General features: G+C 37.9%; 1 pseudogene; it reads left to right on the top strand.

Annotated features, from left to right (window-relative positions):
- The first annotated feature begins 8,769 nt into the window (after positions 1–8,769).
- LOC100355542 (splicing factor 3A subunit 1 pseudogene) lies at positions 8,770–59,106 on the top strand (annotated as a pseudogene).
- The last annotated feature ends 12,983 nt before the right edge of the window (positions 59,107–72,089 follow it).

Consider the following 72,089-nt stretch of genomic DNA (forward strand, 5'->3'; position numbering starts at 1 on the left):
GATCCCTTAATCATTATATTTGCCCCTCTTTGTCTCTCTTAACAATTTTTGTGTTAAAGTTCATTTTGTCTGATATTACGTTGGCTATGCCAGCTCTTTTTTGGTTTCTGTTGGCATGGAATACCTTTTTCCAATCTTTCACTTTTAGTCTGCATGCACCTTTGTTGGAAAGATGTGTTTCTTGTAAGCAGCAAATAGATGGGCTTTGATTTTTAATCCATTCAGCCAGTCTGTGTCTTTTAACTGGAGAGTTGAGGGCATTTATATTCAATGTGACTATTGATAAATAGTGACTTTGCCCTGCCATTTTCCCAAAGATATTTCTAATGTTTGCTTTGAACTTCCTGTGATCTTTTATGGAGAGATTTTCTTCCTTAAACTTCTTTCATATTGATGACTGTGTTTCTGTGTGTAACACATCTTTAAGCATCTTTTGCAGGGCTGGATGACTGGAGACAAATTCTTTCCATTTCTGTTTGCTAAGAAAGGTCTTTATTTCACCTTCATTCACAAATGAGAACTTTGCAGGATATAATATTCTGGGATGGCAGATTTTTTCTCTTAGTACCTGGGCTATATCTCGCCATTCCCTCCTAGCCTGTAGGGTTTCTGATGAGAAGTCTGCTGTGAGCCTGATTGGAGATCCTCTGAGAGTAATGTGGCATTTCTCTCTTGCACATTTTAGAATATTTTCTTTATGTTTCACTGTGGTGAGGTTGATTGCAATGTGTCATGGAGAGGATCTCTTCTGGTCATGTTTATTTGGAGTTCTGTGTTCATCCTGTACTTGGATGTCTTTTTCTTTCTCCAAACCCAGGAATTTTTCTTCTAGTATCTCACTAAAAAGGCATTCTAATCCTTTCTCTCTTTCTCCATGCCTTCAGGAACTCCTAGAACCTGAATGTTGGTTTTTTTAATAGTATCCTGTAGATTCCCAACAATATTTTTTAGATTTCTAATTTCTTCTTTTCTTTGGTTTTGCTGTATACTTTCCTATCCTCTGTGTTCTAAATCCAATATTCTCTCTTTTGCCTCATTGATTCTATTTTTAAGGCTCTCAACTGTGTTTTTTATGTTCTATTAAATTCATCATTTCATTTTGATTCCTCCCTAAGATTACATTTTCACAAGAGAGATTTTCTGTCATGGATTTCAGTACTTCATGCATTTGTTTTTGATTACTTCTAAATATTCTTATCATGAATTTTTTGAATTCTATTTCTTGCATTTCTTCTATCTCATTGTCTTCATAATCTTGTATTGGAGTGTCATGTTCTTTTGGAAGCATCATGTTGTCTTCCTTATTCTTGTGTCCTCAGTTGTTGTGTTTGTTGTTTGGCATTGTGGAGATAATCTTTGGTTTCTTCTTTTTTTTTTTTTCCTTGGAAGCTTTTCTTGTTATACTATGACTCTAGATTAAGTGGACTGTCTGCTTTTGGTGAATCTCTAGAGGCTTGTGTTGGGTGTAGCCAGAGAGCTCTGTTCAGTTCTTCAGGTTTAAGGTTGTGCCTAAGGTGACACTTCCAGGTTTGGCATGTTAAATCTTTTCTCTCTCTCTTTTTTTTAATCAGAAGGGAAGTAATTCCTCTCATCTGAACTCGTCTCCTTGATAGCAATCAGTGCCTGAACGTTAGCCCTAGTGGGTATAATATTCGTCTGTTCTGTCTCAAGGACCACAAAAAGGATATATACAGTTCTCAGTGTAAGTTCAGATTCCCCTGCAATGTCTCTCACCAGGTAGCCAGAGCTGCCCGAGCTTGTGACGTCTCCCACAGAGACTACTCACGTCTCAGCCACACTGTGAATTCTCCCACACACCCTCAGTTTTTTTTTTTTTTTTCACAGTCCTAGTTCATAGGCTCCACTCATTCACTAGGTCTTAGTCTCCTGTTATTACTCCCCACCAGAGCTCAGCTTTCATTTTCTAACATAAGAACTTACCCTTTCTGTACCATTTTAACCAAGACTTACAATTTTTAATATGCAATAGTTGCATGTATATGCAAGTCTAAGTATTTCCTGTTTTTCACTAAGATTTCTTACATTATCCAAGAGCTCTTTGAGAAGTTATTAAATTTACAAATGCATAACACTTTATATTTTGATTTTATGATCAGAGCACATAGTCTGGTACATGTTCTTAAATAATTATTATGCTTCATATTTACTATGTCTTGACTGGTTGTCTATTTTATAGAGTTTTCTAATTGCATCATCTTAAAATTTCCTACCATGGTAAAGAATTAATAAATTTCTATTGCTCAAAACCTGCTATTAGGATAAATTCTAATGCAAGGCTCTGAACTACAGGGCCACCATCTTCCTTTCCAGTTTCTCTCTGCCATTCCATCTCCAAGCCTACATTGCAAACACTAACTATTTCAGCTTCCTATTCATTTCATGTTCTCTCTTGCCTCTAGTTTCTTTCTTTTTTTTCAACTTTTATTTAATTAATATAAATTTCTAAAGTACAACTTTTGAATTATAGCAACTTTTCCTCCCATAACCTCCCTCCCACCCAAAACCATCCCATCTCCCACTCCTTCTCCCATCCCATTCTTCATCAAGATTAATTTTCAATTATCTTTATATACAGAAGATCAACTTAGTATATACTAAGATTTCAACAGACTGCACCCACAAAGACACACAAAGTATAGAGTACTGTTTAGTAGTTTTACTGTTAATTCACATAGTATAACACATTAAGGGCAGAGGTCCTACCTGGGGAACAGGTGCACAGTGACTCCCATTGTTGGTTTAACAATTGATACTCTTATTCATGATGCCAGTAATCAACCAAGGCTCTTGTCATGAGCTGCCAAGGTATAGAAGCCTCTTGAGTTCGCCACTTCCAATCTTATTTTGACAAGGTCGTAGTCAAAGTGGAAGTTCTCTCCTCCCTTCAGAGAAAAGTACTGCCTTCTTTGATGGCCCGTTCTTTCCACAGGGATCTCACTCACAGAGATCTTTCATTTAGGTCATTTTTTTTGCCACATTGTCTTGGCTTTCCATGCCTGTGAAGCTCTCATGGGCTTTTTAGCCAGATCCAAATGCCTTAAGGGCTGATTCTGAGGCCAGAGTGCTGTTTACCTCTAGTTTCTTTCAACAACTGTCTCCACAACTGTCAACTGCTTACAGTTTCTCTCAAATCGGGTCCTTAATTTTGAGACAGGATACCATGGCACACTTACTCCTTTTGGCATATTTTTCACAATTACTTAGTTCCCTTCTCTGTGTGTTCCTTGAAATTAAGGACAAAGTACATCTTGTTTACTGATTTCTCCCAGGACATAGCACAAAACCTGATATATAGGAAGTACTAGTATACTCACACACACACACATACATTCACACAAGAATGAACTAAATATAAATACTAAAATCAGTAGACACAGGGACCCAAAGATATAACTTCTCATTTTAAAAATAACCACACATCCTTTGACAAAAACAATGAACTTTTTTTTGGAAGAAAATACTTCTCTTCTCTAAAGAAACACCTTTCTTTGCTTAAATAATCACTTTTTTGTAACATAATCTTTTAATCACATATAGCATTTCTGATATCCAGCAAGATGTTAGCTAAAAAATTGTGAAAGACATTTAGAAGAGATATATTCAACTCTGAAGCTACCCTTCTCTTAGGTATTGAGTGATCCCTCATATCTTTAAGAGTCTCACCTTTGCTGCTCATTAGAAAGAAAAAAAATGCTTCTAAGGCTGTGAGTATATTCTCCACTTTATCCTGCTGAACTGAAAACTCTTTCCTGTTGGTAATTTTCTTAAAGCTAATGGTTTCTTTTATATATATATTAAAAATTGATCAGCAGCTTTCTATGTGGCCTTTCATCTCCATAACAGCCTGATTCTCAAAAAATGTTGGGTCCCTAATTGTATAATATAACATACAAAAAAGGAAGACAAGAAATCTCATTCCTGACCTTAGCTGGTCAGCTTATTGCACTTTGCTTTTCAGTTAATTCAAGAACTACTCAGATACTGTTTTCCATGTGTCTTATTTTCAGTCACTCTCAGTAATTTACTGCCATAATTTATAATCACACAAAGTTCCATAGGTTAATTACAGAATGTTGTGTGTAAAAAATGTATTTTCCTTTCATTTGTTTTAATGATGCAGCTCTTATCTCATTTAGCATTCACTAATTTTTCTACCATAGTAACGGTGAGTTGACTGGCTTAAGCTGACCTATCCATAATTTTATAGGTCTCTTTCTTATCTCTTTCCTAATTCCTTTCAACGCTTAGGAAATGATTTCTCATGTCTTGTATCACCTTGAAATTTCACTCACCCTAAATTCCATTGTTCTTGATGAAAAAATAAAGTCTAACATTTTGTGTTCCCAAAAATCTTCTTTACTTTATATATAAAGAATAGTTCCACAAAATTGAATTTGATGGGAAATGTGTGTGCTTTATAATAACCTAACCCAATGCATATACACACACACAAACATATACATATATATATATATACACAACTATTGCTTACCTTTAAAAGTATAATTTTTCACTTATTAAATGTAATCTAATTACAAAAATATTTCCACATTAGGACTAGATACATTTTTGCAATGGTTGAAAATAAGTGCTTTAATGACAATTCTTCTTGGAAAAATCAATAGCTCCATTTTTTATTTAATGCAGGTACTTTTCATGTAGAAGTAATTTTCAAAACATAATTTGTAATAATGTTATTAACTGCTTAGGAAGCATTGTTTTCATAATGTAGGCCACTTTTGTTTCACTTCAGTATGGAAGTTGAGATCAATATGTAAGTTGAGATCAGGAACTAATATATTTCTAGCAATAAAAAACAGTATATAAATGAAATTCCTTTCTTGAATTGCTTTATGTTCTAATGAAAAACAGCTGTTAATGGATTTTTAATCATTATAGCTTTGAGAGTAGAAAAAAAGGTCATTATTCTTTAAATAAAGTTTGATGCAAACACTGGAATTGCTTGGTAATATTTAGGTTTCATATCTTTAAATTTATTAAAATAAAAGTGAATTCCTTTTATAAATAATATTTAGGCTTCATAGCTTTCCTCTTAAATTTATTAAAAATAAAAGTCAATTCCTTAAAATTATCCCAATGAAAATAAAGTTATGTTTGAATCTAAAAATGACACAGCACCATCTTTTATCACCAACTAAAAGAATAAGAAATGGCTTAGAAAAGCAACTCTTCTGTTACTGACAGTAGATGCTACACATGTGTTAGGATGCTTAGTAATTGGAAGTACAGTCTCTGGAACTGGATTGTCTGGGTTTTAAATACAAGCTCCATTAAATATAAGCTATGCAGTCTTGGGCAAGTTAATAGACCTCTCAAAAATCTCCTGTTCACCCATAAAATAGGGACACTTATAATCCATATCTCATAGATTTATTGTATCTAACAAGCTGAGTACTTAGAATAACTAATATATAAGTATATAAATCTTAGTTATCATATCTCATAAAAATTATAAAATTGCAGTTTTTAATGTTTGTCATATCAACAATTTCTATTCACCAATTTCTTAACATGCTAATTTAAAATAAAAATCAACTGCAAATTCAGGTTAAACTTTGTAATTCATAAAAAACTTTATATTCTTTAACTGTACTTTACTTCCTCATCTTTTAATCCTCTTTTTTCCCTGTAACTAATTGTTACTTATTTATATATTTTCTGATGCTACTATGAAATAGAAATAGAAATGATAAAATGCAAAGAAAAACACTATATTCTCCCGTTTATATTGAAGCTAAAAAAAGTTAACCAAAAAATGTCTATGTATACCAGTATTGCTGCAAATATGGCTTAGTCAAACTTTGTTTTATAACTTTGTCAAGCCAATGGTTAAAAATGATATATTAATATAGTTTGAATAATCTTTGATTGTGTTTTAAAGTTTACTGTATGTGAGTAAAATGGTGATATTTTCACATTTTCATTGTTTATAGCCCTTGCTTATATTCCCACACAGCTAGGGTTCTTTTGCTTTGTTATTGTTGAACTCTTTATTCAGCAGTGCATTAAGCCTTTGACTATAATGTCAATTAAAATTGTTATCTCAAAAAAGTAAAAAGGAGGGAAGGAACGAGTGGAGAGGAGGAGGAAGGATGGAAGGAAGGGGGGAATAAGTATTGTATTCTCAGGATTGTATCTATGAACTACATTGAATTGGTTCTCTGTATCTTAATGTATCACATTAAGATGAGAATTGTGTTGTAGTAGTTATTACACATTTGCTGTGACTCTGAGAATCTATTAGTAAGTTTCTTAAATTAAAATGCTTTAAATAAATCCTGAAAAAGATATTATCTTGATTCATTTTCCAGAAATATTAAAACAGAGAGAAGTATATGTAGGTGGACTGAGGAAATCAGGCCAGAAGATGCTTTCTTTGGTAAAACGTGGAGGGAATGTGAAACATGTACGAGTTTCACGTCCCCACAGAATGATTGAAGAAACCCAAGCATCGATGCTATTCTACCCTAGTGTGGCACAAGCTACATATAAAAGTGGAAACAAACACATTGCAGTGACCTCAGGGACACTTGTTGGTTACAAAGAGTTGAAAGAACAGACACTGTGCAGCCAGCCAGTCTCACAGACCAGACTGTAACAGAATGTGCAGAATTTGAGCTTGAGATTTAACAAAATATTTTTAATAGTTTCATGATAAAATAAGGCAATAAGGTTACCTAGACTTATGCAGTTTTCCTAAGAAATATAAAATTTGGATATAACTTTATTTTGAAAGTTTAGAAGTCTGCATCTTCCAGCATTCTAATTTTACCTTTTTAAAAAGAGTTCTAAATTAAGTTAAAATATGTAGAAATGCTTCATGAATAAAATTGAAGTCAGACAAAAATATGAATGATCAGATAGGCAAGCCTGCAATAACTTGTTTTCTCTTTGTCAGTGGTTTGATCTATCAGTGGTTTAATCTAAGTTATCTGGTTATTATTGAAACAATATAACATAATAGCCTATGACATCTATTTGGAAAACAAGAATCACCAAAAAATAAACTCTGTAGGCATGCCCTTAGGTCTTCTATTTGAGTCAATAACTTGCAGATGAACCAGTCTTGATAGAAGGGCAGACTTCCTACCATTGAAAAAGAGATGTCAGCAGATGCCAAAGAAAAAGGTACAGGAGGAGTCACACAAAAACTAATTTTGACTGAAGAATAAGCATTTGTGCAGAATAAACACCTACAGAGACACGAAGACATCTCTCATGATTATCATGGGATACATAACAACACTCAAAAATTAACATGAATAAAGATGGACGGAAGAAGGCAGATCCTGCATAACCAGTAATGGATCTATACACATTTACTTTACATAATTCATTTTGGCCCATGGGAAAAAGAAGAGTGTAAACAAGATTCTGTCTAAATGCTGAAGCCACATTTGTGTTTTACTCCTGATATTAGTATTGTCTTATTTTAGGTTGATCTTTGAGTCTATGTATTTGTGCTATCATACCTGTTAGATGCTTTAGATGTGCCAAATATCTTGCAGCCATTTCTAGGAAATTTGAGTCAAAAGCAAGAACACCTGCAACTGAATTATCTTCCTTTTGACATAGCATTTATTTCATTTTGTATTCTGAATTGCATTTGAGCTTCTTAATTCTCTGAAGCTCTGAATAGGTTAATGGTGGTTAATGATATAGAAATGTATGTGTTCCACCTTATCGAAGATCTAGCACTATATGAAAAAAGATGAGTAACTAGGTTTGAAACCAATAATTAAATTTAGATTAGGGAAACAAATAGGAAATAAGATTTAAGGGAAAAGAAAAAGACTCATCAAGACAGGGGAGAGAGAGAGACAGACAGACAGACACACAAACACACCCACATACAAACAGGAAAACACGGGAGACAGAGAGGCACAAGTGTGGTATGAATATATTCTAGGAAGAATGAAAGGCATGCTGTGGTGAGGGACAGAGGAATAATATCCCTGACATAAAGGCCTGGAATATTAATTAAAAGTAAAAACCAGATACCATCTTGGGACCCAGGATATCCTGGGGAGATGGAAAGGTAGTTTAATGTTCTCCTTGTATACTACTTGCATGACATTTTGCCACAAATATTCGAGGATGTTAAAATGTACACATCCCTTAAATCAGTGCTTCTACCTTTTGGAATTATTTCTAAGGAAATCATGATGAATAGCAAAAATGATTTATCTAAAAAAAAAAAAAAGATTTATCTGCCAAAAAGTCCACACAGCACTATTTATGGTGGTAAAAATTGGATGTAAAGTAAATACTGAACAATAAGTAAATGTGTCAAATTATGACACATAATGATGTATAATTATGGAACATAATTTCTTGGCATGCCTGTAAATGAACTACTATGGAACTATTAAAATCATACTGGAGGAAATTATTGATTCATATAAAATACTCCAGATACCAAATAATAGAGGAGTTATAATACAATATAAACAATATATTACTTTCATTTATAAAAGTGAATTTTCATACCTATTTTTTAAAAAGTTAAGCTATTATTACTGGAATATTAGATTACAGTTTTTTTCTTCTTCTTCATGTTAGTTTATATTGCAAAATGCTACAATAAATGAGTTTACCAGTACTGATTTTCTTCCATTAGCATTATTTTAAAATTACTGATGGATGACATTGCCCTGAGAGAAGGAAAATAAATGAAGTGAGTCTTACGATAGTTCCAATTTACTATTGGAACAGAGTTTCTGGGCCATGGTGCGGACAGGAAGGCCTGAGGCAGAAGACAAGAGGCAACTGGGAATCAGGATAAACCATGTGGAGATCTCACAAAGTCAAGACCAAACAGAAGAGACCAACCTGCGGCACCCTGAAGATCTTCTGAGCATTCCCTTGAAAGTATTGAGCCGCTCTGTATGTAAAGACTGCACAAGACGAGAAAACCCACGCATGGGTTAGAGGAAATACTTCCTGGGGACCACACAATTATGGAAATCATGCCTTATCACAAACAGAGTACAAACTTCATAATCCATGGAGGACTGAGCAAAGTGCTCAAAAATGATTCATCTCATTGTCAAAGCAGGAACTAAATGATCACATTAGAAAGAAGACAGATTTAAATCCAAAAGTCTTTTTCCACTTTAAAAATGAAAGATCTCCGTGAGTGAGATCCCAGTGGAAAGAACAGGTCTTCAAAGAAGGAGGTACCTTTCTCTGAAGGGAGGAGAGAACTTCCACTTGGACTACAACCTTGTCTAAATATGATCAGAATCGGTGAACTCAAAAGGCTTCCATAGCCTTGGCAGTTCATGACAAGAGCCTAGGGTGATTACTGAGGCCATAAACAAGAGTGTCAATTTGTTAAGTCAACAACAGGAGTCACTGTGCACTTACTCCCCATGTAGGATCTCTGTCCTTAATGTGCTGTACATTGTGATTTAATGCTATAACTAGTACTCAAACAGTATTTTTCACTTTGTGTTACTATGTGGGTACAAACTGTTGAAATCTTTACTTAATATATGCTAAACTGATCTTCTGTATATAAAGAGAATTGAAAATGAATCTTGATGTGAATGGAAGTGGGGAGGGAGAGGGAAAGGGGAGGGTTGTGGGTGGGAGGGAAGTTATGGGGGGAAGCCATTGTAATCCATAAGTTGTACTTTGGAAATTTATATTCATTAAATAAAAGTTAAAAAAATATGGAAAAGGGATTGGTGTTGAGGCATAGCTGGTTAAGCTGCCGTTTGCAACTCTGTCAACTCATATCATAGTACAAGTTCGAGCCCAAGCTACTCCACGTCCCATCCAACTCCCTGGTAAAGTGTATCCTAGGAGGCAGCATTTGCTAAGTACTTGGGTTCCTGTCATCCATATGGGATACCCCAATGGAGTTCCCAGCTCCTGGTTTTGCCCTGGCTCAGCCCTTGCTATTGCGAGTATTTGGCGATGAACTAGGGAATGGAAGATTCCACACCCCCTTCCTCTCCATTTAAAATAAATAAATCTTGGTGTCTCCCCTGCCAGGTAAAAAAATAATAATAAATAAATAAATAAATAAATAAATCTTAAAAATAATCTAGGAAAAGTAAAGCAAATTAAAACCCACCTAGCAGAGAAAGCAAATATGAAAAATCAGAGCAGGATTTAGTGGAAAAAAGAAAAAAAATTGCAGAAAAAAAAAAAAAACAAAACTACAAGTTGGTGTTATCAGAAGATCAATAAAATTGAGAAGAATCTGCCAACGTTATCGCTAAAAGGAAGGGGAGCATGTAAGTTTCCAGCATCAGCAATAAGAAAGTTGATGTGTGACTACAAATTCTATTCATATCAAAAGGAAAATCAAGGAATATATAATTTTATGATAGTAAATTTGACACTGTAGATGCTGTTGAAAAAATTATTTGGAAGGTAGAAACAAAACTCAATCAGGGAGCAACAGATCACCTAAATAGCTTTTAATCCACTAGCGATATAAAGTTTGTAATTTAAAGTCTCATAAACAAAAACTGCTAATATCATACAGATATATATACAAAAAATTAACAAATTTTAGTAAATTGACTTTAAAACTTGGAAGGAAAATATATCATAACCAAGTAGGATTTATCCTGGGACTGTAAAATTAGCTGAATGTACAGAAATTACTGTTGATCTTAGACATGGAAAGACAACTGAATGGAGAAAAAGATAAGATGGGACTGGCCCTGTGGCACAGCAGTTAGCCAAGTGGGTTCCAGTTTGAGTTCCGGCTGCTCTGCTTCCCATCTTGCTCTCTATTAACGTGCCTGGGAAGGCAGCATTAGTTGGCCCAAGTGCCTGGGTACCTGCACCCCCATGGGAGGCCCAGAAGTTCCTGGCTCCTGACTTCAAACCAGCTCTGTTCTGGCCATTGTGGCTGCTTGGGTAATGAACCAATAGATGGAAAATCTCTGTCACTCTGCCTATCCACCCTCCTCCCTCAGTAACTCGGCCTTTCAAATAAGTAAATAAGTCTTTTTTAAAAGGATAGTATTTTCAATAAGTTGTGCTTTAAAAATTGAATATCCATATTAAAAATAATTTGGTCCATACTTTCTACAATTTGGGAGAAAAGATTTGCAAATCATATATATGATTAAGACTTGCATCCAGAATATATAAATAATCCTGGAAGTTCAATAAAAATTTTTTTAAATGGGCAAAATATTTATTTTTATTTTTTTATTTTATTTTTTATTTTATTTTATTTTTTGACAGGCAGAGTGGACAGTGAGAGAGAGAGACAGAGAGAAAGGTCTTCCTTTGCCGTTGGTTCACCCTCCAATGGCCGCCGCGGACGACACGCTGCGGCCAGCGCACCGCGCTGATCCGAAGCCAGGAGTCAGGTACTTCTCCTGGTCTCCCATGGGGTGCAGGGCCCAAGCACTTGGGCCATCCTCCACTGCACTCCCTGGCCACAGCAGAGAGCTGGCCTGGAAGAGGGGCAACCGGGACAGAATCCAGAGCCCCGACCGGGACTAGAACCCGGTGTGCCGGCGCCGCAAGGCAGAGGATTAGCCTAGTGAGCCGTGGCGCCGGCAAAATGGGCAAAATATTTAAACCACTACTTCACCAAAGAAATTATCAATAGCACAGAAGCATATTGAAAATGTGTACAGGCCAGTGCCGCGGCTCAGTAGGCTAATCCTCTGCCTAGCGGCGCCGGCACACCAGGTTCTAGTCCTGGTCAGGGCGCTGGATTCTGTCCCGGTTGCCCCTCTTCCAGGCCAGCTCTCTGCTGTGGCCCGGGAGTGCAGAGTAGGATGGCCCAAGTCCTTGGGCCCTGCACCCCATGGGAGACCAGGAGAAGCACCTGACTCCTGGCTTCGGGTCGGCGCGGTGCGCCGGCCATGGCAGCCATTGGAGGGTGAACCAACAGCAAAGGTAGACCTTTCTCTCTGTCTCTGTGTCTCTCTCTCACGGTCCACTCTGCCGGTCAAAAAAAAAAAAAAAAAAAAAAGAAAATGTGTACAACTTCAGTCACTAGAGACATGCAAATTAAAATTTTACTTAGTACTTTTAAAATGAGATACCTACCAGAATGTCTAAGATTATAATACTCACCATTTCTAGTTCAGCCAGAATATAGAATAACTGAACTGTCAGACACGGCTGTGGTTGTTACATGTTAAACAAACAGTATAACCACTTTGAAAATAGTTTGACAATTTTTCAAATTGTTAGGCACACAACTATCATCTGAACCAGTCATTCCATCCCTAAGTATTTTAAAAATGAAAGTATCTATTTTAAAAATAAAAGTTCATATTCATATAAAGATTTACACACAAATGTTCACACCTATTTCCTTTTTAATAGCCAAAAAAGTAGAAATAACTGAAATATCCATCAATAGTTAAATGGATAAACAGATAGTGTATGTGTGTGTATTCGATACCATGTAACATAAAAAATTGTAAAAAAGAAAAAAAAAACAAGACTGAATCCTAAAATTATTATGCTCCATGGGGTAAAAAAGCACAAAGAATATAGAAGGGTATTTTTTTTTAATTTGTGGGAAACAGAATTAAACTATACTAGTTTGGTAGGAAAAACTTTGAAATCATGTTTTTCATGAATGTTTTGAAGACCTGTGCGTGTTATGAGTCAATTTATATTGAATTCTGTAAAATACAAACAAATCTATATTAGCAATAATCATTGAGAGCCTAGCAATGGATAGGTCTTACCGAGGGCCAGAGGAGTGGATAGATTACAAAGGGTTACAAGAAAACTTGTGAGGGGAATGATTACATTCATTATCTTGATTGTGTTAATTGTTATAATGGTATCCACACACACACACACACACATATCTTGTGATATGATTGTTGATTTAGCCCTTTTTTTATACTGCTGTGGAAATGTGGTCTTCCTACTTTTTACTTGTTAAATATTATGGTCAGTGGTGAATTAAACCTATGATTATAGAGGGGATTGAAATTATATCTTTGCAAAAATTAAAGAAAAAAAGAAAGGAGTGGGATTGAAGCAGGGAGAACCTGCCCATGAAATCTGTTCTCTTTATATTAATAAAATTTTTAATCAAAAAAAAACTTTTCAAATAGTAAACTTTTCTACATGTTTATTATGATAGCAATAAATCTATTTTAAAATATTACTGGACAACCTTTTTAAAAGATTTATTTATTTATTTGAAAGTCAGAGTTACACAGAGAGAGATAGAGAGACAGAGAGAGAGAGGTCTTCCATCCACTGGTTCACTTTCTAATTGGCCACAATGGCCAAAGCTGCACCAATCTGAAGCCAGGAGCCAGAAACTTCTTCCAGGTCTCCCATGTGAATGCAGGCGCCCAAGGACTTGGGCCATCTTCCACTGCCTTCCCAGGCCATAGCAGAGAGCTAGATCGAAACCGGCACCTATATGGGATGCTGGCACTGAATGCGGCAGCTTTACCACAGCACCGGCCCCTGGACAATCATTTTTCTTAAAACAATTGTATTAATCTAACCAGCCCAGAAGTAGCAGCCACTTAATGAAACAGACTTTAAAAATATGCTTACTGAATATACATTTGTTCATGATTTGCCAGATATCAAGTACTAATTTGGATCCACATAGGAATAAACCCTCACTTTTATATTGTTCACAATCTACTCATGGAGGCCAAATGTAGACAATGTGTTACAGTCAGCACTATAGAAGAGACCTATAAGAACTGGGAGGTCAGCTGGACAAGAAGTCTATGAAGATGTGATACTTGAACTATTATTGTAGGATCAGGAGAGGATTTTCCAGAAAACGGAAGGTGAACAATGGGAACACTGCACAGAATCACCAATAAGCATGGCATGGTGAAAAAGAGGCAAAGAAGAAACATGAAATTGGAGAGATAAAAATAGAACAGATTAGAAGCCTTTGTATACTGGGCTTACGAAACCATAGTTTTTACTCGGCTAGCTACAAGCAGCTATTAATGAGGAAGAGAAAGACATTACGAAATTTTATATTGGGAGAATCTCTTTGAAAATAACATAGATGGGATGCAATATGATCAGGTGCAGAATATTTCTATAATTTAAGAAAGAAATGGCAATCCTTCAACCAAGGTGAGAGCACGGTGAAGAGACTCGGGAGACCATCAAACTTTAAAGTAGATCTATAGATAAACAAACACTGTTAGTGAAGAAATGAAGGATGCTTTGCTACAACCAAACATCTGATTTGTGCAATCATTTGGGGTGTAATTCATTTAATTACACAACAGAGGACAAACAGCAGGTTTAGAGGAAAGGAAAATGAGTTTAGTCTTGGTAATATTGAATTAGAAATGTCTTTGAGATATCCACATGAACATATTTCAATAGGCAAGAATCCAAATATATCCTAGAGCCCACAGGAATAAAGAAGCTCTGTGAGCTGTGTTGAACACCCCACCGATTTCTGTGGAATATAGTGATGTATCTAGTTAAGTGTCTAATACCACACTTTTATTGACTATATTTTAATAATGGTTACTGAACTAAGCACTTTGTTTACATTGTGCTAACCAATCCCCATGGCAATCTATGTTAGTATTTTGTACCTCTGTTACCATATGTGAGACTCAGAGAAATTATGTAATTTGTTTCAAAATACAATACTTTGTGGGGGAGTTGGGATCTAACAAGCCAAAACTCCTGACCATACAATGCTATATCACTATATATTAAAAGTTTTCTAGAAAAGTAAAGTGTCTCTGAATTCCTCACTTTCCCCATGGACAGACCACATGAGCTTATGAATAAAAAATGATCTTAAGGAAGTAACTTGTCTTCAAAATATAAAAAAAACATAATATACAGTAACAATGAGATGACTCCAGTGTCTGAGTCATTAAGAAGATAATCAGCCTTTTGCCTACATCAAGAAATTGGGAAGGTACCAAATAAATGAGCTATCAGTGTATCTCAGGGATCTAGGAAAACTACAGCAAACCAAACCCAAAACTAGTAGAAGAGAAATAATTAAAATTAGAGAAGAAATCAACAGAATTGAATCCAAAAAAAATTACAAAAGATCAGTCAAACGAAGAGCTGGTTTTTTGAAAAAATAAACAAAATTGACACCCCATTGGCCCAACTAACTAAAAAAGAATAAAGAAGACCCAATTCAATAAAACTAGAGATGAAAAAGGAAACATAACAACAGACACCACAGAAATAAAAAGAGACATCAGAAATTACTACAAAGAGTTGTATGCCAACAAACTGGGAAATCTATCAGAAATGGATAGATTCCTGGGCACACACACACAATTTACGTAAATTGAACCATGAAAACATAGAAAACCTAAACAGACACATAACCAAATCAGAAATTGAATCAGTAATAAAGGCCCTCCCAACAAAGAAAAGCCCAGGACCAGATGGATTCACTGCTGAATTCTACCAGACATTAAAAGAAGAACTAACTCCAATTCTCAAACTATTCAAAACAATTGAAAGAGAGGGAACCCTCCCAAATTCTATCTATGAATCCAGCATCACCTTAACTACCAAACCTGAAAAAGATGCAGCAAAGAAAGGGAATTATAGACCAATTTCCCTGATGAACATGGACACAAAAATCCTCATAAAATTCTGGCCAATACAATTCAACAACACATCAGAAAGATCATCCACCCAGACCAAGTGGGATTTATCCCTTGTATGCAGGGATGGTTCAGTGTTTGCAAATCAATCAATGTGATATAACACATTAACAAACTGCAAGAGAAAAACCATATGATTATCTCAATAGATGCAGAGAAAGCATTTGATAAAATACAACACCCTTTCATGATGAAAACTCTAAGCAAATTGAGTATAGTAGGAACATTCCTCAATACAATCAAAATAATTTATGAAGAACCCACGGCCAGCATCCTATTGAATGGGGAAAAGTTGGAAGCATTTCCAATGAGATCCGGTACCAGACAGGGATGTGCACTCTCACCATTGCTACTCAATATATTACTAGTAGTTTTAGCCAGATCCGTTAGGCAAGCAAAAGAAATTAAAGGGACACAAATTGGGAGGAAGAAGTCAAACTATCCCTCTTTGCAAATGCTGTGATTCTTTATTTAGGGGATCCAAAAACTCCACTGAGAGACTACTGGAACTCATAGATGAGTTTGGCAAATCTACGACCCGACAACATCCAATTATTAGAGAACACTGGAGAAACCCTGGAAGATATAGGAACAGGCAAAGATTTCTTGGAATAGACCCAAGAGGCACAGGAAGTCAAAGCCAAAATTAACAATTGATTACATCAAATTGAGTAGTTTCTGTACTGCAATAGAAACAGTCAGGAATGTGAAGAAGCAACCAACAGAATGGGAAAAAATATTTGCAAATTATGAAACTGACAAAGGATTAATGCCCATAATCTACCAAGAGATCAAGAAACTCAACAACAACAAAACAAACAACCCACTTAAGAGATGGGCCAAGGACCTCAATAGACATTTTTCAAAAGAGGAAATCCAAATGGCCAACAGACAAATGCAGAAATGTTCAGGATCACTAGCCATCATGGAAATGTAAATCAAAACCACAATAAGGTTTCATCTCACCCTGGTTAAAATGGCTTACATACAGAAATCAACTAACAGCAGATGCTGGCAAGGATGTGGGGGAAGAGGGACATTAACCAACTGTTGGTGGGAATGCAAATTGGTAAAGCCACTATGGAAGTCAGTCTGGAGATTCCTCAGAAACCTGAATATAACCCTACCATTCAACCCAGCCATACCACTCCTTGGAATTTACCCAAAGGAAATTAAATTGGCAAATAAAATAGCTGTCTGTTCTTCAATGTTTATTGCAGTTCAATTCACAATAGCTAAGACATGGAATCAACCTAAATGCCCATCAACAGAAGACTGGATAAAGAAATTATGGGATATGTACTCCATAGAATACTACACAGCATTAAAAAAAAATGAAATCCTGTCCTTTGCAACTAAATGGAGGAATCTGGAAAACATCATGCTGAATGAAATAAGCCAGTCCCAAAGGGAAAAAATATCATATGTTCTCCCTGAAAAGGAGACCTGTAGAAGCGAAACTGACACTATGAAAAACAATGACTTGATCAGCCCTTGTCCTGTCTGTCGAAGAAAAATAGCTTACTATTTTATTCTTTTTAGTATTTTCTTGTTCTACCTAAGACCATTGGTTGAACTCTTTAATTAACACACAATTATTCTTAGGAATTTTAATCCAACTGAAAATTGATCCCTGTTAAAAATAACAGTAGGAATAAAAGAGGGAGGAGGTGTACAGTTCAGCACATGCTCACTCGGACTTACCCCTGATGGTAGAGCTAGAAACATGCCAGGGGACTCCAAATCCCATTGAGTTGGCATGGACCAATGCCATTTTGCTAGTTAAAGTGATCAGTTTAAATTAATCATTGGTGATAAAGATAGGATTAAGTGTCAAAGAGATCACATAAATAAGACCAGTGTCTGCAAATAATAACTGATAGAATTAAAAAGTAGAGAATGATCCAACATGGGAAGTGGGATACACAGCAGACTCATAGAATGGCAAATGCCCTACACAGTGCTCTGGCCACAGAATCAGCCCTTAAAGCATTTGGATCTGGCTAAAAAGCCCATGAGAATTTCACAGGCATGGAAAGCCAAGACACTGTGGCAAAAAAAAAAAAAAAAAAAAAAATGACCTAAATGAAAGATCTCTGTGAGTGAGATCCCAGCAGAAAAAAACAGGCTATCAAAGAAGGAGGTAACTTTCTCTGAAGGGAGGAGAGAATTTCTACTTTTAATATGGCCTTGTCTAAATAAGATTGGAGTTTGTGAACTCAAGAGGCTTCCATAGCCCTTGGCAGCTCATGACAAGAGCCTCAGGTGATTACTGACGTCATAAATAAGAGTGTCAATTATTAAATCAACAACAGGAGTCACTATGCACCTGCTCCCCATGTAGAACCTCTGCCCTTAATGTATTGTATTATGCGAATTAACGGTAAAACTACTACTCAAACAGTACTTTATACTTTGTGTGTCTGTGTGGGTTTAAACTGTTGAAATCTTTACTTATTATATACTAAGTTGTTCTTTTACATTTAAAGATAATTGAAAATGAATCTTAATGTAGAATGGGATCGGAGAGGGAGTAAGAGATGGGATGGTTTGCGGGTGGGAGGGTGGTTATGGGGAGAAAAACCACTATAATCCAAAAGTTGTACTTTTGAAATTTATGTTTATTAAATAAAGTTTTTTTATAAAAGGAGATAATTAACCTTTTTCCAAGTCCTCTCAACTATCTATGTTTGGGCAGGAGGTATTTATGCTAGACATTAAAACATCATTTAGGAGGACTACATACAGGATTGGAGTGCCTGGGTTCATGCCCCAGCTCCACTCCGGATTGCAGCTCCCTATTCATGCACACCATGGGAGGCAGTGGTGGTAGTTGAAGTACTTGAATCCCTGCTATTCATGTGAGATATCTGGATTGGGTTTATGATCCTTGGCTTTGGCCTGGCCCAGTCCTAACTGATGTGAGCATTTGGAGAATGAAGCAGTGGATGAAAGATATTCTGTTTCTCTCTCCCCCTCTCCCCACATCGCCTTCCCTCCCCTCCCTTTCTAAGTGTATGTGTGCCTGCTTTTCAAACAAAATAACATTTTTGAAGTTATCTATGCTTTCTATTTAATATGTTCAGATATAATTATTTTGCCTGACATTTCACATCAAAGCCCAACCTTTTTTCCTGCACTGAATGTGGATTCTTGAAAAGCAATGATTCAATAATTCATCACTTTTATGTGAAAATTGATCTATGAGCAATAGCCTTAAGTCTGCCTCTTAAGGGTTATATGAGCTTATACAAGTCATTTAATCTCTCTCAGTATCAGTGTTCTCAGAATTAAATAGAAATAATACATTCAAGTATCAACCTCAGTAGAATGTACTTAGAAAATACACACTAGTAAATTTTTAAAAGAAAAACATGGAAAATGAGAGTAAAAGACAAGTTTATGTAGATGGAATGATATTTTTAAATTCATGCATGGTGTTTTGACACACATTTTCCATGAACTTTGTAAAGACCTCTGCATGGATTTCAAATACTTCAAGCCCAAATAAACTTGTCTTTTAATTTTAATTTTGTTTTCCGTGACCTTTCTGAAGTAATTCATACTTAAAAACACTGAAAACTATGAAGCACTACAGAACTGTAAGAAACTATTACAATTTTTGTTTGCTTATTCTTTTACATCATCTTAGTGACCTTTTATGTAGAGTTTTCAAGGATAGTTATGACTTAAAATTATCTGGTGTAATTTATTTCCTAAATTTTGCTTTTTCTTGAAAAGACTCTGACAAATTGCCTGCACTTTACAAAACAATGAAAATACTATTTTCTTTTATCTACTAAATTGCATAGCTTCTATGTTTCAAAGCATGGCCTAAAATCCAGGTTTTAATCTGTCTTCTATGTTAAATTTTTCCCATGAGAAGTGAATTTGTTACTTTACCACAAAAGAACAAACATTGGTTTGTTACCTTTATTAATATTTTTAACAAAATATAATGCTCAACTTCTAAATTCTTGAGTTAGAGACTTGGATCCAAATAACAGCCCCATTTATTAGTTACTTTGGTCAAATGACAGTATTTCTTTGCCTCCATTCCCTTGTTTATAAAGTTAGTCATAACATTTAACTCATGAGGTTCTTAAGATTAAATGAGATACAGAACGTTAAAAATTATGGTGCCTGCCATAACAGTTCAATAAATATCAGGTTCTTCATTAATATCATTGATGTGCAATTTATAGAAATATACAAAATTGCTATCACAACTAAATTTTATTATTTGTGGATTTTAATCTCACTACAATTTTTTCTTCCTTATTATGCCTTCTTTATAATCTATAACCTGATATCATCTCTCAATGATACTGTTTTCTTGTTGCCATGTCTTTGAGAATACTTTTAAAAGTTCATCAAAAAATAGAATTAAAATAAAAGAGTTGTGGCCGGTATTAGGGCATTGTGGGTAAAGCCGATGGGCTGTGGAGCTGGAATCCCATACAAGTACTGGTTCGAGTTCTGGCTACTCCACTTCCAATACAGCTCCCTGCTAATTTGCCTGGTAAAGCAGCAGAAAATGGTCCAAAGAGTGGCCCCTGCACCCCTGTGGCAGACCTGAAAGAAACTCCTGGCTCCTAGGTTCCAACCAAACCAGCTTTCGGTGTTGTGGTCATTTGGGGAGTGAACAGGCAGATGAAGGACTTCTCTCTCTGTGTCTCTCCTTGTCTTCCTCCAACTCTGCCGTTCAAGTAAATAAGTAAGTCCTTTGTTGTTGTTGTTTGTTTTAAATATTTATTCACTTATTTGAAAGGCAGAGTTACAGAGGTAGAGACAGGGAAAGAGTTCTTCCATCCACTGGTTCACTCCCCAGATAGCCACAACAGCCAGAGCTGGAACAGACTGAAGCCAGGAGATTCTTCTGGGTCTCCCACAAAAGTACATGGGCCAAAGGACTTGGGCCATCTTCTACAGCTTTCCCAGGCCATGGCAGAGAGCTGGATCAGAAGTGGAGCAGCTGGGACTTGAACTGAAGCCCATATAGGATGCCAGCACTGCAGGTGGCCTAGCTTCACCTGCTAGGCCACAGCACCATCCCCAACAAATCTTTTTTAAAAACCAATAAAATACAAGGTTGTTGGTGGAAAAATGTAAATCCACATGGTCTTTTCATAACATGGATTTTCTGTGACCTTTTGAAGACCTCTCTATTCATGGCTTTAAAAAAAAGATTGGTGGGGCCAATGCTGTGGTAAAGTAGGCTAAGCTTCCGCCTGTGATGCCAGCATCCCATATGGGCACTTGTTCATGTCCCAGCTGCTCCTCTTCTGATCCAGCTCAAAAGCAGTGAAAGATGGCCCAGTGCTCCAGCTCCTGCACTTGCATAGGAGACCCAGAAGAAGCTCCTGGCTCCTGGCTTCAGATTGGCCAAACTCCAGTCAATGTGGCCAATTGAGGAGTGAACCAGCCGATGGAAGACCTTTCTCTCTGTCTCTCCCTCTTTCTGTCTGTAATTCTACCTCTAAAATAAATAAAATCTTCAAAAGAAAATTGGCACTAAAATAAAGTTATCCTTTAATTCCATTTTCCATGAACTTTCTGAATTATCCTTATACTTTTCTATTCACAGTTGTTTCCAATCAGAAGAAAACTGAAGTATCCTCTAATAAATTTAGAATGTTTTCTTAAAAACTGAAATCATTAGAGAGTGTGGCTGTGCATTAAACTTCTATTAGTATAGAGTTATGTCTTTTTAGGCGTCCCAATAATTCTGAGACACCTGGGAGTGATCTCTAGGTCTTTGAATTTTTAATTGATGTTCTTGTGTTCCACTAATTTGCATGACCAGATCGTACTTCCTTATGCTTCTCTTATTTGTTATAGCAACAACATTTTGTGAATGTTTCAAAAGTTTTAGTAAATTTTACAGAATTATGCTCATGTAATTACACAGTTACATTCCTGCAATCATTGTATAATTTAATATTTTACATGTCTTTTTCCATGGTCTAATCTCTGTTCCAATCATGTGACTTATATTGCTATCATTTTCTCCTCGAGCCTTGTAGGTATGGAAGTTTTACTTGGCCAGCATATCAATAGTGAATCTAACTCTCAGAGTTAGAATCACCTCCACCAGGCTCACAAGAACTGATTTAGAAAGCTAGAGTGACAACTTAATAATATCCAAGGAAAATGTAACCATCACACAGATCCAGATTCTGGCATTAACATGAATCACATTGATTGACCCTATGTAGGAAAGATGGCACAGAGAAATTCTTCGCAAATGTACTGAACAATTTCAAAACTTCATGAACAGAACATTATGTCCCTCAGCAGCCTGACATAGGCAGCCACACTGCAGTAAGGTTGGCTCAACAAGCAATGGATCAGGGCAAGGAAAGTCAGAGAAATCAAGCAGTTAACAGAACCAGAGACAGTCCTCATGAAGGAGACCCGAGTTTCTGATTCAGCTGTTTCTAACCAGGACAGAGCTTCAATAAACCCAGCAAAGAGAATCAGGCATGTTTCTTCCTCTCCCTCTCTCGATCTCTCCCTTTCTCCCTCTCTCCCCCTCCACCCCTTTCTTTAGCTGAGCCTCCTACTCATAGATGTATTCCTTCCTTATTTGTATTGAAATATTCGATTCATGTTATAATTATGTCTCCTTATGGTAAATTTGCATCTTTCCACTCTGATTTGACATGTATTGATTTCATAGTTTACCTCCCTAAATACAGTCACTCTCTTCATGTCATTTCCTGGGGAAACCTCATTTGAATTTAGGTTCTCACAGGAATGTTCTCTCTTAAGAAAGAAATTAACATACTCCCACAAATATTTTGACATACAAATAATAACTCAAAATATGAATTGTAATAAGAACCCACTTTGCTTCGGGTTCATTTCTCTAAGCACTTCCTTGACCTCTTTCAATCCCTGCAATGGAGCTACTCCTAGAGAAGTGGCCTGACTTTTTGATATGTATATTTGGAAAGAATAACAATGTAGGAAATATCTCAGTTCAGAATTACCTCTCATCCTTTAGGGAGAAATACTCTGTGTCTCAGCTTTGTTCCAGATATCTAGAAGTGTGGGATGGGGATATATCTAATCCTGGGGATTGTTACTGGAAAAATCCATTAGCTAATGGACTCAAACTTGTTTTCAGTAAATGTGTTATTTTATCCTTATTTATTTCTCATTTCTCAACTTGCCACAAGCTGAGCATAAGACAGATATACAACTTGCTAGCCCATGCATGCTATGCTATTTGCAAGCTACACTTGATTTTTATAAAAAAAAAATTTTTTTTAAAGAAAAAAAAATACTCATTAATTGATTTGAAAGGCAGAGAGAGAAAAAGATTTCCCAGGTGGCTGTTCACTCCCCAATTGCCTTTCATAGCTAAACCTGGGCTAGGCCAAAGCCAAGAGCTTGGAACTCAATCTGAGTTTCCCATCTGGATGGCAAGAACCCAACCACATGAGTCACCACTGTTGCCTCCCAGGGTGTACATCAGTGAAAGGCTGAAATCAAGAGCACGGCTGGAATTTAAACCTGGGCACTCCAATAACATATGTAGGTAACCAAGCAGTGTCTTATCCATGATGCCAAATGCCCATTCCTGATTTTCATTTTTGTCCATTTAATTTTCATTTGATAACTCCCAGATAATATAAAGTTATATGTGACAAAGGTAAAAAGAATTACCCTAATGCCCAGATAATTATTTTTGAAGTGTGGGTCAATAAAAATGCATTTATCTTGTTTTGAAGGCAATCACGATATTGACAAAACATAAATGCAGACAGTTCAATTCCACAGTAGCTTGAATGCGGAAGTACACACACGCCTCTGAACTTCATGTGGCTTCACATCAACCACTGGATCACAACAATTTACTCTTCAAGCCAAGAGAAGGTGCTAAATTATTTGTTTAAAAAATGTTTGTAGGTCAGTGCACATATTTTTTTCTAAGATGGAGCAGTACAAAGTTCTCCACGTGGCATTTTAAGCACTAATATGATTCTGAGACCACAAAGGTATGAAAGAATGCACTTTCCCTTCCCAAAGACATCCTCAAGCCAGACACTATAATTAATTCTTCCAGGGCGGCTAGTGAGGGACGACTCCTGGGACCATTTTCACTTATCCCACCAGCTCCTGTGCAAAAGGTGAGATGTGTTTGGCTCAGAGCCTCAATTACCCCTGCCTTTTGTCTAGTTGTTGTCACCAGGTCATGAGGCTGGTAACAAAAGCTTTTCAGAAACCTGGTGCAGCGGTGAAGATAAAGTTCAAAGAGTTCTCTTCTTTGTTAATGAGAAAGCTTTTCCAAACTTGACAAAACAGTACTGTATGACCACTTGATTTTAGTCTTTATGAAGTTAAATTTATTCCCAATCAATTCCCTCTGTTCACAGGTAGATTTAGCTTTTCATTAAGATTTGTTAGGATAGTGATATTCAGTATTTGCTGAGTCTCTCAGAAAGACACTGAATTTATTGGCTACCTTTTCATCTTCTTTCAAGACTGTTCAGCTTCAGCAAACAAATTTTAAAAAGTCATTTTTTCTCTGGGAGAATGATGTTGACTCCTTGTTAGAATTCTGATTACACAGTACACCCTTTAAATATAAATTTCAGAAGTAGATACAGTTGCCAAAATGTCTTTCTCATTTAATTTGATTAAAGTATTATTTTTTTAAAGAATACTAATTCCTCTCCTTCAGATCTCTTTGACATTCAAAGAACTACCACACAACTGGTCAAGTGGTTTGGATGAATGCTTTGAGTGGCAATCTCATCAAAAGCACATAATCAAGAAAAATAATCCTGACTGTTCCCCTTTAGAACATTCTGTAAAGTGTGGGAGGGATTTGTAAATGAAGTCAGACACACAGACTTTCCATAGGGCAAGGAGGACCATTGCTCCTTGTTTGTTGTTGCACTCAGTCAGGCTTATAATAGCCTGTTTAACCTCCTAAAATTAAATATACTATTATTTTCCCCAAATAGCCCTATTTTAGAACCTAGTATATTTTTCTTCTTGGAAATCAAACTACAGAGGATATGGTTAAAACAAATTTTCTCCACATCGGCTTGCACGAGGGAAACAGCTGTATTGGGCGATGCATTCACCCACCACCTTTCCTGTATTATTGCATCTAACTGTGGTACACATTGAGACCAACTCAATCAGGGTGGGGTTGTAGGGATACGCACTGGAGATCAAGCTGCAGCTGTCTGGGCTTCTACTTCAAGGTTCCAGACATGTCCTAATTGTTGTCAGATGAAAAGTCTCCATGATCTCAGTGTAACTGTGGGGAAATACCCAATCTAAAAATCAACAACAAAGTGCCCCCAAGAGTGTTGTAGCTTTAGACTGACCTTTGTAATAGAACAAGTAGATCATGTATCGTGATAAGTCTTAAAAGTACAAACAAGTGCTGGAAATCTGGTAGGAAGTAAGACAGCATAAACTTCACCTGGAACTGAAATCAGCAGTAGATAAGCTCTCAAAATGCCTTCCCTGCAGGGCCATGCTACCTCTACATCACCTAGGTTGATGCTAAGACAGCTGTTTTTTACTCAGGAGTCTACTTCTTTGGGGCTCTTTGAAATCTCTGAGATAGCACTGTCAGCAGTAGATGAGACGAAGATTTACAGCTGATGTCAGTAGCATATTAATGCCTCTGCGGTCCATGGTGTCTTATGAGTTTCCACAGTGGTTCCACATAAATTTTGACTTGAGACATAAAAGAATGAAGTAGTCTTTGGGGATGGTAGAGATAAGACCCTTCAGTTATACAGAGAATAGAGGAAAAGAGCCCAGGAGAGGTTACCCATAGAAGTCACAATAGCCTCTCAGTGGCTAGGATCCGACAGCTGCTTAATCTGAAGGAGAGATGTTACCCAATGTCCTCTAATGCAGGGTCTCTCAATAGCAGCACATTGACATTTTGGACTAGAGAGTTCTTTGTTGTGTACATTGTGGGATGTTAGGTGTCAGTTCTGGCCTCTATCAACATATGGGAGTGGCATTTACCTCTCTAGTTGTAACAATCAAACATGTCTCCAGGTGTTAAAATCACCCCTGGAGGAGTTGTCCAGAGCACTGTAAATCCATTCCACTGTCATTTTACCCAGTAAAAATTTTAGCCTGTATACAGATGAACTGTTCTTAGGTGCTTTTCTTTTATTTTTTTTTTAAATATATACCTTGTAGGATTGAAAATTCTTAAAGTATAAAAAAAGTTTTTGTATTTACTTTTGTGTTCAATAGTCAGCCAGGACAGCAAAATCTCTGCATAAATGTTCTGATTCCAAAACTTTTTGGAAGGAAAGTTTTGGTACTTTAAAGGATCTTTAATCATATCTATAAAGTTATAAGAATGATTCACATGTTTATAGTGCAGGATACTTTACAAGCACTTCTGTATTCCTTATTTAATTTAAACCTCACAATGGCCATGTACCCTAGGAACAATCTCTATTATATAGAAGAGAGTCTAAGTGACTTGTCTAAGTGCATAGAAAAGCATTCAAGAGGAGCCAAAAATCAAACTCAGGTATTTTGACATTAAATGCAAGTATTTTTGAATGAATACTTGGTATCTCTACTAATGAAGCTTTAAACATTCAACAAAATATTCTCATCACTAAGATGAGTAAACCCAGAGAAATTAGTGTGTTAGAGTTCTCTGAATTGGCATACTCGATTGGATAAGCTTGCTAGTTTTTGAAAAGGGCTTAAGATTTTATCTAAATGAATGATTTGGGGGCCAGCACTGTAGCACAGCAGGTAAAGCCACCACATGCAGCACAGGCTTCCCATATGGGCATTAGTTCGAGTCTGAGATATCCCACTTCCCATTTACCTCCCCACTAATGTGCCTGGGAAAGCAGCAGAGGATGGTCGCAGTGCTTGGGCCCCTGCACCCATATGGGAGACCTGGATGAAGCTCCTGACTACTGGCTTTGACCTGGCCCAGCCCTGGCTATTGCAACTATTCGAGGAATAAATCAGTGGATGAAAGAACTCGATCACTCTCTCTCTCTCTCTCTCTCTCATTTTATCTCTCTCTCTCTCTCTCTGCTTCTCCCTCTCTATAACTCTGACTTTCAAATAAATAAATAAATAAATCTTTTAAAAAGAATGATTTTAGCTTTTAAATTTTGTCTTTTTTTTTTTTTTTTTTTACAGGGAGAGTGGATAGTGAGAGAGAGAGAGACAGAGAGAAAGGTCCTCCTTTTGCTGTTGGTTCACCCTCCAATGGCCGCCACAGCTGGCGCGTTGCGGCCAGCGCACCGCGCTGATCCGAAGCCAGGAGCCAGGTGCTTCTCCTGGTCTCCCAGGGGTGCAGGGCCCAAGCACTTGGGCCATCCTCCACTGCACTCCCTGGCCACAGCAGAGAGCTGGCCTGGAAGAGGGGCAACCTGGACAGAATCTGGCGCCCTGACCGGGACTCGAACCCAGTGTGCCGGCACCGCTAGGTAGAGGATTAGCCTATTGAGCCACGGCGCCGGCCTAAATTTTGTCTTAAAAGACAGATGTAATCTCACATGCCATAATCTCCCTGGTCTCAGTGCACATAATTATCCATTTCTTTTACCTTCTATTCAGGCAAAAATTAGACCAGCTTTTTGTCAGATGTAAAGATTGTACTAGTCACCAGAAATCTTATTTAATGGACTCACCACACCTGGAGTAAATGAGGTTAGGAGAGGACAAAGACAGAATTATAGACCTATCTGTAAACATAGCAGAAGATCCTAGGTCCTATTTAATTCATTCTACTTGCACTTCACCTTTAGTAAACGTTAAAACAATGGGGAAAATGGGTTTCAGACCCGGATCTACAATTGACTACATCATTTCACACAAATCACTTTCCCCTTTCCTATCCTCCACTTCCTCATCCAGACAATGAAGATGATAATAGTACCTGCCTCAAAGGTTTATTGTGCAGTTTAGCTATGACAATGATTGGGATGTAACAGGTGCTCAAATGTATATATCAATATTAACTATGCTATGGAACAATTGTGAATACCATCACAGAGTCCATCTCTTATGCCACCACGATGGTAATAATTTCTAACAGCTCAACTATCTACTCATTTGCATGACACCAAGTCCTACCTCAGACTCTGCTAATTAACACTTGTTTATACAAATGAATACTGAAAACTCTGCCCCATGTAATCTTTAACCTTTTCAGTTTAAATATGTTTATCACAGAAAATAACATTAAAATATCTCAACACACTTCTAAGAATCCTTGACAACACTGTTGAGAACTTTTGTCTAAATAAACAAGCTAATGGAAACAACAACAACAAAAGAAAACAAAGTGTCCTAGATTGTGCAGCCTATTTATATAGACCACACAGAAGAGATGCAAGAAATTTGGAGACCATCAAGGAAACTCAATCAATGAAGTCAGTGAAATTGAATAGTATTATAAAGAGCATCTTCTCTAAAACCAAAAATCAGGATTGACATTAAACAAACTCTCTGGGTATTTACCCATCCTTTCTTAATTTTTATGTCAGGTAGGAGCAAACAAATAGATTATCTTAGAAAGATAATATATATTAGCTAGTTAATATACATATGTTATCTTAGTGCTTAATAAAAAAATTACCCCCAACATTCAGCAGCTTAAAACAGCAAGTGCATATTAGCTCACAGTCTTTGTTGGTCAGGAGTCCATGCACTGCTCTGTCCTCTAAGCAGAATGTCTCACATGGCTGCAGCCATGTCAAGACTTCCTGGGTTGGCTGGCGCCATGGCTCACTTGGCTAATCCTCTGCTTGCGGCGCCGGCACCCCAGGTTCTAGTCCCGGTTAGGACACCGGATTCTGTCCTGGTTGCTCCTCTTCCAGGCCAGATCTCTGCTGTGGCTCGGGAAGGTAGTGGAGGATGGCCCAAGTGCTTGGGCCCTGCACCCTCATGGGAGACCAGGAGGAAGCACCTGGCTCCTGGCTTTAGATCGGCGCAGTGCGCCGGCCATAGCAGCCATTTTGGGGGTGAACCAATGGAAAAGGGAAGACTTTCTATCTCTCTCTCTTACTAACTATGCCTGTCAAAAAAAAAAAAAAAAAAGATTTGCTTTGTGTATGAGACACTTTTGACTTCAGCCCAAGGTTTGTTGATGAGCCTCAGTTCTTTGCTGGCTATCAGTCACAGAGATAATGTTCCTTGCTTCATTAACTTCTCCATAGCTCAACTTAGAACAATAGCTAGTTTTCTCTCAAAGGGAAGCAATATAAAAATGGAGTAAGGAAATCATAACCTTTCTGGAATCTAGTCTTGGAGGTGAAATCCCATCACTTTTACTGTAAAAAGATCACAGCCCAATTTACAAACCAGTAAACAAAAATACCCAAGGGTGTTTGTACCAAAAGATCAGATCACTGGGCACTCTCAGAGGCCTTGCCATGTGGATCAATAGAAAGCAGGTAGGAAAAAACAAATGAAAATACTGGGTAAGTAAGGTAAGTTAGGTTCTGTGTTTCTTGCATCCTTTACAGTTAATGTAGGTCCCATACCAAGAGAAAATAAGTTGTTTTTGAGTGAAGAGTTTCTGCTTCTTTTTATGATTCCAAGTTTAGAAGTGCAGCACTTTAAGAGGGGAACAGCTCTGTACCAGTCAAGGCTAATGAGCAAACACCATGATACTATTTCTAGAAGTGTCACCTTTCTGGTGATCTTTTTCTTTAAAATTCCCCTTGAGGTCTGCATTTATGTCTGTTGAGTAGGGAATGTGCAGTTGCTCACTGCAGAAAGATGGAGTCCTGCAGGAGGAAACCTTCTACAAGATATTATTTATTCTCTTCCTCCCTACTTATTCTAAAAGGAAGGGAAATTGAAATAGAGGAAGCTTTTGAACACAGCATGAACACAGAGCTTGCAACTGTCGTGTTACTTTTAGTTTAAACTTAAGTCTCCCTCATTCTTCCAGAAGACCCTTTGAAACTGCTGTTGCCAGTGCAGAGGAGACCACATTATTTCAGAGTGACTACTTTTCAAGCAAACACTGCATCTAAGTTAATTAAAATGCCCACGTTGTTTTCTTTCTCAAGCCTTAACAGCTTCAAGAAAAAAGCAGACAATTCAGCTGCCAGGAGGAAAAAAGCAAAGTCAAACAAATTGACAAAAAAATCATGGGCTGAATGCAATCATCACCACATCCTTCAAGCCGTACAATTCTTTTATTGGAGCTTTGTTTTCAACTTGTTCCTTCTTTACCTGTAGCATGCTGATGATCTCCTATCCATTTACCTCTGAGTTTTAATGACCATGTCATTGTCAATTACAATGCTTTAGACTCCTTCCCCTCCTAGGAGGTCACTGGGCTGCTGCTGTGAGCTTTGCCTGGTCTGGACAGGGAGATGACTGTGCCTTACCAGCTCAGCTACATATGTAGGCAGAATTAATGGCAACATGCTGTGATATAAGCAGAACAGCCTATTATTAAAGTGTTCAATTCTTATATTCAAAATTCCTCCTTATTTTCTGCTAGTCTTCCACTTTTTAAACACTTTTGAGACAAAGAATAACTCAGGCAGGCACAAATAACTTCATGTGGATTCGTTAATCAGGTTGCTTTTCTTTGAGAGCACTAGGACTTCCTTGAGACTATTAAGAAAGCAAAACATCAACTTATAGGGACTGTTCCTTCAACCTTAATTCTATATCCTCTCCATCTGTTGCTCTGGAAAACTAATGAGAAGTCCTTGGAAATTATAACAAAACTTCTGATTGCTACAATCTGTTAATGGAGCTGGGGGATTGTTCTCAGTGTGTCTGTTTGGCTAGGCAATGGTATCCAGTTATTTAAGCAAACACTAACCTAGATGTTTCTGGAAAGCCATTTTGGAAACTTCTACAATTAGTTGGTTGTAAGCAATGGAAAGTGCCCTCCCTAAAGTTTCTGGGCCTCATCCAATCAGTTGACAGGCAGTAAAGGCAAAGCCGAGTTTTCCTGGGAAATATATTCTGTCCCATTAGTGTAGCATCAACATAAAATATGTATGTACAGAATTCATTTTGAAAAGTCTTCTCTTTCATTTCATTATCCAGTGACATCAAATCTACCTTATAAATGCCTCTGCAATGAGGGTAGCAGGGAGCATAGCAAGAGAGGAAGGAGTTTGCATCTATTAGGCTTGGTCGCCAATTAGATGCACTAGAGAAAGGAAGAAGAGCAAAGGATGACTCCAAGATTTTCTATTAAATAATGACTGTATAGAGATATCTCCAATTGAGAAATTAAACACAGAGAAAAAAACATTTTTTAAAAAGAGGTGGATTTAACTTTAAAATTTTGATCTTTAGGTGTCGGTGAGTTTGCTAAGAGAAAACACATAGTGAATTTTTGACTTCAGAGAATTCTGGGTTAGGAATAAAAATATGAGAACCCATTAGGCTGTGTGCATTAACCTAGGACAAAAAGGAGGTGAAAAAAATCTTGGTAAGATTCCAGGAAACATGAAGGGAAGTTGATCAGGAAATGTCAAGGAGATCAAGAAAAAGCAGTTGAGACTAACTAGAGTTTTATTTTCTTCTTTTTTGTTTCTATAGAAAGGTCCAGGGTCCGCCGTCAGGATGGCCAAGCGGTCTAACATGCTGCGATCAGAAAGGTCCAATGCTGAAGTGACAAAAGGTAAGATTTCAAAATTGCCCATCAGTGTCAAAAACAAAGAAGTTATGTGGTGAGGTGAGCAAGAGAATTTCAGTGGAACAGAAGCCAGAAGGCATCTGACTGAAGAATGTGTAACTGGGGATTGTGATTATACTGTTGAGGGGAAGAAGAGAAGCAGTTCTACCTAGAAGACAGCATGCTTTCAAGGAAGAATGTGCATTTTAACCACAGGACAGCCTGCAACATAAAATTGTGCATTTCTTTCTTTCTTTCCTTTAACTAGAGCTGAATCTTTCTAAAATATATTTACAAGCTAAAGACAAAGAAAGATGGGGACAGGTGTTCATAATTTGAGAAATGCTTCAATAGTCTGTAAAAGATCCAAAAATCCCCAAAATTATATTTATCTGTGTATCTCTCTCTAGATATACTATTTTATTTTTAAAGAATTATTTATTTATGATTTGAAAGGTAGAGTTACAGAGAAGCAGAGCAGAGAGAGAGATTGAGAGATCTTCTATCTGCTGGTTCACTCCCTAGATGGCTGCAACGGCTGGAGCTGTGTGGTTCAGAAGCCAGGAGCCAGGAGCTTCTTCCAGGTCTCCCACATGAGTGCAGGGCCCCAAGGACTTGGGCCATCCTCTGCTGCTTTCCCAGGCCATAGAAGAGAGATGGATCAGAAGTAGAGTAGCCGGGACTTGAACTGGTGCCCATTACGGGAGGCCAGCACCCCTTGCTGTGGCTTTATCCACTACGCCACAGCGCCAGCCCTTCTAGATATACTATTAAGTGTAAGGGCTTTTTTTTTTTTTTTTTCCTGGGGAGAAGAAACCAGTCTTTGAAAGGTCTCTAACACACACCTGTGAAAGTTTGATTGAATTGATAATTAATGAGATAATCATGGGGATCTGTGGCAGAAAATAAAAGGATCAAAGGAATCTTTAAAGATTACGTGAAAGGAGGGAGGAACTATTTTATACCAGGTAGAATAATATTTACATATAACAACATACAGGTTTTTACAGACCCCCATGTGGACCGCACTGAATATATTCAGAGTCCCCAGTTAACTCTGAGATGACAATGTGTTAGTTTCAAAGCCTACCCAGCATTCTGAAAAACCTGTCAGCATATTAAGCACCAGGCCAATTACATATGCTTGATGAAAAGCTCTTATTTTTGAAAAAGAGAGAACTCTATTATGAATTTATAGACTCTTTCTCTTGTTTTCCCCTGACTTTATATCCCAACCAAACGCCTTCTGATAATTGTGACCATTAATGAATTTCCTCACTCACAGAATAGTTTGAAAAAAGGCAGTGAATTTTACTCTGGTGTCTAGTCTCAGTCTCTGAGAAGGTCGTGTGCAAGAGATGAGCTGCACTTATTTTTTAAAAATTTTTGCAAGCTTTTCTCTTAATGAGGGTCTGGAGAAACAGCTAAGATGAAATTGTAATGGGAGGTATTCCATCCTGAAAGATTAACATAGAAACAAGTACTAAACCAAACAAACCACAAATATTTAAGCTGTAAAATGAATGAAAAATATATTCTAAATCTATATTAAAAGTAATGTCATGTAGCTGTATAAAGCTCTAGTGAGGGTTATGGAATGAATCTTTAATGGTATCATTTACGCTTGTCCCAATGCACTATGTTCACAATGAGAACTGCCTACAAATCTTGATGTACCATTTTATTGCACAGAAAACTGGCCACCATCTCACAGAGCAGCAATTGTAAATTAGAAATATATTCTGTTTGGTTTGAGCACAACACATTTGGAAATTTATGAAGTTGCATAAAAGCACACAAAAGCATTTGGGAGACAGTTTAGTCCTGTGTCTTTCTTCTGGTTTTGGGATTCAGAGAAGGGGGAAGTGGAGCTGCTGACTGTGCTGTTACTTCATCAAGAGTCTCTCAGAGCAAGTGTACCTCAGTACAGCGTCCCACTCCTCATTACTCAGCTGGTAATCACTCCAGCATTCCCCTAATGGGCACTCGTAGAGATTACCTGATGGCTGCAAAACCTGAATCCTTAAAACAGTAACTCACTACATGAGCATGGTGAGGTATGTTCCCATCCTTCTTAATATTTGGCCACATTTTAAGCAAACAAGACCTTCTTGTAAGTATGATATTACATGGCAGACACAATAAACTTCTGAATCAAATTTTCACAATAAAATTTGCTTGTTTAAAAAAATGTTTTTCAGCAGTTATTTTTCCTCTTGATTTGGATCAATATATTAAAGATCTTGATTATATTTTTAATTAGTAAAGTGGGAAATTTCTCTTTCCCTGGTTCCATTTTGCTAAAAATGATGCTGTATCTGGTTAGTTTGGTCCTAAATTATGTACTGATAAAAATCTTGAAGAATGGGCTTGACTTTCATTAATTCTCTTCAGTATTCTTTGTACTTAATATTGTTTTATTTCAAATCAAATAGAAAATTTAACAATCTATTTTCTAGATATTCTTCCTGATTTATGGCAATCATATGAACTAAGTATTCAAGACGGGATAGTAGGTAGTTAAGAATGATAACTATATTTTATTTTTACAAATTAAATTCAAATTCGATATGAAAAATGTACCTAGATTAAATAGACTCAAGCTTTACTTTCTTCTTAAAAAATTGAGTTTCAAATAATTAGAAAGTACAAGAGGGCAGAAAAATTATTGTCACCGAGAGGAGAATGCTACAAATTAAAAGATAGAATTGGGAAAAAAAGGGAAATTTTTAGTAGTTGGAAAGATTCATTTTCTTTTTTTTTTGACAGGCAGAGTGGACAGTGAGAGAGAGAGACAGAGAGAAAGGTCTTCCTTTTGCCGTTGGTTCACCCTCCAATGGCCGCCACGGCCTGCACGCTGCGGCTGGCGCACCATGCTGATCCGATGACAGGAGCCAGGTGCTTCTCCTGGTCTCCCATGGGGTGCAGGGCCCAAGCACTTGGGCCATCCTCCACTGCACTCCCTGGCCACAGCAGAGAGCTGGCCTGGAAGAGGGGCAACCGGGACAGAATCCGGTGCCCCGACCGGGACTAGAACCCGGTTTGCCGGCGCCACTAGGGGGAGGATTAGCCTAGCGAGCCACGGCGCCGGCCAGGAAAGATTCATTTTCAAATACCACTTCTAACTTGAGAACTAGTGGGGAAATTTTAGAGAAATATAAGGTGACTGAAACTGGTCAGTAATTCCCACTATATACACACAAAGCAGGGATCCGTGCTAAATGTATATTTTAACACCTGACTATGAAGGTGACCGTATTGATGCAAAGAACTGCTCATATCTCAGGTAGAAGGTGCTTGAAGTTATTAAGCAGAACATGGTTGAATATAATAAAATATGATATCCAATATCAAGAATTCTTGAAATTGAATAGGTTCACTCTATATCATACCAAAATATGCCACTCTGATATAAGCATAATTTTGTGCTCAAGACAATTGAGAAAAAGCAGACATGGGATGAGACCTCAGCCCTCCCCTATTCCTCTTGTAAAGGTGTTTCCTCAGTCTTTTCACACAACCTCATTTAATATTTTTAATAGAAAACCTTTATTTAATAAATATAAATTTCCAAAGTACAACTTTTGGATTATAGCAATTCTTCCCACCATAACCACCCTCCCACATGCAAACCATCCCATCTTCTACTCCCTCTCCCATCCCATTCTTCATTAAGATTCATTTTTAATTATCTTTATATACAGAAGATCAACTTTATACTGAGTAAATATTTCAACAGTTTGCACCCACACAGACACACAAACTATAAAGTACTGTTTGAAGAATAGTTTTACCATTAATTCTCATAGTATTTCTCTTTTCTCTTTTCTTGTTCTTTCATTCCGACAGTGTCTGTATAAGCCCCAGTTCTAACTATTTCTTTGAGTTACTCATCACTGCACACGTATGTGTGCTTACACATTAACAACTGTGTTTACCCTGTTCAGCTGTCTTGTCAGTTTAAATTTTAGAATTCAAGTGAAAAACCTGGGAGTGTAGAAGTGAATATTTTTCTCCTCCCCTCTCCTACAGATTCTTCAGGACTTCGAAAATTTCCACCTACCAGAAATCTGGTAAAGATGTTTGAACAAAATTACTGATGTGTTTTAGATGTTACACTACATAAGGGTTGATGCAGGTCTTGTTTGTAATGCCATAGAAACACTCTAGTCCTATAGCATGATATTGATTTTTCCTTTGAAGAATGACCCAACCTCAGAATATAGGATCTTTAACTGCCAAACATATATTAATGATTGTCTGACTTCTGAAATCACTATGGTTACTCAGTTGCTTATGCACAAGTAAAAACAATATTTATTTTGGAGCAGTTTTATAGAAATTGAGGAATTGTTTAGGAATCAGCAGAAAGAGAAAAGGGAAAAGTGATAGGGAGAGGTTAGAAATTGAAGTTCATTGACAAAGTTCACATGACTTCAATGAACCTATTTTTTCTGTTCAACTGTTGAAATCTTTACTTAATATATACTAAATTGATCTTCTGTATATAAAGATAATTGAAAATGAATCTTAATATGAATGGAATGGGAGAGGGAGTGGGAGTTGGGAGGGCTGCAGGTGGGAGGGAAGTTATGGGGGGAAAAGCCATTGTAATCCATAAGCTGTACTTTGGAAATTTATATTTGCTAAATAAAAGTTAAAAAATGGAAAAAATATAAAAGTATTCTTAAATTTAAAAAAAATTAAGTTAAACAAGTTTTATGTATTTCCTATATACAGATTTAGGAACATAACGGTACTTCCTTCCCTTCCGCCCGTGCTCCAAACCTTCTTCCTTCTCCTTCTCCAATTCTCTTAATTTTTACAGAAATTTACTTTCAGTTTGCTTAATGATAAGGTTAACCCTACACTAAGTAAAATAATTCAACAAATAGTATGAAGAAAAAAAATTGTTCCTCAACAGAAAGACTATAAATATTCACTGAATCTCAGATCCTACAATGTTCATATTTTGAGTAATTATTCAAGAATTAATAAGCATCCTATTTTTTCTATTACAAGCTCATTTAATATTATTTTAGAAAAATATGCTATTTTTCTCCTGATTTTACTTAGCTAACATAACTCCTATATGCCCCAAATTAATTGTTGAATAAACTACCTTGCAAATGCTTCCATCTGGTTTCATAAATGAAATAATTAAGGAATAGTTTTTTGATAATGAAAAAGTAATATATTAGAATTAAATATCTAAATAAATTAGTGCAATTAATGCAATGCATTTTAAAGCACACTCATATTTCACATTATCTATGATAGACAACTTCTAACTAAGATGGCCCCCATTGGTCATCCTTATCTTCATATAATCCTTTTCTTCTGGGTTCAGACTGGATCTAATGACTTCTGTCTAATACACAGAATACAGCAAAAGTGACCGTATGACATTTTTGAAATTTTATTTGAAGTTGTTACCATCTTGCTTGTCATCACTCACTCTTGCAGGCTTGCTCTCAGAGAAGCTAGTAGCCATACCATAAGCTGCCTTAGGAAGATACTTGCATGACAAGGAACTGACCCTTAGCCAGTGAAGATGTCCAGCCTATCATTAGCTACTTGGAGTGAACATGGAAACACGTCTTCCTCCAGTTGAACCTTAAGAGTCTTGCAGCCCAATCAATACCTCGTGAGAAACCCTGAACTATAGACATCAAAGACCAAACTAGATTCCTTTTTAATTTTTTTAACTTGAGAGACAGAGAGAGAGGGTGGTATAGATAAAGAGGGAATGCTCCCATATGTTGGTTCACTCCCAAAATGCCCACAATGGCCAGGGTAGGGCTGGAACCAAAGCTGGTAGCTGGGAATTCAATCCAGATCTCCGACATGGGTGACAGGAACCCAACTACCTGTGAGCCACCATTGCTGCCTCCCAGGTTCTACATTAGCTGGAAGCTGGAGTCAGAAGCCAAAGTTAAAATCAAACCCAGGTACTCTAGATCTAGGACATGGGCATCTTAACCACTAGACCCCCATCACCTCAATTTCTAATCCACAAAAACTTTGATATAATAAATGGTGTTTTAAGTCGGTATGTTTTGGGTTAATTTGATATGTAGCAATAGATATATAATACGTCATCTAAAAATACCATTCATCTCAGATCATTCTTATGAAATTCTGGTACCTGGGAAAAATTGTTTTGTGTCCCCAGTGGGAACATTTGTACAAAATACCTGTATGCAGATAATACTTGGCTAAATTTATAATTAAAGAAATTCTTAAGAAGAAGAGATCCAGTCAAGGTAAAGTGCAAAGCCTGAGTGATACAAAACAGTAAGAAAGGGAAAATGTGCTTGCTTTTACATAGTGGAATTGTGGTGGTGGAAATACACGGGAGATCCATCTGCAAGGATTTCCCAGGGAATGTACACTGGCTCTTACCACAATAATTCACACATTTTTTAATAGCTATGTTGTTTCTGAATATGTAAGAATTTCATCAAGTAATGAAGAAGGAAATCAAGAAGGAATTTTGAGATCTTATTTACTGGCTTTTCATTGGGAGAACCATGTAAACTAAACACTTTATATGTCATTTGCTGTTTTTAATGTGTGCTGTCCAGCCTTAAATGTCTATAGTGACTCAAGCACAATAAATGCCCCATTCTTGTTTAGATGATGTTTGAGTGTCAAGAATATAGAATAACTATAATTAATATTTAATGACTGAAGTTTGATGCCTTGTATCTAGTCACCTAATCCAAGGAGGAAAAAGAACTCATTACACTAAGAAAGGTCTTCATTCATGAGTCACTAATCAGAAGTCTTAAGGGGAAAAAATGAAATTTGAAAAGATAAGTAAATTGGAATTGTGGGATGACTGCAATTTTATTTCAAGGTAATATTTCTTTACATTTTCACCATGTCATGCCCTTAATGTAACTTTAGCATGAAAATCCCTAGACATAAGTAAAAAGGATTTTGGGTACTTCAAAATTTCAAAAACGCAACTGAAAAAGAAAATCTCCTAATTAGCGACCTGACATTATTTTGCAAAGATTCATGGGATAAAATAACAACCCTCATATCTTTTCTCTCCTTAACAGTCTTAAGCCATTAGAGAAACAGAGATGGTTTAAGGGCTCTTAACACCTAGATTTGCCAGATCCGGTCACTATTAATTCTAATGTGTTTTCTGTTAACACATCAAATCAAAGGACTTGAAATAACAGACCCTGAGCTCTCTGCTTCCCAGGAATATGTCTATATACTCTGCTTCACAGGAATATGTCTATATACTCTGCACTTCTGAAGTCATTTTCAGAGATTATTTATTAAAGATTGTATTGAGTATGTAATGAAGTTTAAGGAAAGTTTTTTTAGTTAGTTACTTAATACAAAACACCTTGCCACTTTAAACTTCAGATTAATTAAATATCTGCTATTGCAAAGTCTGCTTTTATTTTGTCCCACTACCGCAAAGCTCATAAAACTCCCTCGCCTATAATTTCCTAGCTTATTCATTTATATACTTATTTTGAAGTGTTTTTACAGGAGACTTTCTACTGAACCTTGGTCTGTGTCTCTATAAAGATTTAGAGTAACATCAGTGTTTTATAAGCAAAACAGTGGTGATCTTCCATAATGCACACAACACAACAATGAGTAACCCTCAGTAATCTTTCTCTGGCACGACCTCCAATCTTAGGGTTCTGGAGCTTTAAAGCTATCCATCAACGTTGTATGACAAGCAGCAGAATCTGGGATTTGGTGTGACCTTGTACCAGCAATCACACCCTTAGCACACTTTCTGTCTCCCCTTAGAACACAGGCGAGCTCTTTACTTCACTTTTGACAGCAGTAGGAAGATAGTGATTAAGATCAATATGTCAGAAGTCAAAAGGAAAAGTTATTCTCAAAAAGAAAGCAGAATCAAAGCCACAGTGAGAAGGCATTCTAAAAATCGTCTGTGTTTGCCGTTTCCTTCTTAAGATGCTTTTCTGAATGAGGCAAATATCTATATGATTAATAAGAACAACAGGAAGCTCTTACAAATCCATAAAATAGAGGATAGAATTATTAATGACAAAATTATTCCTAATTTTATATTTAAAATTCTCTAAGTATTTGTTTACAGGTAATTAAGTTTATATGATGAGAAACTGAATGCCTAAGTGTCTCAAGTCATTCTTAAGTATCAGAAATTATTAAGAAATTTAAAATTATAATAATTAAAAGACATTTTCTTTTTAACCTACTAGACTCCTAAAACCTAGTTAGCAGGCCTCCTCATGGCTCATTAGGCTAATCCCCCACCTTGCGGCGCCGGTACCCCGGGTTCTAGTCCCGGTCGGGGCACCGGATTCTGTCCCGGTTGCCCCTCTTCCAGGCCAGCTCTCTGCTGTGGCCAGGGAGTGCAGTGGAGGATGGCCCAAGTGCTTGGGCCCTGCACCCCATGGGAGACCAGGAGAAGCACCTGGCTCCTGGCTTCAGATCAGCGTGGTGCGCCGGCCGCGGCGGCCATTGGAGGGTGAACCAATGGCAAAAGGAAGACCTTTCTGTCTGTCTCTCTCTCACTGTCCACTCTGTCTGTCAAAAATAAAAAAAAAAAAAAACCTAGTTAGCAAAGGCCAGCTCCACGGCTTACTTGGCTAATCCTGCGCCTGTGGCGCTGGCACCCTGGGTTCTGGTCCCGGTTTCGGGCGGCGGATTCTGTCCTGGTTGATCCTCTTCCAGTCCAGCTCTCTGCTGTGGCCCAGGAGTGCAGTGGAGGATGGCCCAAGTCCTTGGGCCCTGCACCCCATGGGAGACCAGGAGAAGTACCTGGCTCCTGGCTTCGGATCAGTGTGGTGTGCCGGCCACAGCACACCAGCCGTGGCAGCCATTGGAGGGTGAACCAATGGCAAAGGAAGACCTTTCTGTCTCTGTCTCTCTCTCTCTCACTGTCCACTCTGTCAAAAAAAAAAAAAAAAAAAAAAAAACTAGTTAGCAAAGGCCAGCTCCACGGCTTACTTGGCTAATCCTGCGCCTGCGGCGCTGGCACCCTGGGTTCTGGTCCCGGTTTCGGGCGGCGGATTCTGTCCTGGTTGATCCTCTTCCAGTCCAGCTCTCTGCTGTGGCCCAGGAGTGCAGTGGAGGATGGCCCAAGTGCTTGGGCCCTGCGCCCACATGGGAGACCAGGAGGAAGCACCTGGCTCCTGGCTCCAGATCGGCACAGTGCACTGGCCGCAGCGCGCCGGCCTTGGCAGCCATTTGGGGGGTGAACCAACGGAAGGAAGACCTTTCTGTCTCTCTCTCTCACTGTCTTACTCTGCCTGTCAAAAAAAAAAAAAAACCTATTTAGCAAAAATACTAGATTATCCCCCCTCTTTTATCTTCCATGGTCTCACCCTTCATCACCAGGGCTGGAATCTCTCTCAGATGCTCTAGAGAGAGGGAGATGGCAAATGGATGATGTAAATATACATATTTTCCGTCCCTTTTACCCATTTCTATGCCACCTACTTAGTCCAAGGTCCACCATTTCTCACTGAACTCCTTTTGCCACAGCTAAAGAAAGACCATTCTCCAGCCTCTTCTTCACAATGCCCTTTCCCACCTCATCCCTTACCATGCCCACAATTCCTTTCTGCTCTCCATGCTTCAGCCACACTTTCACCTCACAATAGTTGCTTCCACTACTCATCTTATCTCTTCTTTCAATTGCTTTTCTTCGTACAAAATTCTGTCCTTAGCTCACAAATCCCCAAATGCTTTTGGTTGAATTCCCATCAAAATAACATTTTTAGGATAGGAGTAGTGGCACAGCATGTTAAGCTACCTCTTGGGACACATGCATCTCACATGAGATTGCCACATCCAGTCCCAGCTACTTTGTTTCTTAATTTTTTAAAAATTGTATGTAAGGTAAACAAATTTCATGTATTTCATGTATACACATTCAGGAACACAGTGACACTTCCCACCCTACCGTCCCTCTCACACATGCCCCACCCTTCCTCATCCTTCTTCTCTTAGTCCTTCTCTTAATTTTTACAATGATCTATGTTCAGTTTACTTTATACTCAAAAGATTAACCCTACACTAATTAAAGATTTCAAAAATAGTAGAGACAAGGATGGAAAACAATCATTACATCTCAGAATGGTTTATTTCACCAAGTATAATGGCTTTCAGTTACATCCATTTTCTTGCAAAAGACAGCACTTCACTCTTTTTTATGGCTGAGTAGTATTCAATCACACACACACACACACACACACACACACACACAACAAAAATAAAGCCAAAGGCATTAAAATACCAGATTTCAAGACATACTACAGGGCAGCTATAATCAAAACAGTACAGTACTGGCACAAAAATAGACATGCAGGCCAATGGAACAGGACAGAAACTCCAGAAATCAATCCACACGTATAAAATCAACTAATCCTCAACAAAGGACAATCTCTTCAACACATGATGCTGGAAAAATTGGTTCCTGTGTGCAGTTGTATGAAGCAAAACCCCTACATTACACTTTTTACAAAAAAACTCAAAACAGATCACAGATCTAAATCTATGACCCAATACCATAAAATTACTAGAGGAGAGCATTGGGGACTCTCTGCAAGACATTGGCATAAGAAAAGACGTCTTGGACAAGACCCCAGAAGCACAGGCAATCAAAGCCAAAGCTGACAAGTGGAATTACTTAAAGCTGAGAAGTTTCTGCACTGCTGAAGAAACATTCAGCAAAGCAAGGAGACAACCAACAGAATGGGAGAATGTATTTGCACACTATGCAACTGATAATGTGTGGTGGAATGAGAAGGCCATGCCAAGATGACCACTGGCAACAGAAACTGCCTGGCAACAGGCTGTGATTGGATGGTTTCAGAAACCACACAGCAACAGAGCCTGACTGACAACAGGTCGTGACTGGATGGCTTCAGAAACCACATGATAACAGAGCCTGCCTGGCAACAGGCTGTGATTGGATGGCTTTGGAAACTGCCTGGCAACAAGCTGTGATTGGTTCGGGCATAGACTGCTCCTTGAGTGGATTGGCTGCCTTGGCTATATAAGCTGCTGTAGCAACTGAAATAAACAAATCTGCAGGCTGCTCGCCTTTGGCCTGCTTTCATCCTGCTCCCTGATTCCGTGCGGTGACTCCATGCCTCGCCTCCACCATGCTCCTCCTCTCAGAACGAATTCACAGCAACAATAAAGGATTAATATTCAGAACCTAAAGCTCAATGAACTCAAAAACAACAAAACATGCCAGTTAAGAAATGGGTAACAGAATTTAACAGGCATTTTTCAAAAGAGGAGATTCAAATGGCCAACAGTCATGTGAAAATTCTCTGGATCACTTGCCATCAGGAAAATGGGAATCAAAACCACAATGAGGTTTCACCTAACCCCAAGTTAGAATGGCTCTCATATAGAAATCAACAAACACCTGCTGGCAAGGATGTGGGGAAAAAACTACCCTAAGCCAATGTTGATGGGAGTGTAAACTAGTACATTCATTGTGGAGTACAATACAGAGATATCTAAGAAAGCTGAAAATAGATATACCATATGACCCAACAATCCCACTCCTGGGAATTTACTCAAAGGAAATGAAATCAGAATATGAAAGTTTTCTGTGCCCCTAGATTTAGTGCAGCTCAATTCACAAAAGCTAACATATGGAATCAGCCCATCAGCCACATCAGCTGATGCCTGGGTAAAGATATTGTGGTATATACATATAGTATGGAATACTACTTAGCCAATAAAATAATGAAATGCTGTCTTTTGCAACAAAATGGATGTAACTGGAAACCATTATACTTACTGAAATAAGCCATCCCAAAAAGACAAAATATCATATATTTTCCCTGATCTGTGGTAATTAATAGAGTATCAAAAACATAATGTATAGGAGTGAACTGACGTTTTGAAATGTGAGGTTTTACCACCTTTGTTTCTACTATTGATGAACAGTGTTTTCTTCTTAATATTTCTTTAACTCTTTAATTAGTGGAGTTATTCTTTTAAGTATAAAGTAAACTGAAAGTAGATCATTGTAAAAAATAAGAGTAGGAATAAGAGAAGGAGGATAAGGAATGGTGTGCATGAGGGAAGGTAAGGTGTGAAGTATCACTATGTTCCTAAATCTGCATAACTGAATTACCCAAAATGTGTTTACCTTACATAAAATAATTTATATAAAAAAAGATGAGTTGGTTTTGTCATTTCATTCTGGTCACATCTGAGGCTAGCACTCCTTGATTTTGAGTTAGTATTAACAGAAACTTCTATTCATTTCCTTTTTGAATTAATTTCACATTTTTCCATTTTAAAGTCTTAGCTTCCTCCTCAGCCTCTCTTATCTTAAGACACAAGTTTTCTTCAAATTGAATTGGATGATGCCCAGAAAACTGGGTCTAAAAAGAGGTAGACAGTCACCAAATACAAAACCTAAAAATTTAAAACTAAAAAGAATTCAGCAAGAAAAAAAAAGATTACACAAGTAGTTTTCATTTATGAACCTCCCTCCTAAATGATACTGACTACGCAGTGATTAAGGTTGACAGACATAGTAACTATCTAAAAATGTTGTAAAGCATCCACGATTGAGGAGTGTGAGAAGTATTTCGAAGTAGAATTCAAGGGATGAAGTAAAGAGACAGTAAAATACCTGCTTTGTTTCTGGAAATACTTTGAGAATGGAGTTGTTAGAATAAGAAATCAAGTTCTGCAAGGAAAAAAGATAAACAAATAACAAAAAATCATTTGTTGCTCCTAATTACATAGGACAGAATTCTCTCAAGGCTAAGTAGTGAAGGATAGCCCTACAATCCCCAAATAATCTATTGGACTGGTTGAATTACTTGATTTTTTTCACATCTGAATTTTCAAATTCAATCAATTTCCAGCCAGCATTCCTACTTTGCCATCTGCTTCTAAAAGAAAACTTAACAGAAATCTGTGGCGGATGAGGTTTGTTTTGATTCTTTTCAATCTAAGATTTAGTGAATCATGTCTAGGCTAAATTCCAGGTTGAATGGATCATCAAAACACAGCATCATCCCTGCATGTTTTCTTAACTTCAGAGTAGAGAATGTCGCCTTTCTTGATGCATTCTTTGAACCATAGAAATAGATTTACAATGCTAAAAAGCATCCTAATAGCACATGCAGTACTGCTTCCTAAGTAAACAGGCAGTTAACAGGTATTTCAACACTGTTCATCTCAACCAAGTACCAAATTCTCTGCTGTGTTAACCGTAATACCTTTTGAAATTTTGTTTACTCTAAGTTTGCTGGAGCTTATGCAAATGAATTTTACGTAATTTGTGTAGAAAATTCTGGTTCATGTTGACATATAAGGATGAAGAAACTTCACACATTCATTATTCTGATATCATGAGTTCAAATTATGTGACTGGGCTATTAGAATTCACTATTATGTTACAATAAATTTCCATACAGCAATAATTATTTTGTTTTCCCTATGTATTAAATATGCAGTTTCCACTGAAGTTTGGAAGAAAAAGGAATAAAAACAATGCTCAGAATGACAAAAAGATGGTAAAATTATAATACCTAACAATTGAGACAAAAATAATATGAGATTCAATTGACAAACCATACAAAAGAAGTAGCTGGTACATTAAAAGAATTCAATAAATAATATTTTACAATTTTATTAGACTCAAAACACTAAAAATTCTGATTTTGAGCTTTTAAACGAACACCTAAAGCAATGAAATGCTCTCCTTTTGCACACAAAAGCTATAATTCATTTAGGTAAAGTAAAATCCATTTGAAAGCTAACAGTGGGGCTGGGTGCTTAGTGCAGGAGTTAAGACACCTTTTGGGATGCCTATATCCTGTATAACAGTGTCTGGATTCAAGTACTGGTTCCACTTCTAATTCCAGCTTCCCGGTAATGTACACAAAAGCATTTTTCATGGGCAGTGCACTATTTGCTTCCCATATAATTGGAAGATAAGGGAGTAAAGAATAAAGGAATTCTTACTATTATTTTTTCTTCCTTAAAGCCTTATGAGGTTAAAAGTAGAAAGAGCTAAAAAAAAAAAATCTGAAATAGTATACATTTAACTCTGGTTACCATTAGATATGAAAACAGTTGAGAATATCAGTGATTGTTATGCATATATATATATTAATAAACACAATGTGTATGTAACATCTACATGAAAGCAAACTGCAGTATATAAGATCATTTTGGATTAATGAATTGATTAATAATTAAATATTTATTCATTCTAAGAAATTACATCAGACTTCCATTAAGATCATAGATATATTAAAGTTAGTTAATATTTTCATCCTAAAATATCATTCAAAATCCTTCTAAATAGAGTTTCTGTATTTATTATATATTATAATTTAAAATATCAACTTATCAGTATTTTCAAAATGACTTCTAAATACCGATATTACCACTATTACATTTAACATAATTCAAATAGTATTCATTCATGCCAAAGATTCCTAGGTATTTAAGTAGAATTTATATGTTTTCATAATAATTATCAAATCCAAGAAAATTAGTTAGGTAAATTAAACTGGTCATCCCCAATTTTTTTCTATTTCAAATTAACATTGTGATATGATTCAAACATGATGAGTACTTGTGTCAATGACTATATTGTAAATTAGTATATTTCTCACTTGAAATAGGAACTATTGTCCCAATGCCTACATTTAAGATAAATATATTTCTCATCTGAAATGGCAGCTTGATATAAAGTTTGCTAAAATATTTTAAAATTTTTCCAAATTAAAAACAAATAATTATGAAATAGTGGAAATGTTTCACCGATAGGAATGTAATAAAGACACATCAATGGCTCACTTCTGGTCTCTCAGAAATATCATACCATGACCTTTTCCCCACTTGATTCTCTGAAGTTCTTTCTAAATACATTTTGCATTGACATAATTCACTTCTCTTTATACCCAATCGTTGTCAGTCCAGCTTTTGTACTTACTCTTAGTCTTGCTTGTCTTTCTTCTACAGATTTCTACAACAGCTATAAATAAGCAGGGCTTGGAAGACAAGAAAAAGAAGATCAAATTGGTTCAGCAACAAGCTTTTGGTTTCCTTTCTCTGTTGCTTATAGAGGATTTAGCTGGTTTTGTCATTTTCCTCCTGTGCTATAGACCATGAAAACAAAACCTTTAAAGTTCAAATGCACAAACTTGGCTGGAGAAACAAATAAAGAATTGACTTGTTTCAGCAATGCAATGTTAATTGGCATCTCAGAGGTTCAGTTTTCATCAGAAGGGCTATTGGCACTGATCCTGCCAGTAAATTTGAAAAAAAAAAAGGGAAAAAAAAGAAAAAAATTCATGAGGACATTAAAAGAGTGAGAGAAAGAGAAAGAAGATGCTAAGAAAGCTGGCTGGTTGAATAAGGAAAAGTTCAAACCTTTTCAAAATTAGTTCACAGTCAGATGGTTCCTTGGGCTTTCATATTTTCGGAGAGAATTCTCCAGAGTCTCTCAAATTTCTACACATCTTACAAGCAGTACGCTGATGAGTTTCATACTAGTCTATTGTTTCCAGTATATTTGTATATAGAACAGCCAAGGGTGATTACAAACTGTCTTCTTGCAGATCATAAGGTAGATTTGTTACTGTCTATATGTCAAAGATAATGTCTCCCTCTGGGACAATGTTTAAGCAAGTTTGCTGGTGGCTCATTATAAAAATTGGGGTTTTGTTAGCTTGGGTTCCTCAGATAAGACACAAACACATTGTCTCAATAGCATTCTTATCTGTCTGCATTGCCCTGTGGTACCTGAAGAGCATGGAGATCTAGTGGAAACATGAAGCTCATGCTTCCTAGTGCAACATGAGTAATAACTCCTTTGTCTGATCTAGGAGCCTCATGTTTTCTATCAGCATTTATGAAGTTACAGCTGACTAACTTCTCAACTAGCAAGCAGAGTAAAATCAGAGACCCTTCACAGTTCTTGCTACCATATTCCAATCATTTCTGAACACCCAATGCACCTGCTTTCCTCAAGCCTCACAGAAATTTAAAATTTTCCCATAAGGAGATGTTGACTTGGTGACAATGTTATTTATTCATTAGTTGCTCACATTATTTAATCTAGAAATAGCACACCAATAAGACATTAAGAATGCCAAGAAACCTTTAGTGAAATATGTATAGTACCTACCATATTGAATATATTCTATACAGTGATTCTGTCTCTTCTGGTTTCTGTTGATATACTAGTACTGATCAGAAGAGATTTGAACTGGCACACAAAAATAATCAGCAAAATATATTGGGAAAATTGTCTAGGTAGAATTTTCCACCACTGTTAATAAATTCTTCCCATTTATAAATAGTCAAAGAGATGAGTGATCACCAGACTGACACTCAGCTGGTACACAGACAGATGTACCGTCCAGATGATTGCACTAGACGCATTATGAGTACCAGTCGCTCATGGCTAGCATCTCCCCTGACTGGTCTTACAACCAAACTGTCTTTGGTATTTGATATCACATTCCCTTTGGACAACAACACTGTTTCTAAGTGGGACATTCAGAATTTTATATATATATATATATATATGTGTGTGTGTGTGTGTGTGTGTGTGTGTATGTATGTATGTATATAAACCAGGATCTCTTACAACAATTCATCTAAACAAAGTCTTTCCTAGTGTAAGGAGAATCTAGGAAGTATCAGAAAATTGGCCAAAGATCTCAAATAGAATTAGCAACCCACAGCAACCAGAAATAGTTCTGCTTAAGAGGAATTACTACTTATTATGGAACTAAGGTTGTATATGGTAGACTCAAAATGACTAAAGCTGCTAAATTTTGCCAATACTAGTACTAGTACTAGATCTGTACACTTTTAGGATAAAAAAGAAAGTGTAAGAGATTGGTGGACTAAAACTACTTGAAATTAATAAATTATTTCTGCTAATTATTGACTCAAAGAATAAAATTAACTTAAACCTAGATATAACTAAAAATTGCAAGCTACATACTAGGCAAAGATAATTATTTGCAGCAATCTTGAGAAAGTTACTTCTTAATTTTATTTCAGTTATACAAGTTTTATGTGTTTCATATATAAGGTTTAGGAACATAGTGATACTTCCCACACTACCCTCCCTCCTACCCATACTCCAACCCCTCCTCCCTCTTCCTTTTCCACTCCTAATTTTTACAAAGATCTACTTTCAGTGTACTTAATTATCATAAAGTTAACCCTACACTAAGTAAGAGTTCAACAAATAGTATGTAAAAAAAAAAAAACACTGTTCCTCAGCAGAAGTGACAAAGTCTATAAACAATCATTGAATCTCAAAGTGTCCATTTCACTCTAATACATTACATTGTAGTTATTCTAATAGTTATCTCTATTAACCCATAATTTACAAACAAAGGTTGCTACCTCTTACACTTCAAAGAGCTAAAGAGGGCAGAACACTAGTTTAAGCCCACATTCCCAAAGCCTAGTTTGATCATTTTTGAAATAAACCTACATAGAGTATGAAGATATAAAGAAAGGATAGGCAAAGTACTTAGCACAGTATCATATATATAGTAAATAACTGAATGCTATTATTGCTGAGAAATTTATTAAGGTAGAAAATTGTCAGCCATATTTGTGTCAAATTTTACTTGAACACAAGCCTGCTTCATTAATTTAATAAATATTTTTCAAATGCTCGCCTCTATACAGACACTGGAAATGTTGTAGCCTGGATATTCACAAAGAAACTTAACTCTCAGTGAGCTTATTATTTAGTAGAGCAAGCTCCTATCCACTGGGTTACTCCTGAAATGCCCACAATGAGTAGGGCTGGGCCAAGGCTGAAGCCAGGAGCCAGGAACTCAATCCAGGTCTCCCTGGTAGCAGGAATCCAGTTACAGGAGTTATCACCGCTGAAGGTGGAGCCAGGATTCAAGACTGGGAATCTAACCCAGACACTTTGATATGAGATGCAGGCATCTTAACCAATAGGCTAAATCCCTGTTGCCTCGCACTTGGGCAATATGAATGGCCAGAAATGGCAACATCCTGAGAAACCAGCAATTTCAGCACACATTCTTAGTCCTATTGTTTGACACTACCAAAGACAGAATTAACTTCTGTAGCTGATTTACCTTCCTCCTGAGACTAGCCTCCAGCAATGAATCAAATTGTGATATCTTCCTCTCTGAGTTTGTCAACACTCAAGAAAGAAAGGGCAAACTGTACTATTTTTCCTAAATTACTATCTGTATATCCAAAATGAATGAAGAAAGAATGTGCTTCAGGAATATATTCCCTGTTCAATCAAATTTGAAGTAAAGTAGCTTTTGACTTCACAAACTTCCTGAACCGTCTATGACTAGGTAAACAGGCTGTAAATAAAATCATTTAAGCTACTTATTATGCTCCAAAGGTACATCTCAAACTCCCTTGAGGTTCTCTGCCTGTAATACCTGCATAAAGTTTGCAGCCAACTCAAAGGTAAAGCAAATCCCCCAGAAATCAGAGCATTGGAAGAGAATGCTAATTACCTTGGGGAAGTTAATGTTGTAAAGCCACATTTCATCCTCTCCATCTCCCTACAATCTCTAAAAAAAGAGATTTGAAAAAGAACACACCCTGTCCTTTGTCCACTTTTTGAACTGAAACAACTTCCAGTTTGCTAAGAATTAAAATAGCAAACAACAGAGAAGAGATAAGTAGATCATTAAGTCTTTCATAGCTACAAAAGCAACAGTGGAAAGCCACATCCTCCTATAGTGTACAACTGCAAGTACAGGGCATAAAAACACATATTTAGATTTACTTAGGCCCTTTCTTCTATAAATAAGACGAAATTGTGTAAACACATTATCACTGAGCTGGAGCCAACATTTACTTTCTTTCCAAGGAGACCCAAAATTTCTACCAACAGACAACCAACACAGGGAGATCCTCAAACATCCAAATTGTCACAGGAATTTAATGTATAACCTTAGAAGTGATTTCCTTATAACTCTAGGGTATCAATAAATTGAAGGTTTGTAGAAGTGACAAAACTGGATACTTTAAGACAATGCTACCTGAGCTACCAATAGCAAATTGAGATGCTAAAAAATGTTTTATACATCTGATTTTTTTTTCTTCTTTAAAAAAGTTTAGGATTGTTTCATCTCCTTATAGGCAGCAAAACCCATAAACATCAGATCATTTGTCCTGATATCTTGGAGCAAAGCTATTGCTCTTGTGAGCACAGAAGATGCTGAAGCAGACTTGGTGAATTAGAGGAGATGAATTGCGCCCAAGTCAGTGCATACCCATCAATGCCAATGATTTAGGTCCCTAAACGTTTGCCTCTTTAAAACACCTTGAGTAGATGAATATCTGTGTTTACCTATGAGGTTTACACCACAGGATTCCTGAAGGGAAATGAAACAGTAGAAAGCAAGCCTGATTAATTCTGATGTGAGGGGCATTCTATGCAATGGAAATTAAATCTCAGAGCCTTGGGGACTGTTAGTTTCTTCAGTTCTTGAATAAAATTGGAGGTTGCAGAGGCTTTTGTAAGAAATGCAGTCTCTGACTTTTAGAGGAAAAAGGTTAAATGCTTTGTTTCTTTTTTCCTCAACAGTTATTCTTTTAATAATCTTAGACTTTTCACAGGAATTTTCTTGAAAAGCTTTCATTTCCATGATAGGTATGGAAATGTGCTCTTTTAAAAAGTAAAATGTTCTCTAAGTGCTTGTCTATACAAGAGAAACACACCCTTTCAAGGAGAAATAAGGTGGCCTCTCTTTGCATAGAGGAAGGGATCTAACATTTTGGGGAAAACATCATGTGCCCCAGCTATATATGTTAATCTTAGTAATTCAATAAGTTAATATGGGTAACAAATATTGATGCAGTAAAATACACTATCCTGACAGTGTCAAGTGACCACTCCATTAGAACCAGTGTGGCTACTCTTATTATCTTTCTTATTAGCACTGGTAGATGTAAAGACAGTAGTAGTATTTAGGCATATGTCTCAGAGCCATAGGATAGGCACATTAGATAAATCATTTCCAATCCTCACAATGATGCTGATGTGTACTATTATTATTTATAAATGGGGATTCAGAGTTTAAGCAAGAGTTTGATACCTTATAAAAAGTTCCGCTTGAGGAAACAAGCTGCACAAAGAGAAAACTCAGCCCAGAAGGAACGTGTGGGGTAAACTGCACCAAGGCCATCTCCCAAGGTGGTGGAGCAGTTATATATCCTAAGTCTATAAATTGGAATTTTGCTTTTCCAAGACTTAGCTGAATTCATTTTCAAACACAAGGAAATATTATAATTCTACCGTTGTCAAATCTGTCTATTGATAGAGTTCATCTAAGAGCTGAGGTATAGCGTTCTCTTGTGAGAAAGCCCAACAGGGAAGGGAAGTGCCTGGACCCTAGCCGATCACTCAAACTGGCATTCACTAAGACAAGTCAATTTCTTTTTGATCTTTGGCAATTGTGCCATACCGGTAAGTGCTTTAATCTACTTCTCTGTGCAGCCACAGTAATTTGGTTCTCTGAACTTGTCCACGTGTAAAGATCAAACATTATTTCTCTCATCATGTTTCAAGCACTCTGCTAATCTTTCTGAGTCTTGCCTCCATAGTTACAAACACAGATACTTCTGTGTTCTCTCCTGAGAATCATCCTAGATTTTTGTGAATCTGGGAATACTATCCATAAAGCGAATCCAGAGAAATCCAGTAGTTTAATTTGTGTGCAGCTGCCCCGACCTCATCTTCTGTGAAGCTAATGCAGAGGCATATTAAACAAGATGAACACATGATACCCTTTGATAACAGAAGTGATCTCTACCCCTCCCACCATGCTGTCTCCCACTCACCACTTCCTCCCTAAAAATTCTCTACTCTGGATAGTGCCAATATAGAATCGGGTGAGAATAAGAATGCAAGCATTATAGATTATGAAGAAATGCTATAAAGAGGATTTGAAGCTAATTGGACTTAAGGAATGCTGGAACAAGTTTCAGCTTTGAGGTCAAAGCACAGACCAAATCCTGCAGCTACAGTTTTCCAGACAGTTTGCCTATTAAAATTTTTCTTTACCTTTAGATATGTCAATGTACTCACTTGAGAAGGGCACCATAACACCTTAATTACAAGAGTTTTGTGAGCATTAAATATTAACTAAAGATAATGCTTTTATAGAGTTTTCATATGTCAGGTACTATTTGAAAGGCTTTATGCATAATAACTTATTTAATCCTTACCTAACCACATTAACATATGTTACCATTCTCGACGTTATAGCATTAAGAGTGTGGAGGTATTAAGGAAATTATTCAAGGACACATGACAATTAAGTGACAGAGCTTGGATTTTGTCCCCCAGGGGTTTTGTTTTTGAGTCCATATCTCTAAGCACTCCACAAGATTGCTTCTCTACCAACATTCCTCCACTAACTGGTCATATCACTGGTTGTCTAAAACATGATCCTTTGGAGTAAAAGTGGCACTATAATAACAACACTGACACAAAAAATATAAACAGATCCTCAGGAAAACCAGAACACAGAGCATCTTCCTAATCTTGTGTCATTCAGTACCGCACATTGCCCATAATATCTCAAATGGGAGAAAGAAACAAAAGCAATGATAACAACAAAAAAATGGTGATTTAATGTGAACTAAGGCACAGTTGCACTTATTCTGTTGAATCCAAAAATCAGAGATTTATATTAACAGTATAAGAAACCAAAATTAAGCTATTTCTTTTCATTACTAGTGGCCAACATCTATATCAAATTTCTCTCCCACTACCAACCTATAATCACACTTCTCCACTTTTGTTCTCCCACCAGTCACCCACAGAAATGTTTCTCAGCATCTTTGCAAATCACACCCGTCTTCAACCAACAGAAAAATCAATCCAGGTCTGCACCTCCACTGCCAAAGCCCTTCCTCATTCTTTTCTTTTCTAATGATAAAGCATCATTTATCATCCAATGGCTACCTTCTCCTTCTCAGAGTCCAGAGGTGGCAACAGGAGAGCTTCACAATGAGAAGCAAAAAGGTGCTCTTTGGTTATCACTGTTGTATTTTACTTTCCAAGCACAGCTCACATTTATTTAAGCTACATTGCAACATTGATGACTCACAATCTGTCTGGCACTCAAAATAAATCAACCGACATCAATCAATGCATATGTATTGAACACCTATTTTAAGTGTACAGGAGTCTGACCTTCATTTTTACACTGTCAACTATTCCCCATTGTGCTGATGAACAGTTTGCTTTTCTCTCCAAGCCCCCTCTACTTTGCCTTTGCTCTCGCTGACCTTCATTTAGGTCTTGACTTCCTGCCCAGATCAACGTGAATCTTCTGAATTCTGATCCAGCTTTTCTGTATGTTGGCCACTCTCCTATGTCTGATGCAAGTAGAAAATGCAGCTAATCTTTTCATTATTGGTTCTCCATCTTGCCCAGGAATGACTCACAATCCGGAGTGTAAGAATGGAGGTCGATGGAAATATCCTCTATACAGTAAGTGCCAACATTGCAAAAACAACCTCCAAAAACAGTGGCTTCACACAGTAAGTATTCATTGTCTCACCTACATTCTATGGGACCAGTATCACAGCAGCTCTGATGGGTGGATGTGGTTCGAGATCTCTCATGAAGTAGTAGTCGAGATTTCTGCCAGGGATTCAGTCTTCTGACAGCTCAACAGGCAAGTTGAAAGCTCATGTCCAAAATAATTCATGCGGCTGTTGTCTAGAGGTCTCAGTCCCTTATCATGTGGATTTCTTTATAAGAAGGCATGAACATCCTCAGGGCATGGCAGTTATCTTCCTATAGAGACTGATCTAAAAGAGCAAAACAAAAGAAAGTCACCATGTGTTTTTATGATTTAAACACATGTGTGCTATTCACTAGAAGCACTATTCACTAGACAGCACTGAGTCAAGTCCCCCAGTCAAGGAAGAGGAGTAATGGGCCCCACCTTCTAGGGAGAAGATGTCAAAGAATATGCAAATCTATTTCAAAATCATCTTGACAAGATTAGACACGCTTCTCCAAAGAAACAGGACCAATAAGTTGCATACACAGGAAAACACATACACATACTTATCCGTAACCCAGAAATAGACTTATTATAAGGAACGGTTGCACATGATGACAGAGGCTGGCTTGTCCAAGATCTGCAGACCTGATATCTCCCTTCAAATCAGAAAGTTGAACCGTGCATTAGAAACAGGAAGAGCTGATGTCCTGGTTCAAATGCTACCAATAAGCAGGAAAACTCTATCTTAACTCAGAAGAGGTACAGCCTTTTGTTCTACCAAGGCCTTCAGGTCACTGGATAAGTCTCATTGACCCAGCATCTCATTTATTCAACTTCACTAATTTTAGTGAAAATTTCACCCAAAAACACCCTCACAGAAACATCCAGAATAATGTTTTGCCAACTGTTAGGCACCTGTAGCCCAAAGTGACCCACAAAATTAACCATCACAGTCAACCTTCAAACAATTAATCAATAATGACAGAGTTGTGTTGTTCCTCTAGAATTTCATTAATTTACTAACCTGTTCTCTGGAAAACAATATCCTGTGCTTGAGCAGAATATTAAAACTTACTAACTACTTCTCAAAAGCTTTTTACATTTGAATTTCACAATATCTGTGATGAGAAAACTAAGGTTCAGAGAGGTGAAGTAAATACTCACAACTAACTGAAAGTGCAAAATTAAAAACCTAAGGAGAAGTGCTGGTTCTACAACCATGGAATTTTCCTCCATGCAACCTTTTATTTGTGGTATTGTATCAGTGGTTTCTCATAATGTCAACTGCAGTCAAATTCTTTTTGTAAGTAATTGTATTCAGAGGATATGAGTGAATCTGCCAGATAGAAGAAGACATTGGAACATGCCTGTTCTGTCTACTTTTCTCACCTTCAGGGACCTTTGGGACCACCAAGCATCTATCTGTGAGTCCTGAATTGAAATCTACTAGCCCAGGTCATATTCATGTCCATCTCAAAAATCAGGCTTTGTGGCAGGAACTGAAAGCCTGTTTCTCAAGTCAGGAAGGGCTGCTATTGTTATTGTCATTTTAATTTCACTCAGATGGTCACCTCACTCTTGGCTTTGAAAGCAGCTCCAGGAAAAAAAAATGAGTTTAGATTTAGAAGGCAGTGTATTGCACTGTGACTTATCTTGGATCAAATGCACTCACACCTTTGCATACAAGTTATAACACTTCTGCAGCTGAACTCTCTTCAGTTTTCTGTGTTGTAAAAAGAGATTTACTAAAAGAAAGTAGGATGCCAGAACAAGAAATGGTTTTGGAAAGGTACTTGGCAAAGTGAATGGGAACATAATTTAGGATGTCTGACTACATTACTTTTTATAATTAGAACATTTCATGATTAGAAATGGTTGATTATAAAACCTCAGCAGCCTGTCAGCCAGATACCTCCAAAAGCTTTAAAAAAGAGTAATTTTTAATCTCAAAAAAAGCCCCACCTCCACAAAAAAGTAAGATAAAATAACACTCCTATGTCCCAAGTGAGAGAAGAACAGAGATTCCCGAAAAGTCAGGCTAAAATCAATATACTCAGCTCCTATTGTCTACTACAGGTATGGGCTGCACTTGATATTACCTCTCTCTAACTTCTTCCTGCTCAGGATCACTTAATGACATCCTGTCATTGCAAGCAGTCCAAAGCACCAATGGCTCCCTATTGCCTGCAGCACAAATTTCAATATCTGATCCAGCATACTGGAACCCCAGTCATAGTTGCCATCACACAGGAGGCCTGGCTTAGAATCTTGACTCCTGGCTCACAGACTCAGCCTGGATCAGCCCCAGCATTCCCTGGGCACACAGGCAGTAAGTCAACAGCTAAGACCGTTCGCATTCACTCACTCTCTCTGACTCTGCCTTTGTAGTTTTGTGCCATCATGTATTTCAATTCAATGCAAATAAATCTGACAAATATCAGTAGAGAATTAGTAAATTCTGTGTTAGTAAACATGATATAATCACACATTAAAATGCCACCCTGAGAAACTCTCAGCTCAATAGGATAAACTAATGGGTACACAAAATCTTAAATATGCCATGATACTTGCAATGACAGATATAAGGGTGTATCAAAATTTCATGAATGATGGGATTTGGAAGGCCTGAAGGGGGCAGGTCTGAAGCAAAAGAAGGCTAAAGGTATAGGAAAGAGGGGCCTTGAGGCGGCAGTCCTGGGGGAGAAGGGAACCTCCAAAGTTAGAGGCCAATGGGAGGGGACGAAGGCCAGAGAGTGGGTGATGAAGAATTTCTCACCTGTCTCCAGCCTCTGGGTCTGACTGGCTCACAGAACTACCCAAGCTGCACCTGGACTCCTGGGACACCCAGCCTTGCTTCCCGACTGCTACCATGGTAATGGCATGTTGTGTGTGTGTGTGTGTGTGTGTGTGTGTCTCTGACCAGGGGGCGGGACTAGAAGTTACTGCCTAAGAGCGGAAGCTGTGTTGACAGAGCAACAGTCACCTACAACAAGGCAGTCTGGCAGCCCTGTGCGTTGCCAGATCTGTACAGGCAGTGCCTCTGTCGCACCTGGGGTCACGGAACCCAAATAGGCAACCAAAAAATATGCATCTCCAAAGGATTCCACCCCAACCAAGCGCGTGGTGGGAATTATTTACCCTTCTCCAGAACTCAGAATATCGTTGACAAGACTGCCAGCTTCATGGTCAGAAGGGACCTGAATTTGTAGCCAGGATACAACAGAATGAGATCAACAACCTCAAGTTCAACTTCCTGAACCCCAGTTACCTTGTCTACTATCTCCACAAAGTCAGCGAATTCAAGGAGAGGAAGGCCCAGGAGCCCTCAGCCACCATTCCCAAGGTTATGCATTAGCAGCAGCATTGCACCTACCAGCAGCTGCCCCAAAATATCCAGGCTCAGGTGATCCAAGAGACCATCATGCCCAAAGAACCCCCTCTTGAGTTTGAGTTCATCACTGACCCTCCTTCCATTTCAGCCTTTGACCTGGAGGTGGTAAAACTCACAGCCCAGTTCGTGGAGGAATGGGCACCAGTTTCTGACCCAGCTGATGCAGAAAGAGCAGGCAACTACCAGATTGACTTTCTCCACCCACAGCACAGCCTCTTTGACTGCTTCATGAAGCTTGTGGAACAATATACCAAGATTTTGATTCCACGCAAAGGCTTATCTACAAAGCTCAAGAAAGGTTGAAAACCCCTGATCAGGTGTGTTACCTGGTGGAATGGGCCAAGTGCCAGGATTGAGAGAGGACGAGGGGGAGGAGGAGCAGGTGGCCTGTGCTCAGATAGACTGGCATGATTTTGTGATGGTGGAAACAGTGGAGTTGAAGCCCAATGAGCAAGGCAACTTCCCTCCCCTCACCAGGCCAGAGGAACAGGATGCCCGAATCCTGATTCAGGAGCGATATGAGAAGTTTGGGGAGGGTGAGGAGGTTGAGTCTGATGAGGAGGATGAGAAACAGAAGGCCGAGGAGCCTCCTTCCCAGCTGAACCAGGACACCCAAGTGCAAGACAAAGATGAAGGTTCAGAGGATGACAAAGAAGGGCAAAAAGTACCCACCCCTCCAGAAACACCCATTCCTCCACCTCTGCCCCCAACTCCAGACCAAGTCATCATCCACAAAGACTATGATCCCAAAGCTCCCAAGCCCCTGCCTCCACCTCTGCTCCAGATGAGTATTTTGCATCGACCATCACAGGGGAGAATATCCCTGCCAGCAAAATGCAGGAACACATGTGCATTGGGCTCCTTGATTGGGGTCACTCCATCCGGGAGAAGCAGAGCAATGATGAGGTATATGCACCAGTTCTGGATACTGAGAGCAGCTTGAAGCAACTGGCTGAGCAGCATACTGACATCTTTGTTGTGGAAGAAAACAGTCATGGGTAAGAAGGTAACCTGGGACAGCCACTCAGGATGTATGGCCCGGACTCAGCAGGCTGTGCAGACCAACATTATCCTCCAGGAGCAAGCTGAGGCCATCTATAAGGCCAAGAGCCTGGTGCCAGAGAACGACACCAAGGAGAAGACTGGCCACAGCAAGCCCACTGAAATCCTCCAGCAGCCACCACCTCCATCTTCAGCCACCAACATCCCCAGCTCTGCACCTCTCATCACTTCAGTGCCTTGACCACCCAAGTGCCACCTCCAGGCTGAACTACAGCTGTGTCTGCAGAACCTGTCATGCCCAGCATCCAATGGCATCGGTGGTCCAGCTGCCTCCGGCCTCGGTGATTGCCCCCATGCCACCCATCATCCATGTACCCAGGGTCAATGTGGTGCCCATGCCTCCCTCAGCACCTCCTATCATGGCACCCCAGCCACTGTTTGTGATTGAACCAACAGCCTTTGTGCCTGTCTACCTGTGGCACCTGTCCCAGCTCCAGCCCCAGTGACTCCTATTCACCCTCCACCTCCCATGGAAGATGAGCCTGCCTCAAAGAAACTGAAGGCAAAGGACAACCTCATGGCTGAGGAGTTCCTGCACAGGAACAAGGGTCCAGTATCCATCAAAGCCCAACATGCAGGGTAAGATAGAATGGAAGCTGAATGGACAGGTGCTGGTCTTCACCTTGCTTCTCACAGACAGGTCTGTGTCATCAAAGTAAAGATTCATGAAGCTACAGGCATGCCTGCAGGAAAACAGAAACTACAGTGTGAAGGAATCTTCATCAAAGATCTCAACTCGCTGGCTTACTACAACCTGGCCAATGGCACCATCATCACCTGGCCCTCAAGGAGAGAGACAACAAGAAGAGAGAAACGTGCTGCCAGGTCCCTGCGGTTTTGTGTCCCGCTCCCCCATATTTGCCCTAGACACACAGGAGGCCTCCCTGGGGTAAGCACATGCTTTCACTTTCTATTTGGACATTCAGAATGTCCTACCGAGGTTCATTCCCTGGCCTCCTTTCCACGTTAGTAGCAGTAGCAGGGCTTTTGAAGCCACTGCTTGGAACCCTATTGTGTTAGGGTATGGTATGAAGGCACTTGTTAGTTGGAGCAACCCATTAGGAGCTAAGAGCCCAGAAATGGCCCACAGGATAGGTACATTGAGCCAAGAGGCACTTGGCTGATTGAATATGGTTGTTATGGTCATTGATGATTTTTGTATTTTGCTGTGGTGTAATAAACTTCTTGAAAAAGAAAACTTCATGAAAAATGGAACTAAAAGTTTATTTTGATGTAAATTAAAATCCACATATAGAGAGGTATTTAATCAATACACAATTATTCTTAAGTGCTGAAACTTAACTGAAAAGTGATCGCCGTTAAATATAAGAGTGGGAATAAGAGAGGGAAGAGATGTGCAATTCGGGACATGCTCAAGCTGACTTACCTCAAACGGTAGAGTTAGAAACATACCAGGGGATTCCAATGCAATCCCATCAAGGTGGCATGTACCAATGCCATCTCACTAGTCCCAGTGATCAATTTCTGTTCACAATTGATCATAATGATAGGACTAAGAGCCGAAGGGATCACATAAACAAGAATAGTGTCTGCAAATACTAGCTGATAGAATCAAAAAGGGAGAGAATGATCCAACATGGGAAGTGAGATACACAGCAGACCCATAGAATGGCAGATGTCCTAAACAGCACTCTGGCCTCAGAATCAGCCCTTAAGGCATGCGGATCCGGCTGAAAAGCCCATGAGAGTATTTCAGGCATGGAAAGCCAAGACACTCTGGGAAAAAAAAAAAGAAAACTAAATTAAAGATCTCCACGAGTGAGATCCCAGTGGAAAGAACAGGTCATCTAAGAAGGAGGTACCTTTCTCTGAAGGGAGGACAGAACTTCCACTTTGACCATGGCCTTGTCTAAATATGATCAGAGTCAGTAAACTCAGGGGGCTTCCATAGCCTTGGCAGCTCATGACAAGAGCCTAGGGTGATTACTGAGGCCATAAACAAGAGTGTCAATTTGTTAAGTCAACAACAGGTGTCACTGTGCACTTACTCCTCATGTAGGATCTCTGTCCTTAGTGTGCTGTACATTGAGATCTAATGCTATAACTAGTACTCAAACAGTATTTTTCACTTTATGTTTCTGTGTGGGAGCAAACTGTTGAAATCTTTACTTAATGTATGCTAAACTGATCTTCCGTATATAAAGAGAAACAAAAATGAATCTTGATGTGAATGGAAGGGGAGAGGGAGTGGGAAAGGGGAGGGTTGCGGGTGGGTGGGGCGTTATGGGGGGGAGCCATTTTAATCCATAAGCTGTACTTTGGAAATTTATATTCATTAAATAAAAGTTTAAAAAATGCATATTATGAAAATACTGTGTATGAATTTCAAAAAAATGTTGTACCAAAATAAATGTCTCTTTTTTCAAATATTTATCTTATTTATTCATGTCAGAATACTAGACAGGAAGAGACAGATAGAATTTTCCATTAACTGGTTCACTCCCCAAATGGCTGCAACAGCTGGGGCTATACCAGGCTGAAGCCAAGAGCCCAGAGCCTCCTCTAAGTCTTCGAAGTGGGTGTAGGATCCCAAGCACCTGGACCATCCTCTGCTTTTCCAAGCACATTAGCAGGGAGCTGGATCAGAAGTGGAGCAGCCAGGACTCAAACTGGTGTCCATATAGGATGCCAGCATTGCAGGAGGTGGCTTTCCCCTCTATGACATAGCGCCAGGCTTGAAACTTTTAATTCCATTGATTTCATGAACTTTGTAAAGTGCCTTTGTACAAGGGAAAGAGAAGGAAATGATAAAGTTGGAGACTTCTCAGTATAGAAATCGTGTGCCAGATGTTAAAGAGCAAGCTGATTTTTCCTACAAATAGAAAAGCTAGCCAATGGTGGGGAAGGGTAGTCAAGTTATTACTGAAGGCACAGTAATAAGGATGAATTTCAGGCACAGGGGATAACCCCATCTAAAACTTCATAGATGACCCCAAGTTTCCATACCCAGCAGCCCTGTGGGAAGTTTCACCAGCACCAGTCTAAGAGGAGGCTCCTAGCTCCCTGCTTAGTGGCAACAGTGACATGCCAGCCCCAGCAGGGGCATTGGCAGCTCCTCTGCACATCAGTCCCTAGTCCTCATCCCAAGGACTGAGCTAATTTTGAGTAACCACTTGCTTTTCTCTTTTGCTATATTGACACTTCTAGTATGCTTTTAACTAATTTTCTATGTTGAATTCTCTCTACTTGAAATGCCTCAAATAATTTATGTTCTCCTGGTTGGATATTGACTAACACAAGCTCCTAGCACTGCAATAGCCCCACATAAGAAAAGATGCTATAGATGAAAGGATGAGTGGATGAACAGATACATGATGAATTAATGAGGATGTATTTATTTTAAAATTAAGGCTGAGTTTTGTCAAAGAAGTCATATATTTATAGTGACATCATAGGTGGAAGAACAGATTCTCTGAGGAATACAGAGTTTTCTAATATCCATATGTAAAAATGAGAATGAGCAGAGATTCTTTGTAAGCATGGTAACTACAATAGAGATTTTCTAATAATACGCCATGATCCTCCAACAAATAAGAGTGGAGAAAAATAGTAATCAGTTTGAATGCAGATATTATGAGTTACAGATTACACCCTGTCTTTTTTTCTCTTAAAAAATGAAAGTGCCAATGGAAAGATTTTACACTTTTTGTTATAAGCTTTCTTAATCTGTGTGTTTACTTTGGTTGTATTTTTCATATAGCCTTTGGAGACCAAATCAGAGTTATCTGCAAACAGTTTTCATTTTCAATAAAGCCATAAATTTTAAAATGTACAGAAAATCATGTATTGACTATACAGCATTTGAGGCTATTAGGACTAAAGCAAATAGACTATTCTTTTCTTTTGCTAGGGGACAATTTTGTCGGTATCCTCTAGCAAGCAGAGATCAGACAGGGGAATTAGAGGGACAGTTTGATTTCTTAGGGAGATCAATGAATATGACAGGTTAATAGATGGCACACAGCTGGTGTCAGGTTCAGAAGAAGTGATGACAAGGGACAAAGGAGAAGACAAGATGAGCATTTATAGCACGAGAGTCCAGTTCTGTGTGGAAAATCAGAATGCCCTGGGGAAGATGAGGGCTATGGTTATCTTTCCTGGGATAAGCAGGGCAATCAGAACATCTTAGACATTCAGAGAGCCCCCTAGGAACCCAGCCACTTTCGCCTCAAAGCCACTGGGACTTCTCTGAACAGCACTCTGTGCTATGAAAACGTCAGTCACGGCTTTTGGATTAGGTTTCCTATGTGACACACTCCCCCAGGGAAGACAGGAGCAATTCACACCTGGTCAAAGTCAGAGACAGGGAGACAGTTTTTTCTTGAGTCCATTCCTACCCATGGGACAAGTGCAGCTGAGCAGGGGTGAAAAATGGTCACAGAAATTAAATGCCCCTGCTCTGAACTCAGTATGTACCATTCATTAACCAGGCCTATTATTTTTAGCTATGAAATGAGAATAATAATAATACCTATATCCATTGATCATTAAAAGCTATAAGATAATGATAATTGTGATGGAGATAATGATACTGTTTGAAGTGACAAAGGCAAACATTTGTGGGATATTTATTTTCATATATAATTCTAAGTGCTTTACATACAAGTTATTTAAGGTTTATAACATTTATTAAGTGCCTGTATAAAAACTGGCACATTGAAAATATCTAATAAATGATTGTTACATTTCTGCTGCAGGCTGGTGGAGGTAGTGAGCGTGGTGTATTAAACTGAACATGCCTTCTCAGGTTCATGCTAAGTCATCAGCAGAAACTTTTACCTGAGTACATTATAGGCTAAGCGGAATTTAGACCACCTGCAAGAAAGGAAAACAGCATTTCTCATACTATTTATTCTCACTCATGTATCTAAGTCCTACTGTAAATGGAAACTATGTTATTGCAAAAAATAAAGGAAAAAAAAAAGGAAGGGAAGGAGGTGGGTTGAGGTATCGAGGGCGGGGGCGGGGTGTGGGGAGCAACTCGGACTAGACTAAGTTACTGGAATTAAGACTTATTCTATGCATCTGCTCTCCCACAATATGGCGCTGGGAGAGGAGTAAACAACTTCTACACAGCTGCCTCTTGCCAATTTGACTGATGAGCTGATCTTGCTCCTGATTGGAGGAGAGCAGCGTACTCGGCGTGTGGGTAGCAGAGTTGGGATTGGTGGAAGAGGACTATACAGGAGGAGAGAGGCAACATGCACCAGGAACATCCAGATAACATCTGAGCAGCCCCCGAGAGAGCCGGCCGGCAGTGTGCCGCTCCCCCGCTGAAGTGGGGAAAGTGGCAGGGGGAGCCGCTCCTCCACGGAGGTGGAGGGATCGGCAGCCAACCCGGGAAGAACCAGCAGCAAACCCGGGAAGGGCCAAGCAGACAAAAGAACAGCGCAGGGTCTAGTGTCGTTCCTCCGTGAAGAGGGGACGCGACAGGGAAGAATCAGTATCTTCTTAGAATTACATCACTGAAATACATTAAATCTGTTCACTTTATGTTAATAAAAAGAAACAACAAAATTTAAAAGAATTTTAAAAAAATTGAGAGAATTACCAGGAGGATAATTTGTAGCTGGTTAAATGTTGAACTACAGGATTAAAAATACTTCACAATCATTACACCAAGCTATTTATTTAATTTAGAATGCAGAGTTACAGATTCATATTTTATGAGAGAGATCTTCCATATGCTGGTTTACTCCCCAAATGCCTGCCTACCATAATGAGGGCTGGGCCAAGCTAGACAAAGACAGGAGCTGGGAACTCCATCAGGATCTCCCATGTGGATGCCATGGCAGGAACTCAAGTACTTATTTATCATCTGCTGCCTCCTGGGTGCATATTAGCAAGAAATGATCAGAAACAGAGGCAGGGTGGTCAACATTGTGGCACAGCAGTTTAGGCTGCAGTCTGGGACACATGCATCCCATATGAATGCCAGATGGAGTCCCAACTGCTCTACTTTTGATCCACCTCCGTATTAACGTACCTAGGAAAGGGTCACAAGATGGCTAAAGTGCTTGGGTCACTGCCACCCACATGGGAGACCAATATGGGATGGTGTCCAAAGAAGTGGCTTAACCCACTGCGCCACAATGCCCACCCTGGTTTTAGCTCTTCTAAATGTGTACTGAAGAAGGGTGCATTAGAAATGAAAGTGCATAGAGAAATGCTAAGTGATGGAAAAGAAAATGTATAAATAACGTGATGTATCTATCACTTATATTTAAGAGATATTAGAAGTGGTTTGATAGCAATTGTAAGTGCTGAATGTATTAAATCATAAGATCACATTATATATCAAAATAAATACATAGAACATAAAGACAAAGGCAGAGAAGTATTTGATCCAGAGAACATATACTGGAACATTTTTGTAAGTATTTTTTTAAATCACATATAAAAATATTTACAGATATATGGAAAGAATAGCAGCAAGTACATTGTTATTAGAGTCAGGCTCCTAACCTGGCAGGCTATATAACATGCCTTCAGTTTCTTGCCCTTGTCTACTAAACGTGCATGTAAATACCAGTCTCATTGATCTTGATGCGTTAAATGAAATGGTATTTGTGAAATGCACAAGGTACTACTCTCTGCATAGTAGTCACTCAATAAATACTAACATTTTCTCCAACTTAAAAGTAATAAATTCTTCAATACCAAAGCTAGAGAAAACATGTCTAATTCACTGGATTAAAATTACCTGTTGGTGGACACTTCCTAGTACCTACAAAAAACTTTAAATAAAAAAACCCAAGAGCTCTTAAGGATTTTGCAGGGATAGCAGATGTTTGAATTGTATATTATATGAGTAATGGTTAGTATAATTCAATACATCATAACAAAACAGTAAGGATCCATAATCAGTTTTGTTCACTGATATTTTATAGACTACAGAATACTTTTAAAGGTGACCTATAATAACTTGATAGGAAAATGAATAGAAACTAAAAATTAGGTAACTAGATAACAATACTCAGATTTTTATAATAATCCTTAGCAATGAATTAACTGCATTAGGAATCCAAAGAGGAAAAAAAAAAGACTTTAGAAGAGGCCATTGTATACAGGTAATATATATAAATGTCACTCTGTCACATGGAGAAACAAAACTTGAAATCAGCACAAACTACAGAAAATAAACTTTTGTAACAATAAAATGAAAAATGAAAAAAACTATTATGAATATTTTGTATCACTATTTTAATTATATAAGTATAGCATGATTTTGTTATTCAAAAAGAGTTTCAAATAATTGCTGAAACTGGTTTGGGAAGGGGATGGCGTAGTGGTCCAAGAAATGCAGTATAAAGAGGAGTTTTAGGAAGTCTGGTTCAATTTTTATCACTGGGTTTCATATGGGGGACATTTGCTTGTGTACACTAGACATGTCCAGTAGAATAGTAGGGTGAAAAAAAGAAAGGCTGCCTATAGGTTATCAGTTCCACCAGTAATAGAAAAAGGGATCACATAAACAAGACTAGTGTCTGCTAATACTAACTAATATAATTAAAAAGAAAAAAACAATCCAACATGGGAAGCAGGATACACAGCAGACTCATAGAATGGCAGATGTCCTAAACAGCATTCTGGCCTCAGAATCAGCCCTTAAGGCATTCAGATCAGGCTAAAAAGCCCATGAGAGTATTTCAGGCATGGAAATCCAAGACACTCTGGAAAAAAAAATTAAATGAAAGATCTCTGTGAGATCCCAGTGGAAAGAACGGGCCATCAAAGAAGGAGATACCTTTCTTCTTTCTCTGAGGGAGGAGATAATTTCCACTTTGACTAGGGCCTTGTCTAAATATGATTGGAGTTGGCAAACTCAAGAGGCTTCCATAGCCTTGGCAGCTCATGACTAGAGCCTCGGCTGATTACTGACGTTATAAATAAGAGTGTTAATTGTTAAATCAACAACAGGAGTCACTGTGCACATACTCCCCATGTAGGATCTCTGTCCTTAATGTGTTGTACTATGTGAATTAATGGCATAACTAGTACTCAAATAGTACTTTATACTTTGTGTTTCTGTGTGGGTGCAAACTGTTGAGATCTTTACTTAATATATACTAAATTGATCTTTTTCTATGTATAAAGATAATTGAAAATGAATCTCTTTTTTTTTTTTGACATTTAGAGTTAGACAGTGAGAGAGAGAGAGAGAGAGAAAGGTCTTCCTTCTGTTGGCTCACCCCCCAAATGACCACTATGGCCGGTGCACTGTGCTGATATGAATGGGATGGGAAAGTGAGTGGGAAATGGGATGGTTGCAGGTGGGTGGGAGGTTGTGGGGAGAAAAAGCCGCTATAATTCAAAAGTTGTACTTTGGAAATTTAAATTTATTAAATAAAAAGTTAAAAAAAAAGAAAATGCTTTTCTTAGGTTGCTCCCCAGTTTTTGAGAAACATTTGTTTTTGTTTGCTTCTCATTCTTGATTAGTAGGATCCCATCTGAAGTGAAATGAGTAAGCATCATGCCCAAATCTTGACAACTGGTGCTTTTGCAGTGAATTGACTGATTTTAAATAACTCAGAGTGATATGTATCTACATATACCCATGAAATACATACCCACTAACTAAAAGGAAAAAAAAATTCATTCCACTGTAGAGGTTTTTTTTTTTTTTTTAAATTTTTAACAGAATATTTCACATCTTTCTAAAATGTTTGCACCAAATTATTTTAAATTTCAAATGCTTTCTCTAGATCCATGTAGAAAAAATTTAAATATGATTTTATAATATTTACATTTTAAGTGAAGGGAACAGAGAAGGATTAAAATCACCTGCAGCCATTTATACCTCAAAATCTGACTAGAGAATAGAAATTCCTCTGGAATTCCCTTAACTTTCCATGCTAAATATTTATCGAGCAGTTACTATGTGCCAAGACTGTTAAGTGTTAACTGATTGAAACTAAAATCCACCCTATTTTCCAAATCTCTATAAATAGCAAATAAAATATATAGAAGTTGTAAGAAAGTGATCCAGTAATAAATGTGATTTTTTTCAGTTATAAATCAATCAACATATTTATTAATCATATATTCTCCAAGTTAATATACTTATTAGAAGTCAACATAATATATTTTTCTGTTACAACCCTCACTACACAAAAATGCTTTCTCCGTCTGCCCCCACCCTCCCACACACACATAGAATTTGAGGCCAAAGAGATTTAAATTCAGGCTCTGCTAATGTATGAGCTACAAAAGTGAATACTTTGTGGTGATTTCAACTTTAATAATACATTTTATAAAGTGAGGAAGAAAACATGAGCTATAATGAGACACAAATATAATATTATTATGTATTTATTGGCATGTCAATGTGTGCTAGATAAAAGAGACACTGTGCCAGTCAATAATTGCTCAGGAAATACTTGTTTTTCGGTGTGCAAAACTCTACCACCTCAGCAAAGTTGGGGAAGGGTATGTGGCAACCAAAAAAAAAATGTCAACCTATAATATATTGAATTTTACCCTCATGGAACTTCTACTTGCAGAAAACATTAAATTCATTTATTCATTAAAAAGGAAACTCCTAACTAATCTTTTAGTATATAGAGGTTTATATAGAAATACCCAGATTCTAATGGAAGATTTTTATTTTATTTTTATTCATTTATTTTTTATTTGACAGATAGAGTTAGACAGTGAGAGAGAGAGACAGTGAGAAAGGGCTTCCTTCCGTTGGTTCACCCCCCAAATGGCCACTATGGCAGGAGCTACGTCGATCTGAAGCCAAGAGCCAGGTGCTTCCTCCTGGTCTCCCATGCGGGTGCAGATGCCCAAGCACTTGGGCCATCCTCCACTGCCTTCCTGGACCACAGCAGAGAGCTGTACTGAAAGAGGAGTAGCCAGGATTAGAACCCAGAGCCCATATGGAATGCCAGCACACAGGCGGAGGATTAGCCAAGTGAGCCATGGCATCGGCCCTGCCCATACTCTTATATAGCTAACTATAACCATGTGGAATCTGAGGTTCACAATGGATCTTTGGCTTAGCTGAGAAAATTCAATAGTCTGCAATTTTTGCCCAATTTTCCAATTTTAACATGATGACAAATTCAAGGTGTTATTTATTATTCTGTGAACCTCAAAAAAACATTTCTCAGGCCACAAGTTTGTGTTTGCTGACTTCAATCTTATTTAGACAAGGTCATAGTCAAAGTGGAAGTTCTCACCTCCCTTCAGAGAAGGGTACCTCCTTCTGTGATGGCCCGTTCTTTCCACTGGGGTCTCACTAGCAGAGATCTTTCATTTAGTTGTTGTGTTTTTTTGTTTTTTTTTTTTTTTTTCTTTTGCCAGAGAGTCTTAGCTTTCCATGCCTAAAATACTCCCATGGGCTCTTTAGCCAGATCTGTGTGCCTTAAGGGCTGATTCTGAGGCCAGAGTGCTGTTTAGGACATCTGCCATTCTATGAGTCTGTTGTGTATCCTGCTTCCCATGTTGGATCATTCTCTCCCTTTTTTATTCTATTAGTTAGTATTAGCAGACACTAGTCTTGTTTATATGATCCCCCTGACTCTTAGACTTATCAGTGTGATAAATTGTGAACTGAAATTGATTACTTGGACTAGTGAGATGGCATTGGTACATGCAACCTTGATGGGATTGTATTGGAATCCCCTGGCACATTTCTAACTCCACCATTTAGAGCAAGTCAGTTGAGCATGTCCCAAATTGTACATCTCCTCCCTCTCTTATTCCCACTCTTATATTTAACAGGGATCACTTTTCAGTTAAAATTTAGACACCGAAGAATAATTGTGTGTTAATTACAGAGTTCAACCAATAGTATTAAGTAGAACAAAAAAAAATAATAAAAGGGATAAAGTATTAAATTGTACATCAACAGTCGGGACAAGGGCTGATCAAGTCACTGTTTCTCATAGTGTCCATTTCACTTCACCAGGTTTCCTTTCTTTGGTGCTCGGTTAGTTGTCACCCATCAGGGAGAACATATGATATTTGTCCCTTTGGGACTGCCTTAATTCACTCAGCATGATGTTTTCCAGATTCCTCCATTTTTCTTAACACAGACATTAGAGTTAGTTTCTTTATGTTGATTACACTTTTCAAGCCCTGAAGAAATCCTTGCTTATTTATAAATCCTTGAGTATGTCATAAATATGATAAAGTGGGTTTTTTTTTTTTTAAAGATTTTATTTACTCATTTGACAGACAGAGTTACAGACAGTAAGAGGGAGAAACAGAGAGAAAGATATTCCCTCCATTGGTTCACTCTCCAAATGGCCACAAAGGCCAGAGCTGCGCCAATCTGAAGCCAGGAGCCAGGTGCTTCCTCCCGGTCTCCCATGCGGTGCAGGGGCCCAAGCACCTTGATCATCCTCACTGCTTTCCGAGGCCACAGCAAAGAGTTGGAGTGGAAGAGGAGCAACAGAGTCTAGAGCCAGTGCCCATATGGGATGCTGGCACCGCAGTCAGAGGATAAACCTAGTGTGCCATGGCGCCAGCCCTGATAAAGTGTTTAAAAATAGATGAAAGCAGTCTTCTTGTTCATATTTAGTTTAAAAAAAAAAAGGAGTGAACCGGAAAATATCTAGAGAATGTAATTTGCAGTCAAAACCAAATTAATTGTGATGTGCCTCTGTCTCTTTCTCTGTCTGTCTCTCACCTCTACTCTCCCTCCCTTGGATCCAGGTTGTCTTAAAAATGGCTCTTTTCTTTGTACAAACAACCCATAGGGAAAGTAGACAAAGTAACTTTCCTTAAGATCAGCCCAGAAAAGACTAGAATATCGACCATGAAAGATTTTAATTACACTGATATTGATTGTGATAATGGCAATTTAATTATAGAAAAGAGTAAAAATTCTGTCTTCAGCTACATTGTTTTCTGTTTCTAACATTTTTCCTTGGCTAAACTTTATGTGGAGAGAAGTTTTTTGTTTTGTTTTTTTCCTGGAACTTTTCCTAAAAATTCAGCCAAGTATGATAAATCAGATTGAAGCTTGGGAGCATCTCAAATCTAGTTATCAACTTATTATTTGATTTGAAATGCTCAAGAGAGTATGCTGTTTATGAAGAGAAACAATACAAGCATTTTTACTTTGAGAAAGAAGGCTTTGAATGAATGCAAAGTGTCTGAGGAATGTTGATTGGAATTCTATAAGGTATGAGAAATCTACTGCACATAAGTAAGGAATTGAGCATTTAGGAAACAATTGGAAAGACTAGCATTGAAATTCAACTGAGACAAATAGTAATCACAGAGCTGAATTTAGAATGAAAGAGTTGAATATGAAATAAAATGTAAGAACGCTAACTAAAAGACCACTAAAGGCAGTGCTTGTAGTTCAGAGGCCTTTAAAAATTTCCTTGTTCATGATTCTGCTTATCTTAAAATACCTAAAACATCCCCTTACTTTAAATCTGCAATGAGGTAAATACCTTTGCATGATGTAATATTAGAGAATATAAATACAGCCTCCAATTAAGTACTTTTTGTGTGAAATTTATTTACTCAAGAGAAATAAAGCTAAGAAACTTGGATATTTAAAGAAATTAAACTTTCCTGAGAATTTTTCATAACTTCAAGGAATAGACTTCATTATAATAAAAACAATTATTTGCAATTGTTTGATAGAATTGGAATTATTTTGCTATCTAGAAATTTGGTTTAAATGATATTTGTTAGAAGCAACTTGATCCCAAGTTTTATATATATATATATATATAGTCAAAAATAATAATTCAAACAATTACATAGAAGTATATGAAAAGCATGAGGAGGAGCATAAAACATTTCAATGTGTGAGGGTCCATAATCTGCCTTCTTTTAGTTTAGTCCTTTAAAATTTCAATACATTCATTCTATCCCTTCATTCTGGCTTACATTTTTTATTTTAACCCTTTGATCAGTTTCAGTATATATATTTTTTACAGGATCTTTCATATTTCCCCCCAAGTTCTCAGTAGGAAACTTCTGCCTGTCTACAGTGGCTGACTCCCTCCCTGGTTATAACCAGGAGTGCTAGATCCCAGTTATTTGTGACATCAGCCAGGACACTTACTGTTCTGGCTTTAATCTCTACCTTGGGCATCTGGATTTTCCATGTCTTTGGTTTCAAATTCAGGGTTTTATAGTTTTTTGTTGTATTCCATTTTGTTACTACCGATCTAGATTTACATTTCTGACTGAAGGATGCTCTTATTCAATTAGTCTTTCACCTTGCTAAAATCAGATGTCACCATCCCCACTCAATAATGTTGGGAGAAAAAAAGATGTGTGCTCTCTCTCACACACACACACATATGCACACGTGTGTGCACATGTGCACACACACACATGATCTGCCAATACAGAAAAACAACTACTCAAGATTCTTCCCAAAGTTTACACAGGGCAAGTACTTAAACCCCTTTAAAATTATACAATAACGTATGAGGAAAAACCTTCTCAACATGCTGAATCAGCCATCAAACATGTCTTCCTTCTATCAGAATGGTGTGTCCACTGATGCAACAGAAATTTATCAAATGTGAATTTTTGGTATAATTTAGGCCAGCCCAAGATTTGGATCAAAATAGGATGATTCCATCAATGTGAGTAAGTGTCCACTGTACTATCTTAACCCAACAGAGGCCAGATGCCAACATGAAATGGGTGGGTATGGCGTGGGGTGGTAGCAGCAAAGGATTATGGGGCAACACCCAATTTCAAAGGACTCAGTTAGGAACTTCCCTTTTCTTTAAAAAAAAAAAAAAACTTCTTCAGAGTAGCAGCTGCAGCAAATTGCCACCAGACAAGTCCAAGAAGAATCTGTGCATGCCAGAGTCCTAGAAAGGGAAAAGTGACAAGTCTAA

Source organism: Oryctolagus cuniculus, chromosome 9 (assembly GCF_051225735.1).
Source record: "Oryctolagus cuniculus isolate XC-2025 breed Fujian yellow rabbit chromosome 9, ASM5122573v1, whole genome shotgun sequence".
Lineage (NCBI taxonomy): Eukaryota > Metazoa > Chordata > Mammalia > Lagomorpha > Leporidae > Oryctolagus > Oryctolagus cuniculus.